The following is a 69,385-nucleotide window of genomic DNA, read 5'->3' as shown; positions in this document are numbered from 1 at the left end:
TGACTCTTGATGATTTCTTGATGATGAAGGTGTGTTCAAGCTGATTAGATCAGATGTCAAAAGATCACGTGGACATGGTTTTATTCCCATTATTCTTTTTAAGGGTGCTTTTTAAAAGCTTTTAGCCTTTTAAAATCTGTTTTCTGCAACATTTTGAAATATTTAGTGCCTATCTGGCAGCCGTTTTGAAAAATGACCTCAGGGGCCAAATTTGCAGCGCCCCGATATCTATATCTTTTCATAACCTAAACCTACATCTGTGCCAGATGTGTTGCTTTTATTGCAAAATGCACAATTGTTATTGTTGTATTATTATTGTAATCTCAGTTTAGCCGCCACACTATAATATAGCATTATTATCTTATGACAGCTTGTGTGTACTGTGGTTTCCCTCAGGTGCTAGGCTCACCATCTGTTTTATCTGGCTTTTAAAGACATCAAAGACACACATCATACTCTCACACAGACACACACATACACACACAGATTTAACAGATCATGTGCTGTTTTAGATGTGTGAGCAGTGTGGTGTTGATTATAAAGGCAAGGCTGAGGATTTAAGGGTGGTCTTATGCGCCTCACATGCCAAATACTACGTAGTAATTCCTCTTTCCTCATTTTGGCACAAGCGGAATAACGCTGTAATCGTCAAATGGGATAATAAGCTTCTTAGAGCGCCAATCCAACTGAAATAGCTTTATGAGTGTTTTGACCCACTTCAACGCCAACTCCTTGAAAGCAACGCCTCGATTTCTTGAGTTATATTCGAATTAATGCTGACTGGTGTGAATTTCAGTTTCTCTCTGAGTCATGCTGTGGATAAGGTTCGGTCTTCCACTAGGTTAGGGGAAGCCCGGTGGTGCGCTAGAGCCAGAATCGAAACAGCTGGACCTTCTGGCAGAGAGACAGCACGCTCGCCAGGCCAAAACATCCCTTGAGTTTCCTCTCCTTCGCAGACCCCCACTTCCTTATTTCCCTTGGGTGAATCAGATCTTAATGAGGACACATTCCAGGTCCCTGCGTGAATTAATTCCTCATGCCCACTTCTCGGAGTGCAAGCATGCCTTTTTATTACAATAGGAGGAAACCGCGCTACTAAAGAAGTGCTTGAGCAGATGCAGCAGGCAAACACACACCTACGGCCTTGACAGGGCATTGTGAGGCCCATAGGAAGACCCACCTCAGGAAAGTATGTCTGTCTTTAAGGAGTGGGAGCAGTCATGTAGTCATGTAGAACACACATCATTTACAAACACAAAGACATTCTACTTGTCAGTGGTGATTACATACACGATTGCTGTGTCAGATTAAGACATTCAAGAGTCCAACTTTCTGCCTAAACTCATTAATATGCTCCTCAAACTGGCACATTCACGCAAAAGGCTGGCTTGTTGCACCAAAGTTCCCTTTTAACACGCCCCACTAAACACACATCATACAACCTGTGTGTTTTACATTTTTGTGTGCATGTCTATATGTGTATATTTTGTGTTTTGTTTACTTGTTGCCATACGACCGCCCAACGAACAAAAGACTTTTCTGGCTCAGCGGCTGTCCCGTGGCTGACCCCAGCGAGATGCACGGTTCAGCAGGTCCGATGTGGTTGGACTGTGAAAATGAGGCAGGAGGTGGGGGTGGGGGAAGTGAGTGAAAGAGATTGAGGGAGTGGAGGGGAGACAGACAAGTGTGCCAGCAGTGACTCAGCCAGTTGTCAGGTTTTACTGCAGGGGATTTTCAGGATTATAGAGGTAGAGAAATGTGTTTTAGGGTACAACAAAACAGAGCTAAAGAATACAAAAGAAGCTAGAAGTCGGCTTATTGGTGACATTTGCTTGTGTCTGGCAGAGAATCAGATAAAGGAGGAATCCAAATACACACATCAGCAGCAGGTTGCGGGGACCTGTTCTCAGGATGTCCAGCAGCTGGGGGGGAGGGAGACGGTTTATTTAAGTTCTGCTCTGAAAACAGGGAGGGAGTGGACCAGATCAACACATGATGTGGATCATATATTCCTATAAGAGAGTCCTCAATGTGTTACAGAACTGGGAGAGTCTTGTTAAGAATGTGTATCGCAGGAGGTTTTTCTGTCTGAGCCAGCTTTTGTGAGTCCAAATCCCTCCCCTGTTTGATAAAGATCAGGTGCCACGAGGCTTTCTGCTTGCTGGCACATTTGGCTCACTCTGGAGCTCTTTATAAAGTGGTTATTCCTGTCAGAATCTCATATTTCTGCCAACATCTGCACAGTCTTTGCAGCACATTTAATTTAGCATTGAAGTTTGGGTTTGTGCCCATCAGTCTGTGAGGCCGGCAACATTTCGGAGTTGCTGCAGAAAGACAACACTGGTTTTCTTGGCTCCTCGTGCAGGATGTTCTGTTGTTATTCTGTGTTAGATTTGTTATTTTTGGTCGCTTCACTTCCACTTTTTTGTCTGAGTTAATGAGCAATTCCCAAATGTTTCATGTCACTCCAGCCTTTTGTCGTTGTTTAGACTGGCTAGTAACAGAGAGGAGGAGGAGGAGGAGGAGGAGGAGGAGAGGAGGGAGACTGTGTGATAAGGCGGCAGATTGATATTGATAAACTGTGAAGCAAAGTGACAGAGAACGAAAGAAAGACACGGGGAAAGGAAAGCAGAAAGAGGCTCTTTGACATGCACCCTTTTGGTTTGTTTAGACATGTCAGTCTGACCTTTGCCCTCTCTGCTGATACACTGAACCCCCTTCTGACCTTTGCCCTCCCCCCTCTCTGTGCAGCGATGGAGGTGTTGGTGAGTGAGCTGGGCGTCCTGCTGAAGATGCTCGACCAGGAGAACCTCAGCTCGTCCACGCAGGAGAAGAAGACCTCCGTGTGGAACCTCCTGCAGCAGATACAGCCGTCAGGTTAGTGAGAGGAGGAAAGACTTTCTAAGTCTGTATCTTACTTCATTTTTATTCTCTTGTTTTATCTGTCAAAAGTTTTTTTTTACACATTAATAAAAATGTGAAATAAACTTGACATTTTAAAGGGTCTTTCGTGCCTCCAGTTTCAGGAACAGACTACATCTACATGAACTCAGCAGTGTACAGAAATGGCACCAGCTTCGTAGAGTCCCTCTTTGAGACATTTGGTGAGTGTGAGCTCCAACATGGTGCTGTAAAATGTGCACCTATCGATTTATATGAGCTGCAAATATCATGTTCTCTTATAAATGTGACTTTAAATGTACATCTCTTACAGACTGTGAGCTTGGAGACCTAAAGGATGTTACAGATGATGTGAAAGAAGACAAGAACGTACAAACTGAAACTTTAAAACAGGCAAGTAGCCTAACTTAACTTCCTTATCTAACTTACTCATTTCCATAAATATCAATTACATGTGACACTGTGTGTGTAGGATGTGAGTTGTTGTATGTATGCTGTCCATCTTTTCAGCAATCACCATCCCAATTCAACTTTGCAGAGGACTATTACACTTCTAAATGACTTGTGGAGGAAAAAGCAAAGAAAAACAGAGATTGTATTCCATGTAGTGGGGGTTTCCCATGCACTCATGCTCATCACTCTGCAAGCTGTTGGAAGATTTAGGGACCCGCCCCACAGCCCAGTGTCTAATTTATGGATATCGTTTTGAGGGTTTTACTCTGTATCTCTTTGATGATGTCTGTGAAAAAAAGATTTCATGGTTATGAGGGAAATTTGAGAGTTGTGTTTGTGTGATCCCCTCAGCAGAGCTGTACAGATTCCCCAGCCCCGCACTCGGCTGACTCTCCTCCTCCTCTTCCCACAACGCCTCCTCCCGAGGAGTATTATGAGGAGGCTGTGCCCCTCAGCCCTGGCAAGTTGCCCGAGTACATCATCACACGAGGTCAGCATCTTCCCGCCTCGGCTGAACTCAGTGATCTCAGTGTGTAAAAACCTCTAAGTCAATAATTACAAAGTAAAGTGCATGATGGAACATAAGGAGTAAATAGGGATGTTTTCCTTTTCATTTACAGTCCGGCCTAGCCCTCCCAACTCTATAGAGGATGGGTATGAAGATGCTGAAAACAACTACCCCACTACCTGCGTAAACACACACCGCAAAAACTCATGTGAGTTGAAAACAAAGTTACCTCCAAAATTAACAATATTACATGATAAAAACTGCCTCTTTTTACAACAAATGAAACACTTTATCTTCTCTCTCCTTGCAGACAACGACTCTGACGCTCTGAGCAGTTCCTACGAGTCCTACGAGGAGGATGAGGAAGAGAGGAGCCCTGGCGTCCAACTCACTCATCAATGGCCCTCAGATGAGAGCTCCATGCCTCCTGCCAGGGACTGTCGCATCTGCGCCTTCCTGCTGCGCAAGAAACGTTTCGGCCAGTGGGCGAAACAGCTGACTGTCATACGGGAGAACAGACTACAGGTGAGACGTTGTGCATTCAATTAAATCTTCAGGAAAGCATGCATTCAGGGATACATACACAATCTCTTCTTCTCTTCTTGAACCTCCTATCCTATGCGTTCACCTTTCTGCAGTGCTATAAGAGTTCTAAGGACACGTGCCCCTATGTGGATCTGCTGCTGCCCCAGTGCACTGTGGTCTACGCACCCAAAGACAGCAAGAGGAAGCACCATGAACTCCGTTTCACCTTACCCAATGGAGATGCACTGGTGCTGGCGGTACAAAGCAAGGAGCAGGCCCACAGATGGCTCAGGGTGAGCTACACTTTGAAATTATATCAAAATCAGGTTTATTTTAGTTACTTAAATTTAAGTTTAAATATATACACACATGGAATTTGACTCTGGTTTTATGCAGCTCTCTCAATGTACTTACACAGAATAGAAATAACAGCTAAGAACAACAACGACCAACAATAAAAAAGAATACAATAATAAAAATAAAATGTCTATATACAAGTCAAGTGTTCTGGAAGTTGTAAACAATACAAATAGTGCAAAGAAATAAATACTGGATGGATATACATGGACTGGATGATTATGTACAGTATGTATTATGAAGATGTCTATATACTGCATGTGCAGTGAGGATTTATATTTACAGTGACAGGTATGTACATATTACAATATGTACATAAAGTCACAGATGATATGTACATATTACCAAAAAAATTGCATTACAGACAGCAAATTATAATCTAAAAATGTGCATTAAAGACTGTAAATTATAATTTAAAAATGTGCATTAAAGACTGTAAATTATAATCTAAAAATATGCATTAAAGACTGTAAATTATAATTTAAAAATGTGCATTAAAGACTGCAAATTTTAACCAAAAATGTGCATTAAAGACGGTAAATTATAATCTAAAAATGTGCATTAAAAACTCTAAATTATAATCTAAAAATGTCCATTAAAGACTGCAAATTATAATATAGAAAATGCATTAAAGACTGTAAATTATAATCTAAAAATGTGAATTAAAGACTAAATTTTAATCTAAAAATGTGCATTAAAGACTGTAAATTATAATCTAAAAATGTGCATTAAAGACTGTAAATTATAATCTATAACGGCAGCAGCGGATATTTGGTGTTAGTGTGTTAATATTCATATACATATGCATGCATGCAGGAATACAGGCCGGTAACACAGCCATCAATCTCGTTGCCAATCACTGGAAGTGGGTTTGACGGCGTGGAAAAACAAACCTCAAAAGGAAGCATTCAGTCGAGAGTGACACGTGTAAAATATCCCCACAGGTTGTCAGAGAGGTGAGCGGTCAGAGCGCGGGGCCTGAGGAATCTGCGTCTCCCGTCATTCCAAGAAAAACTGAACTTGACAAGGTAAGTGCAGGAGAGAGGATTTTTGTGCCGGCACGCCCATGTCGTTTTGGGTTTTTTTATCCCCGAGACATAATTCATCTTTACAGCTGAGGTGAGGAAAAGTTGTTGGCAAGCAGCAATTGTGTTGTCACCATCAATTTTCCTAAAGAATTGCCTGGCTCGACACGGCACACGGTGATACCTGTGTTTGGCTTAAAGAACAAAGAGGGGATGTGTAGCGTAATTGGGTGTTAAGGCATGCAATGATAGGGGTGGTGGTGAGTCAGTATTGGAGCAGGCACGTCCTCTTTAAAGTGTACCAACCTGTCAGAACATAAACTGCAAAAGACCCTGTCATGAATAAAAGTACAGGATGAAGAGAGAAGAGCCACCTTAGAGCTGGTAGGAGAAAAAGCAGAGGGATAAATCTGTTTGTCTCATTGTTTCATTATGTGAGAGAATGAAAGAATCCAGAGGCGGATACATATGTAAACTTGTTAAAGAATTGTCTCAATTCTAGTTGACTAGCTCTTTATTAAGACAAGTGTAGAAGATCTAGATCCTGGCGCACAGACAGATCCTGTGTAGGACTTGGACTCTGCTATTGAAAGTCTAAACCTGTGTTTGTGTGCTTCTTCCTCAGAGGTTATCCGCAGAGAGGAACACATCCGATTCAGACAGTGTGGGTGTGTCAGCTGTTGAGATCTGCAGAGAGAATGGTGAGACAGACATACACAGCCTCAAAACAATACAGCAGCTTGACAACATCTATCTCACCACATCAGCAAATTACTTTTTCCAGTTGTCATCACGTAATTTAATTTCCATAGTGAAATGTATTTTGTCACTTTTTTTGCAGATCTTAAATTGAATACAGTTCCCACATGCCAAAGATCCATTTGGACAAAAAAGCAACTGTTTAATCCTTCCATTTTCGATGCAGGCAAGGTGAAACGGGGGGCTTTCGCTGCGGGCCGTAAAATCACACGCATCATCAGCTTCTCTAAGAAGAAGCCCCCTCGGCCAGGAGATACCCGGACATCCTACAGTGACCCTCGACAAGGTCAGACCCCACCTCAGTTAATCTTTAGATCTCCTTAGATCTTTGGACTCTTAGATCTCCAGACGGGTCATTTTCCTTCATTTCCCCTCCTCACCCTGCAGGCTACGTGTCAGTGCTGGTGAATCAGGTGTGGCGGGAGCAGTGGTGCTGTGTGTGCAGAGGCTCCCTGCACTTCTACAATGACAAAGGAGACTCTCGGACCTCCCTGCCTTCACTTCCTCTCCACGGCTGCGACGTGCTCCCGGGTCTGGGACCCAAACACCCCTTTGCCTTCCGAATCATTCGGAACTGCACAGAGGTGGCTGCTCTGGAGGTGAAATACTAAAGCTGAACCCACAGAGACTTATCACTGCACCCTGCAGTTCCCCTCATTTTAGTGTCTGTCAGCTCATTGTGACTCAATGTTTTGAGTCACTTCAAAATACAAAGCGGATGTGTCCTGTGTTTTTTTAGGCCAGCAGCTCTGAGGAACTTGGAAGATGGCTCGGCGTCCTCTTGGCAGAGACAGGCTCCGCGACAGATCCAGAGTCACTGCATTACGACTATGTTGACGTGGATACCATCGCTAACATCCGCGACGCTGCGCGGCATTCCTTCCTGTGAGTGAGACAGAGATGGGGGAGGGTTGGAATATTTGGAAAAGGTCAAAGCAAGGCCACTGACCGATGCAATGATGTTTAGACCTCATGCTGATTTCATTTTTCTTGGATCCTAGATGGGTCACATCTTCCAGCAGCACCTACACAGACTCCAGAACATATGATGAGGTCCCTAATGAGGACATGCAGGTGGGATGCGTGCGCTCACACACATTTTCCAGTTCAACCCTTAATGCTTTACTTTGATGTGACAAGATTAGAAGCTGCATGTCTGTGTGTGTGCAGCTGTCGGGGACTGTCACTGTCTGAATATGACACTCCATATCAGTCACCCGAGCAGACAGACACCGCTCTGTTACACGCATATCAATGACGGCTTTTTGTAGGCCGGAAAAAAGCAGCATGTGGGCATGAGAGAGGGAAAAAAAAGACCAAACTGCTGACAGGAAGGCAAGAGGTCACGGCAGTTTTACAGCCTGTAAACTTCTTTCTCAACCCCACTGACATGCACTTTAACACACGCCTCTCACCACCTACAGCCACAAACATACACACCTCAGTGGTCTCAAACCAATAAATCTGAAGTTAGGTTATTGCTTATGCTAACGTACAAACTTTGCCGTCTTTTCCCCCCCTCCATCCTCATCCTTCTCTGTGCATCCTTCCACATCTGTCATGCCCCCTCCACCCCCTCTCTCTACTCCACCCAGTCAGCGGAGAACCGCAGGCAGCAGTCTGGGAATCAAGGGAAGCGGCGCTCAAGTTTCTCCAGCAGCGACTCTGACAGAACCAAGCCGTTAGTCTCCCTCAAACGAACAGGCTCAAGTAAGTGTGTTTAGTTGGTTTTTCCAAAGTAACATTGATTGATTTGAAATCTTAATTTATGCAGTGGAAGCTCATGGAGAGGAAGTTCTCAGTTGCAGGAGTGCCCTGTTTAGCAAGGACAAGGTTATCAAGTAAAACATTCACATTCAATCGGTGTTTCAACGATAGAGACAAACTGTGAGAAACATATTAGTGTGCCAAGCCCAAGAGCATTCTGAAGGTTATTCTACTTGTAAGGAGCAGATAATCTAAAAGCTGATTTCCCCAGGATGGTCTTCATTCTAGGGATTTCTAAAAGCAGTAATGAATTGAATGGCACTGTGGGGTCAGCAGATTCGTGCAGATAAACTACATCACCGCATTTAAAGGGGAACCTCAATGATTTCACACACCAAAGACTTGTTTACAGGTCTTGGGGAGTATAACTGCATAGGTGAAAAAGTTGTATAAAGCCAGCCTCCAGACGATTTATTAACACAAAGTCTGATGAATTAATTAAAACAGAAGTGAGCTTACCAGAACTCTGTGGCCCGCTCCTCATTTCTGTTTGAGGGCAGTGGCCAAGCATAACACACCACATCTCCGACAGTTATTAACAGCTAGGCCTAGGTTGAAGAAATGAGGACCCTAAAATTGATCCTTGTGGAAACTCTTTGTTAATGTTGAGAACTTTTGATTGCACACAACACACTAAGATTTGTTATGTAAGTCATTTCTGACTGAGCCCATATCTAATTATATAATATAATAGGCACTTCAATGATCTGTACCGTATTAAAGGCATTACGACGCGTCGATAAACAGAGCTGCACAATGTACAGTATCGTCTAAACTGTTGACAGTATCATTCACAACCAACCAAAGAGCTGACACAACGGAGCAAATGGGAGTGGAGAGGCGAGTGAAGAGGGTTTATGGACGGAAAGTGAAAAAAGATGATTGAGAGGAGAGAGGAAAAAAGAGGAATATTGAGCCAGATAAAAGCTCACATTTTATGACTGTGTTTGAATTTGTACACCACTGAAAGGATTGTATGAAGAGTGTAAGCTACAGCAGAAGTAGAGCTTTATAATCTAACTCTTTTGTGACACACTACTGTAGTGCCATCTGTATTATTCTTGTTTCCCTTGAAATATGTATAGTATAATGTACAGTTGGACCAGAGATGCTTTTGTATCTTTTCAGCTTTACTTCCCTCTCTGCTTTCCATCTGCCTCTCTCAAAAATATAAAAAATGTTTTTAATAAAAATAAGGGTAGCAGCCTGCTGCTCTTCAGGGGAAACAAGAATAATGCAGATGGCACCTCTTAATATAGTTGTGTGTCACACAGGAGTTAGATTGCAAAGCTCCAGCTCTTCATGCAATCCTTTCAGCGGTGTACAAATTCACAGGCAGTCATAAAACTTGAGCTTTTATCTCTGGCTCAATATTCCCCCTTTTTCCTCCCTGCTCTCAATCATCTTCTCACTTTCTGTCCATAATCTCTTCCCTCTTCGTCGGCCTCTCCCATTTGCTCCGTTGTGTCAGTTGGCCTCTGTCATACAAATAAAGGAGATTAGCGATGAACGTGATATCGCCGTGGTCGGCCGTCTCGGTGCTGTTTCACAGGCCTTCACTGTGACGTTCTGACACTTCAAAGAGCCAGCGCTCTGCGTGGCTGAGAGCTTCAGGATGTAACCTGAGATTTATTGGACACTCACATTAGATCCGCCGTCTTGCCTCCTGACCTCTCCCTCTGCCGGAGTGTGTGTTTATCTTTAATTCATGCATCGTATCTTTGTTTCCTCCCAAAATTCTTCGTTTGAATTATGAAAACGGTCAAATTTGTGTGCTACGCTTTCATGTGAGTTGTAAATGTGGCGTCATACTCCTCAGGCGGGGGAGCGTGACATTAATAAGGACAGGCAGACAGATCACCGTGAGATGTTTTGTCTCCTTCCCATAACCCCTGCACATTTGACCCCTCCTCACCTTTGCTCTCGTCTGACATCTCCACCCAGACGCCAACCAGTATGGAAGGTATGGGAAAACACGAGCTGAGGAGGATGCCAAGCGTTACCTGAAAGAGAAAGAGGAGATGGAGAGAGAGAGGGATGGGATACGAAATACACTCGTGACCCTCCGAAAGGAGAAGAGCGAGCTGAAGGAGGAGCTGAAGACAGCCTCCGGTAAGGAGATACAAAGGAAAACACACAGCAGATGTAGTCTCAAAATCAACAGCATAGCTACAACATACATCTACTGTATGTACCTTGATTATCGTAAGGATGGAGAGACAAATAGAGGCTTCCTAAGCAAAAGTATTAGCATATTTTGCTAGCTGGATGGTTGAGTATTTGTCGGCACATTTTGTATCCCCGCTCTGTATCTGACCCTGACCTCTGACCTCCATTATGAGAGGGCCGTGTGAGAAGACAGTTGCCCTACAGGCATAAATAAAACATCTAATTGCTTTTATTATAAAATCCAAAAAACACAGTTATGAAAATTCCTTGTAGTTTCACTGAGTAGTATGCTGCCAGCAGTGGTGGAAGAGTAAAAGTAGCAAACCAGATTGTAAACATACTCCATTTCAAGGAAAAGTATAAATATTGTAGCAGAAAAGTGAATACTCATTAGGCATCACAATGGCTCCTGCTACTGTTATATTAGTATATAGTATATTATTGGATACATTGTACTGCTTTTGTGTAGATTAATGTACAATAATGTATCACAATTTATAAACTCTTCACAGGTTTTCTATATAAAATTTAGATTTGAGTAGTAAATGGACCTATCTATAGCTGTAGGAGAGTAGAAAGTACAGTTATTTACTTCTGAAGTAGTCAAGTATTCCAAAACTGTACTTACAGTAGGTACAGTACTTGAGTGAAATTTGTTTTTAGAGTCTTAACACCATCTAAAAGAACACGAAAATACAAAATCTACCTTTCTAATCCTTGTTTATCTCGTTGTGTTTCTGTGGAGCAGAGAGGAAGACGTCCTCCCTGAACAAGCGTGTGTCCCAGCTGGAGGACGCCTGTCGAGTTAAAGAGGCGGAGCGGGTGGACCTGGAGCTCCGGCTGACTCTGGTCCAAGAAAACCTCAAGAAGAGTCAGGCCGGCGGAGCGCTGGGCGCACCTGTTGAGGCTAAGCCCCCAGTTGAGGTGCTGCTTTATGTGGAAAGACGCACAAACACATGTTTACATGCACACATTATTTATTCATTTACTAATCCTTTACTTTTTCTTTTTGTGCAGTCCTCCAAAAAAAAGAGCCAGAATATCTACAGCGAGTCTCTACCCGTAAACTGTGCCTCAGAGATGCGTCGTAGACCTCCGTCTGTGTATGCTTCCTGTACAGGAACAGTCATGCAGAAGGCAAAGGTAACTCTCATCTGACTCACTTCCTGAACATTTCTTCAGCATGTCGTTATGGAGAGATTTATCTCTCAGGCTTCACAGGGGGCTGATGGGATCACAGCAGCATGTGTCATCATCTAATGGCTTTACACAGCTCACACATAAATCGAGAGACTGTCTGTGTGAGTTCACACAGTCACTTGATCAATGAGATTCTGTCATTGCATGTGGATGTTTGATATGAATTTGCTCAGCTACTTCTGCTTTCACAATATTTCTACCTAGTAAATGATACCAACGGGTCTGGGCGATTTAGCCAACGAGTACAATATGCATGCAATATTTTTCTTGGAGATAACCAACTACATAGATTGGCATTGTTGTCACTATCACAGATGTTTTTTAATGCACCTTTACTTGATTTACTTTGAAGCACAGATGTAAAAGAAGCTGCTATGGTACACTACTGTGGACCACCAAGACATAAATTGTCAAGAATAATTGTCTTAAAAAGTTAGTAGCATTGTGTTTCAGATTTTGAGAAAATGAGTGAATGTGCATAGAAAAAGTGTGTGTTGAAGAAGATGAAGCTGCAAAAAAATGATTGATTTGATCTAATTATTGATTAATCTGAATTTTCTTGATGATTTTAGTGACAATAATAGTACAGCCATTCAGCCATAACCTAAATTATTTAGCCACTTAATTTGCATTTCATTTTTATTTTGTTTAAAAAAACATTTATAAAAACTCAATTATATATATATAATTGTAATATATATTAATATATAAATATAAATGTGTATATATTAATTATAAAGCTGGATAGTCTAACTTATTGCTCCAATTATGACAAATAGTTTTGTGAAGCCATTTACAAATATCAAGATATGTCTCTTTTTTTGTTTGTTTGTATGCACATTTCTTTATTACATGACAGTAGAATTACTGAGATTATTGTTTAAGTATGTGCTATTTATTTTAGTGGAGTTTATTACTTATCACTTTTGCATTTCACCTGCAACAATTTGCAATTCATGTCTTGGAATAATGACCTTATTTGTTTCACGTCATTACGAAATCACCTACAATATGTTCCACCTTTACAGGAATGGGAGTCAAAGAAAGCAGCCTAAGAGCAGCGTCGTGGAGGGGACTGGAGAAAGAATGAATGTTGACTATTGTGACATTCAATCCTACTAAGGATAACAACTTTCCATCACATCCCAAAGCACAGACTTTTACTGAGGAAATAAACTGTAATGAAACAAATCGGCCACCAGGTGGAGGTACATCTCACTGAATATTTACTCTTCCCTAAAAGGACTTTTCCAAATGTGAGGAATCCAAGAACTGCTCACAGTCTGTATCCAAGTATTTCAATTGTCTTTGGTGTGAAATGTGGCAAACAGGAAAGCGAAGAGAGTTAATGAAAGAAAGACTCAAGAGAAGTGTATTGAGGAGCACAGTTTAGTGCAGAGTGTTGTGATGGAAAGGCAACAACGGCGTTGCATACGGTGAAATGTTTAATTGTTAAGGTGCCATGTGAGAAATGTGACATGTTTGGAAAATCAGAAGATGGAGGCAGTTTAAGCCACAATGTGCCTTTTATATAATATAATGTTTTTTTTTATCTGCCTGTACAGAGTGAGCCATGACTACTGTTTTGTATGTTTTATACTTTTTTACTGTTCATTTCTTATCATCATCATAAGACATACCTATCAGAGATATTTTGCCATGTTATGTGCCATGGAGTTACTGCACTTATTAGCTTCTCCTCTCAGGTTGAAGCTGTGCTATATACAGCAAAACCATCTGCTGAATAATCCTACACTTGACCCTCTTCGGCACACATTCAAAACCAGTTAAATACTCCTTCTGGAGATTATTGAGTGACTAACTAACAAAGTGATGCTATTTCGCGATACAAACCAATCTTTTTTTCTTGAGTGGGAAAATCTCCACTATTTGTCATTTTAACAACCTTTTTTGCTGAACCTGTGGTTGACTTTTGCACTTTACTGTTCTCCTACCTGGATAAGGGAATAATAAATGTGTCTTATTCTCAAACAGGTGTATCATTTGTTATAATACAGACCTACAATGCATTCTCTGTCACTGATTTATTATTTTAATTTGACATGTGAAGTAAATATACAGCATATGGTCTCATACAAACAATGTATGAAAGTCAAAACAAGAAAAAAAGACATCTACATCAGTCACTTAATGACGGCAATTCAATGCAATGCAGTGATGCAGTTCAGGCAGCCTATTGTTTATAACTCATCCTCATTTGTTCTATGGAATTACCAGTAAATAGACAGATACAGACTTTGTATTGTCACTTGTACATACTAATATATGTTTGTAGCCATCCATTCGTACATGATCAATAATAGTGTGATGCAAAGAAGAATTTCTGGCTCCTAACTAGACTGCTTTTCATCATTTTGTAGCCCCATCTGTCGGACAAAAAGGTTGTATAATCAGTTTAGATCCAGGCAGTGGCAACTGGTATATTGGGTCTCAAATGAGGAGGTAGAGCAGCTTCAAGGATGGTGAAATTAACGATGCAGCAGCTTGAAAGCAGCACTCAGACGAAGAGATAGTAAAGCCAGTAGAGGATATTGACAAACAGGAATGCCGTGGGGAAAACGGTGCGAGCGTGCCGATCAATGTTGTGCGGGTTTTCCACAATGAAGACGGATGTTGCCCGGCGGTATGCATCCTTCATCGAGGACAGGCTGCAGCCTTGTTCTCCTGACACCTTCTCTTTTGAGCCCGCATTGTTTCTAGTGTCACTGTTCGCTGACAGCTCCTTGGGCTCCTCCGCAATGGAGTCGACCTCCACAGACTGGTTCGGTTGGGTGGACCTGACGATGGGGATGGCGCTGTTCCCGTTGCATTCACTGAACTCCCTGAGAAGCTCCTGATAGATATACAGATAGATAAACAATTACAATGCTTTCATTATCTAACTGCTTTAAAGAGGACCTATTATGCTCATTTTCAGGTGCATACTTGTATTTAAGGTTTCTACTAGAACATGTTTACATCCTTTAAAGTAAAAAAAAACGCTTTACTTTTCTTATACCGGCTGTGCTGCAGCACCACTTTTCACCCTCTGTCTGAAACGCTCTGTTTGAGCTCCTGCTCGCCCTCCCGAAAAGCCCAGTCTGCTCTGACTGGTCAGCTGGCCAACTCTGTTCTGATTGGTCAACTGAGCCAAACTCTTCGGACTCCGCTCAAGCTCCTCTCTGACTGTTTGAGGGCGTGCCAAACCAGCCGCCAGGCAGGTATTATGCAAATGTGTTACTTGGTGACATCACCACGTTACAGAAGAAATGGCGGGGACTTCAAGCAAGGCGTTTCAAGCAGTTCAGGAGCAGTGTTTCTGTTGGGGAGAGTAACTCCCTTTGGCGAGGACTTTCTAACTTTGCAGACCATTTACATGCACAAAACCTATATAACACGCTAAAGGATGGCAGAAAAGCAGAAAAGCATAATAGGTCCTCTTTAAATTTGTTCACTTCATATTTAAATTTGAACATTTCCCTCACCCTGTGTAAATCCTCTATGGTCTGGTTCTGCATGGTGTAGAAGTGGGCACAGGCGTACTCCACCAGCGCACCAAAGATGAAGGTGAAGCAGATTCCCAGGTAAACATCTATGGCCTTGATGAAGCAGTTGGCGTTGGGGAGGGAAGTGCGGGCGCCCATCATCAGCGTGGTCATTGTCAGGACTGTTGTCACTCCTGGAAAACACATCACAGTGTTGTTTTAATCCATGTATTGATAATCATAATTGCTTTTTCTTTGCTTTTGTTGTTGCCCTTTCATCTAATTGGGTACTGGTGTTGGTAAACCATATAAGGCTCAAATCATGTGTTGAACTGGTGGTGATGTATTGATATTTATACTCTCATAAATGCAGCAGGACAGTTATAATGCATTGCTGATCTTGATGCAATCAACTGCATTGTTTACAGCTGATTTCTTCATTTTGATAATCAGTTGACATAAGACTGCAGGAGTTACTAAGGTGAGGATCTTCATATTTTTTACAAGTTAAAAATGTGCTTTATTTGAGCTCTAAACACTATAAAAAAATCCAATTTTTATAGTGTTTTTTTTTTACTTTTTGAAATGATTTGGTAGTATAGTAATGGTTAAGCCAGCATTTGGATTTGTTTTCAGTGTAGACAATGTATCAGTACCTGTCTGACCATAATAAAGTATGTGAGATAGTATGTTATAGGTCATACAGTAGATCAATATATAATTTCTGTCATAGTAATCCAAATGGATGCACTCAAATGCACCAACGTCACAATATTTTGACCTATAGTATAGTGAAATGCAGTAAATGATGTGGAACTGACCAATACAGGTCCTGGCTGGGACAGAGGACTGGCTGATCCAGAAAGAGACCCAGGAGAGGACCACCAGCAGAATGGACGGAACGTACGTCTCCAGGATGAAGAACAGCACGTTTCTACGCAGCGCGAAATGCAGCACCAGTTTGGGGTACTGTCCTGTGTGAAGAGACACAAAAAAGACATGGCTTTTAAAGATGATGTATTGCATTTGTGCTCTCATATATAAGTCCACATGTAAGGGGGGGATTCTGGGAGTTGAAGTGTCCTATACCTGTCTCATACACAGCCATTGACACTGATGTGTAGTAGCTCTCTACGCTGTACTGAGCCAGCCGCAGTATGTCGAGACCCTTCACTGAATCGTTCCCTCTGGTCCAGTAGAACACCACATCCTGCAGGTTGTAGCCCCCTGACCACACACACACACACACACACACACACACACACACACACACACACACACACACTAATTAAGGCTGGAAGAATCTGACCTGCTAAAGATAACATTCAGTTATTCAGTTCAGTTTGATACTCACTACACCGATGGTGATGATGAAAATGGTGATGGGTATGACGAGATGATGGTAATGCATGTCCATCTACACAATTGATGGAGGGTTGATGAAGTTCACAGGTACTCACAGCTCTCCAGCTGCAGGGTGCACACCTGTCTGTCCATGGGGTACTTGGTCAGGTCCATGTTGCAGGCGATCGTAGCCGTGATGCTGTTGTGTATTCATAGCAAGATCATTAGAAAAGCTCCATCCCAAAACACTGTTACTCCTTTGATAGCCTATACGATCAGTTCCGGCAGTTAAAGAGGACCTATTATGCTTTTTTTCCCCTTTCCTTTAGTGTGTTATGTATGTAGTTATATTGATCATGTAAAAGGTCTGCAAAGTTACATTAAAGCATGAAAACATGTTTTAGTAGAAACCCAAAATACAAGTATGCACCTGAAAATAAGCATAATAGGTCCTCTTTAATAACTAGTAAGCACAAAGAATGCTCCTTCCGAGCAACAATCAAAAAGAACATAGACTTCTATCAGATGTGTCAGATATTTGTGTGTAAGTGGCAGACTTGCTGGAATTCAATGACCGTGTCCGAGCATTAGAATTGTTAGAATTACTTATCACAATGCTGGAAATATTGCTAAGAACATATTGTCCCATTTCTGTATACTGCACAGTCATAGCAAAATATGCAAATTACATAAGAAAACAGAGCAACATGGCAGATTTGCTTGACAAATATGGACACATTCATCATGAGTCAGTACAACGTAACTATTTATACAATGTTCCATCAGCTTAATAATCTGATTCCACTCATAGTTATGAATCAAAATGTGTTCCTAATAATAAATAAGGAACGTCCTGCTCAAAACGTCCCCTTCTGTCCTCAATAAAGCGTTCCAGTCATAATAAAGTTCTGTATCAGTGTGACATGACAGATAAGACGTCAGGACACATTTTGACTGTGGCCGCAGGGCCTAACACAATCTGAAAAACACAGAAATTCAGTGGCATTCCCTCAAGTTATATGACTGAGCAATGATACATATGTTTTTCTTTATTTATTTCTCTTTTTAGCAGAGCCCAAGGACAATTTACGGTTCATTACCACGACAATCATGAAAACAGCATGAAATTTTAAGAAAAATCGGAGTAGATTTCCCTTCCTCTCCTTTCATCTTCCCACATTTTTCTCTAAGTGCCACCCTTTCATATTCTCCTTCTCCAGGTTAGTTTTCTCATACAAGCTTATATGCAAGAGTATCAAATGTCAGCAAATGTCAAATCAATAAACATAAACCTGTATACCGTAGGGCATAGAGAACAGTTCCGTTGCTGAAGATGCGTATGAGGCGGTTTTCCACCGTGACGTCATGCAGGAAGGAACGTTTGGAGTCGGGGATGAAGGTGTCAGGGATCCACAGCAGTGACACAAGGCGCCCGTCCACGCTGACGCTCTCGTTACCCGGGAACACCAGCCTGGAGTCACGCCAGCGCTGACGCAGGAAGATGGTGGCAGTGTAGTCCTAGAAAGGTGATGTAAAGAAGATAAAACTTACATTAAAGGTGACCTATTATGCTTATTTTTAGGTGCACACTTGTATTTTGGGCTTCTACTAGAACATGTTTACATTAGGGCTGTCAATCGATTCAAATAGTTAATCGCGATTAATCTCACATTTTTCTGTTTTTTTCTGTTCAAAATGTATCTTAAAGGGAAATTTGTCAAGTATTTAATACTCTTATCAACATTGGAGTGGGCAAATTGCTTTATGCAAATGTATGTATATATTTATTGTTGGAAATCAATTCACAACACAAAACAATGACAAATATTGTCCAGAAACCCTCACAGGTACTGCATTTAGCATAAAACAAATAGGCTCAAATTATAACATAGCAAACTGCAGCCCAACAGGCAACAACAGCTATCCGTGTGTCAGTGTGCTGACTTGACTATGACTTGCCCCAAACTGCATGTGATTATCATAAAGTGGGCATGTCTGTAAAGGGGAGACTCGTGGGTACCCATAGAACCCATTTTCATTCACATATCTTGAGGTCAGAGGTTAAGGGACCCCTTTGAAAAGGGCCATGCCAGTTTTTCCTCGACAGAATTTTGTTTGGAGTGTTATTTAACCTCATTCGTGACAAGCCAGTACAACATGATTGGTATGGATTCCTTAGATTTTCTAGTTTCATGTGATGCCAGTAACTTCACTCTTGCTTTAAAACTGAGACCACTACAACCTAAAAATCGCAAGTTGCGTTAACGTGTTAAAGAAATTAGTAGCGTTATTATCGTGTTAAATTTGACAGTCCTAGTTTACAAACTCTTCGGACTCTGCTCCAGCTCTGCTCTAACTAGCTTTGTTTGAGGTAATGCCAAACTAGTCGCTACGCAGGTATTATGCAAATGTATTACTTGGTGACATCACCACATTACAGAAGAAAAGGCAGGAGGCATTTCAGGCAGTTCAGGAACAGTGTTTCTGTGGGGAAGAGTAACTCCCTTTGGCGTGGACTTTGAGCTTTGTAACTTTGCAGACCTTTTACATGCACAAAAAAACTATACAACACACTAAAGGAAAGGGAAAAAAGCATAAACGCATCTTTAATTCATTCATTCATTTCTTCAATGACACACTCATCCATCAAACTGACACAAAAAAATTAGTAGGAAGAGTGGCGTACCATATTGATCTCAGAGATGGCATCGATGCTGGCGATGTCAAGACTCATTCCAATTTCCACAGGACCCTCTAGCAGAGACAGAGACACAGGAAGATTTGGACATAAGTCTGTTTACAGTGTCAAACTCACTAAATGAAACAGTCACTTATCAAGCTCATTCCTACCATTGAAATTGGGTCTTAGATAGCGGTTGTATCCTTTCATCAGCTTCTGAATTGTCGGCTGAAGCTGAGAGTCGTTCCATTCTCCCCAGTGGTTGCCAGAATACATACAGCCACTGACAATAAAACAGAGATGGAAAGTGGACCATAAAAGTTGGAGCAGAACAGAAGCTATAAGGAATTGCATTTTCAATCAATATACTGTAAGTAGCAATGTAAGTGTGTTCTTAACCCTGTAAATGAGGGTTTATTTTGTCGCCCTCAGGTCTCTCACCCCAGTGTGAAGGTCAAGCAGAGGGTCAGTAGCGTGTGCAGCTGGGCAAACATTGTGGATCAGCGGGGCAGAGGTCAGCAACTGTGCTCGGGGGAAATGTTACAAACACAAACACAAATCATTCTCCTGTATTTCACGGTATAGCATCGTTTCACCATGCGGTGGCAGCACCTAACCAAGTGTGATCCCTAACCTCAGGGGAAGTCTGCAACATTCATTCTCACCCCTTTGATGTGATAAAACTGTGCCTTCTCCCTACCCTCACACTTGTTAAAACGCGGCGGAAAACTTGTGTCGATCTCCGCCTCCCTGTTATATGAATACATCAGTAGCTGCTTCAGAATACAGAAAGAGATAAAGGCAGTGTCTAGTTAAGGCACCTACCTGCCTATTCACATGCTTGTTCTTGTGTGTTTCTCGCTGTATAGTCTGTCACCTGCTGATTTATGTGGCTGCCACCTCATGGTTTATTCACAAAGCCCTCTCCTCTTATAACTGATCCTGTCTCTAACTCATCAAGGATTCCCCATTATCTAGTTGTTACTCTCCTTTTCTCCTCCTGCAGATAAATCTCACTGTCAGTAATTGACCTCAGTCCTCATTACATCTTACTTTCATCCAAATAATCACGTTTTTGTATTTACAGCCATTCCCGCTACATTGCTCTTCGTCACCAAAGCATTGAATATTCAATGTATTATTTACGCAGCGCTGCCATTATGAGTGATGGTGCATATGTACACTATTGATTTCCTTTCCTAATAGCCGTAATAAAAAAGTTAAAGAGCCACAAATGCAATTAGGTTGTTTTTCTACACATGCCAGCTGATGATTAATTCATGCCACCATTTTTTAAAATTTTGATTCAATTTTTTGTTTACCACTTTGAAGCTTAGCCTAAATTATTTGTTCATGCATTCTCCACTCTCTTCCTTCTCTCATTACTCTTTCAGTCCACACTTCCCCATCACCTCTTTCCCTTCAGCCATTTATCAGCTAACTATACAGAATAATAATATAATTTATCTTTATTTCCTTTCTTTACCTTTATGCATGCACATCCAAATAAATATTAACATTTTTATACTATAAAAAATATCTCTACCTAATTTTTTTTTTGGTCTCATCATGCCTCTCTCTTTCCTACCTGTTTCCGTCTTCTGGTTTCCTTTCTCCACCTCCTCTTTCTCTTTGTTTCCTCCCCCACTCCTCTTCTGTTGTCTTCCTCTGTCCCAAATGTGTGAGTGGCTGAGATTTCTTTCCTTCTTCGCTTAATATTTTGGATGATTATATCCCAGTGTTTCCTCCATCTAAAACCACAGTTGCTTCTATCATTTGGTCCTGGTTGTGTGTTGCTTGTTTTGTTGTTTGTGCATCTCCCTCTGTCTCCTCTGCACAGCTGTATTCATCCCCCCACAGAGCCTCTGTGCACCCCCTCCCTCCCTCACTCCCTCCCTCTCTCTCCCTCCTCTCCCTTTATGTCGCTCACCCTCTCATTTGCACTGCATCTCTTTTTTTTTCTTCACTGCCCCTCACCTCCACACACACACACATGTACAGTACTCACACGCATCCAGCTTGATCCACCGTATCACTTCTTTTCTTCCCCTCCTCCTCCTCCTCCCACACGTTCTTATTCTTTTGGACCTTAATCTCTATCTACCTCCCTCCCCTCCAATTTACACTGACACCGCGCCTCCTTCTGGGCTTCAAAGCTCTCCTCTGTCTCATTCCCTCGTGCCATCTCCCTCCTCACCTCGAACTCTGTTCCCTTGCATCAGTGTCATCATCTGAATTAGTTTCCTCTCAGCTCTGTGTCCTAGCTCAACCTTCACTTCGTACAAAATACCCATGTGACTCCCGTATGAGATGAAAAGACCATTTTAAGACTTCTTGTCTCTATATTTGCCTCTGTATAAAACCTTATTGAAAATTCTATCCTCCTTCAGCTTACTCCTCTAACCCTAGCTACAGCAATCAGCAGCAACGACCAGGAGCAGAATATTGGTGATTGGTCGTGGTGGTGGTGATGACTTATCCACACACAGCAGTCGACCACAGACCAAAGCACTTTCTGTGCTAAACGGTCAATCTTTCAGCTCCAGCACCTGTGACATTGTGGGATTAATCTTTACTCGTTTGCCGAGATTCAACTCTAATTACATAGCCTGACCTCCGAGGGCCCGCTAGTTCCAGCATGTGTGAGAAAGCCTTGAGGGCGCACAGCCCAATAACGCCTTATGAGATTTCAGCACAGCTGATCGACCTGCTGCAGGCTATTGCTTTCCCAGCCCGCCTTCCCCAGTACTGCCTACTGATGTTAACTGGTTGCTAACAAGCTGATATGTTCCTATACCGGGGGATTTATTTAGTGCGTCAGTAACTCACTGCAGAACGCTTTTGTTACTCATTTCATGCTCTGTTGGATGTATTCTTGATCAACAGTAGATTTTACATTAATGTTAATGGCGAGGAGCGCTGCTGTGGAATGAACATAAATAATTTGATTTGCATCCGCCGTGTGAATCGGAGTATGCACACACAGTCACAGTCTCTGACAGTGAAAGAGACAAATGGAGACGTCTGCGGAGCACCTGAGGGGAAGGATGTCAGTGTTTGATCAGCGTGTTAGGGGGCTAATGAATAATAGTCAGAGCAGCCATGCCGGAGTGGCAGACAACTCAGCATCCACCTGGTTGCCTCTGCTTCCTACCTGCCTGCATGTTAACATCTGTCTATTATTTCCCTGCATCCTCTGACTATTCATCTGCCAGTTTCATGTTCCTTTATGGCTACTTTCCTTGGTTAATTCAACTTTAATGTCTTGTAAAAATCACATTTAGAAGTTTTGATTGCAGTTAACGCAGTAGTAGGCAGAATATTTTTAGCATCATTTGGTAAAAATTTCATAATAACCTTTCAGCATATTGTAATTCAAGTGTTCTGAGAGAAAACTAGACTTCTGCACCTCCTCATGGCTCTGTTTTCAGGCTCTAAGAAATCTAGCTTGTGACGGGAGACTTTGGTCAAACACAGGTCATTTCAGAGAGAGAGCGTTTCTATTGGCTGTGCTTTGGCTGGTGGGCGGTGCTTGGTATTTCCTCAACTGATCTCAACATGGCTGCTGAGTCACAAACTTTCTCATTTTACAACTAAACAGTACACTACAAGATGTTTCTGAAAACATTTGAGGCGAGAAATAGGCATTACAGTAACATAATATTGATTTATATTTGATCAGCGCTGCCTAGTTTGACCATTTGATCGGAGTTTGCGAGTGATTGACAGCTGCTCAGAGACGGCAAGGCTCCAGTTGTTTTCTTCTGGTCTGTGAAATCTTGCAAATGCCAATAGGAGCACCAGAGGACACAGAGGCACATGATTTTTTTTCAGATTATCTGTCTCATGCACTAATGTCAGGATATAGTGACCGTTTTATAAAAATAACTTTTTTTAATCATATTTGCTCCATTTCTACCCACTGCAGCTTCAAATCCTGATGTCCAGGCTTTAAAAACCAAAACCGAATGCCAAAAGCTAACGAGGCCCGAGCCTGAGCCTTTATCAAAGCTGAACAAATGGCCCTTCTGGACCAGGAACCAGTTGCACCAGCTTTTCTTAAGCTCAAACTTAGCCTTCTAGTGTTTACTAAACAGAGATTTATGCATCACTAAATTAAAACAGGTGTAACTGTTTTAGTTACTAACTGAACCAAATGACAAAGCAAACATTAGTTTACTAATATAAAAATTTAGATTGAGGAGAGATAATGGGATATAGTCAACACATCTGACCCGACACTTGATTAAAATGCTGTTTAAAGGTGCTTTATACAATATCCAGAGCATTAATATAACAGCAAACAACTATAGACCCTTTTCACAGCAGCCATTTTGACATTTCATTGCAGGGTAAACACCAGTGTAATTAATCAAATGTTACACTCAATTACACTCATGTTGGCCAATCATAAGGTTAGGCATTGACCTTGAATAGTTAAGGTTAGGATAGGTCGTCAGGCAACGATTCTTGCGAACGTTTTTGCAAGTTTTCCCAATTTGTGGGTTACCATCTACACACGACCCAGTGAGCCAGCATGCACAATACCAGGGCCCTGGCCCACCTAAATGGAACAGGGCTATAATTAATGTTATTAATTACACCTTTGTTTACCCTGCAATGACATGTCAAAACGGCTGAATGAAGTCACTCTCCCGCCGCCGGCTTAGCTTGAGCTTTTGCTTTACTTGTAGTATATTGTTTGGCCTTTAAAATTGTTGCTACATATTTAGCTACATATATAGTTTCCAACAACAATTTACTTAAGTATTTACTCGCTAAGACATTCCAAGAGTGTGTTCCAATCCACGTACTTCCGTACTTACACTTACTATTTTGTGTGCATAAGTGCGTTCACACTGGGAAGTACGGCAAAATGCAGTGCACTCAAAGTACCCGGATGTTGTACTCAAAACGGTCAGATCGTTGAGTGTGGAACGCTGGACACTTTTCACACTCAATTGTCGCCATCTTGAGAGCACGACCACTATTCAAACATACGTTGATAACAGAATAAAACAATACAATACGTAAACATACCGGTGCATTTTCAGCCAACAGGAGGACACATCGTAGGCGTAGGCGAAAACGTTGGAAACGTAATTTCCACTCTGCTTTCATTTTTTTCTTCAACAAAGCAGGCAGATATTTTGGCGGGTAGTGGACGGGTAAAACCTGAAGGAGGCATCAGTGCAACACAAAGGATGTCAGCTGCCGTAAAACCTCGAAGAAGAAGAAGATATTTTGGCGGGTAGCGAGCCGCGGTGAAATGTTGCGATCGTCATTTCCGGTCAGTGCGCCGCAGAGTATTTGATTTGAGACGACCCTACCCCGCTGAAATTCACGCACTACTCAATTAAGTACAGAGGGCACACAGTGCACTACATTGAAGTGTATTTCAGGAAGTACATGGATTGGAACACACTAAGTCTTTAATGGTGCAGCATTTAGTAAATCGCTAGTTTGAAGCTAGCTAATTACAAACAACCTTCAAGGGACTTTACACAAACGTAATGGTTTTATGAATAACTAGTAGAATCCATTCCACAGCATTAGAATCCTCATTTGTCTATGACGCAAATTTCTGCATCTAATGCCGGGCTTGCATTCATTAGGTGTGTGTTTATGTATGTATGTATGTGGTTATTGCTACACTGCAGGGCAGCGTTCCGGTCTCAGCCTCACTCATTAAGGTCCATATATCAGTAACTGGTCCCTTTAGACCGACCCCTTAGGTCACTTTTCATTTTAAATGCAATCAGTTATCCTTGGGCTAACAACTCCCTGCTGCCTTATACACACAGCAAGTGGCCTTCCTATTTGTGTGTCACTCATCTCCACTATCCATCCATACTTGCCCACATCCTCCCCTATCATCTTCTTCCAGCCAAGAACACTTAATGCTGCACTTTGGTTTCTTTCCCATCAATTCCCTGTTGCATAACCATCTTTCTCTGAATCTCTTCGCCACTCTGTCTTCAACTCAATTTCCATTTCTTCCGCCTGTGTCTCTCTATCAGAATGAATAAGCAGTTTGACGACACCACGTTTCAAGTAATAGTCAAGTGCACAGCGGTGCCAGAAAATAAAAACGTCACGGCCCACGCTTTGGCCCGGTGATTTGCTGTCATGTGACAAATGGAAATGTCAAAGGACTGCTCATGAGATGGACAGTGATAAATCTCTCCTAAATGACTGCCATGTCCAGGAGGAACATGTATGAATGAATGTGACGTATAGACTCTGGGCTGCTGTGCGTAAGCCTCTGCTCTGAGCCTCTGTCTGAGATCTGAGCTCTCTCGTGTCTCCCCCATGAATGTTGCGTCCACTGGAAGTGGATAAAGTGTTTTCTGTTGTTTTTCTTTAGAAAAAGTGGACATGAAATTGTAACTTAACATTCCTCCCATGTCTTTGTTTCCCAGGTCTACCCACTCAGGCTCTGTGCCTTAGCCTTTATCTGAGGCAGAGCTTAAGGCAATTCTTCTTTTGAGATACTTTTGACTTTTCTCAATCTTTTCATATACTCCATTCCAGTTGTTGATCCAAAGTATCGACTGTCTCCCTCCTATCTCACTGTAGCGTTTGAAGTTGCTGTCAGCCACAGAAATCTCGTTATCGTCCCCTATATTGCCGCATTATTCCTCCATCCATCTATTTGCAGTCAAAGTTTTGGTGAAGTGTTTTTATCCCTGTGACATTAGCAGCCTGGTCCCTCAAAAACAGTGTATTCACTAAAGTCTAATTAAAATGCTTTGAAGACCATGCTCATAGAGCTTGGCACAGCATTCTGTTTGGGACTGGGAGCAGAAACCAAACCGCAGGACTCTAAACCAAAACAGCATTTGGTGCATCAGTGAAATACCTGATTAAAAGTACACACACCCTCAGAGGATCAGAAACAACCAACCTGTTCTCATTCCCAACTCTACATAAAGCGCTATGAGTGGTCGGAAGACTAGAAAAGCGCTATATAAATGCAAGTCCATTAACATACGGCTGTCACTTTATGGCTGTCACAGGTTTAAGGAACAAAACTACTTGGTTAGGTTTAGTAAAAGATTGTGGTTTGGGTTCAAATAAGCATGTTTGTTACATAACTTCAGGTACGTGGCCTACGTTACGTACATGATGTAAGTTAAGTTACTTTAGGCAACATAATTACGTAACATAACAGCGTATTCTCATACAACGGTCCGTATGATAATTTACGAAAAGTTATTCCTCATTTTTGGTGCGTTTTCTTATGAATGTCCAGCAACTCATGTCAATTTCTGCTCCAGTCTTTTCAAAAGAAACTTCATTCTTCACAGGAAACAACTTGGTAAGGTTTAGGCAACAAAACTACTTAGTTAGGTTTAGGAAAAAGACCGTGGAAGTGGCGTTCTTTAAGTGCGGAAGTTACGTGACTCACACGGGATACAAATACCTGTGTCTGTTTGACCCATCCACCATCCTGCCCGCCCACCTCCGGACTTTGGACTTCTCTCTTTATACTACGTCACCTGACTTCCGGAGCAGTTGCTCTGAGCGTCTAATACATGGATGTATTATAAGAACTGGATAACATACCCCAAGATGGTGCCTATTCAGTCCATTAAGAATTGCTCGCCTGGCGCATATGCCAAAAACGTTTTCTAGCTTCCGGGTTTACTTCCTGGGTATGTAGCCCACTGACTGTGCGCAGCTGTTCTGGGCGCTTTTCTCAGCTTGAGGAAAGTTTTACATGCCCCTGGCTGTTTGAATTGATTAGTCTAATCTTCAAACTGTCTCTAGTGTCAGCATTAGTCTGCAATTTTGCACATCACTTAATAATTGAATAAATACAGGTAAGGATCCCTACCCTCCACTTCAACAAAATTACAAAAATATAACATATTTTCTGTGAACGTCAGTAGTTTGCTTTCTCTCTTTTTTCCTTTATAACAGATTTTCTCCAACCGGAGAATATATTTAATATATGAACTGTGAATGGTTTGTAATTAGGAACCAGTTATGTGAGATTACCTGATTAAATAAAGGTTATATATGTTTGTTAGAAGGTATAATTTGGTATTTTATTAAGGATTTCTTTTACAAAGTAATCTGTATGGAAGTTGGTACCATAGCAGAGGCAGTGATACACAAAGTATTCAGTTTATTCTTCTAAAAATCCGACTTCATCCGTATGAATAAAGACTAGACTCCCCGCCTTAAGAGGATTTAACAAAGCACATTGTAGGTGTCTGTTGAGCGTGTAAATCCTATTTCGGGCCCAAAAAGAACAAATACCAGAGCTCAGGAAACGTCTGAATGAGTTAATGAAAGGTCACCTCATGATGTTTTGTCTCTTATGCTTTGTGTGCACAATTAATTATGTACTATATTATTAATAGTGCAGGACATACACTGAATAGGGACCTATTATATTAAGTACAGATGAAGTTATGGAGATGAGTTAAAAACTGTGATGTTGGTCAGAGCCACACCACAATAATTTTGATTTTGTTAGAAGAGCAGCTGCTTCATCGCTGTCCCATGAGGACTTTGGTATTTGTACTGCAGCCCAGAGGGGTTGAAAAATGGAATAATCCGGTGAGAAATAAGCTGCTTACTCCCTTGATGTTAACATCTTATTTTCTGTCTTTACCGGGCTGCCACTTGAAATGGCTGGGAGGTTATTCAAGCTTGAAACTCTTGTATCCCCCAAATTGGAAAACATCATGGCTGGAGTACTGTCTGCAACAACACAACAACAACTGCGGCTAATTTAATTTTCGGGTTTTGTAGCCAATGATGTGAGATAACAATCTTCAGAAAAGGCAAACTGACACAGTGACTCAATGTAAAGTCAGACATCCACCTGAGTAAGTAAGCAAGTGGTGGACTCTTTGATCTGAAACATAGCTGGTAGGCCTGAGGAAATTTGCATGATTTTAACAGACTTTTAATCTTAGTCTCCAGATAATAACACCCAATTACCCATCTGCCCCCAATCCTACCTTTATCAAACCAGGATTGATCCCTTTATCCTCGGGGATAAACTTGCACATTCTTTAATAGGCAAATTTTGTGTTGATACAATAATAATATGGATTTTACACTAATTCATACTGGCTTCATTTTGGCCAAGTGCATGTTCGGGGGAAGAAAAACATAACGAGCCAAACTCTCCCGGCCTCGTCGCTCCTCTCTGCCCTCAGGTCCACTCAGGCAGTTATTAGAGCTGTCAGCAGCAGACAGGACTGAAAGCTCCTCTCTATCAACACGATATACTATAAAGACCTACCAGGAAGGAGCCTTGCCATCATATCAGAAATGATTTTTTTACCCTCCCCTAGCTGTGGGACTTCAGTATTTCCCTAAGATATCACCATATAGCCAACCACTTGGGAATTTGACGCATTTCAGCGCAAATTAGGCTACAGTTTGCCATCTTTCATTCAGTCAATAAACCTCATCTGTCAACAGGATAATTACGGAACGCAAGAAAATGTCAAAGTGGGGTTTTTATTTGCAGGGAAATGCTTTTAAATGCACGTATAAATGTTAAACTACAAGGCACCAGTGGGACTAGTTAGTTGCAGGAGAAAAAGGTAGAAGCGCCAAGGTGAGAGCTTCCTGGTGCTTCAGGAAAAACATTTCCATCCTTATTAGCCATGCTGGGGAGTCATTGGTAGTAGTGGTTTCCTGTCACTGTCTCTATCCTGCCGCTATTTTTCTTTCCGTTTCCACTCTTTGTGACTTTGTTATCATCGTTGTGGTCTAGTAAAAAGCCTCTTTCCCTGCTTCTTCTCTTTTTTCCATCATCAAAGACAACTCTCTTTAAAGGTTAATGAAATAGTTTGACTATTGACATCTTGTGAAATAAGCTTATCCAATTTCTTACTAAGAGTTAGATGAGAAGATTGACACCACTTTTATTTCTGGACGATAAATATGATGCTATCGGTAGCTGCTTTATATCTAGTTTGTTTAATTTGTACAAATCCGAAGTGCAAAAACAAGAAAATTGTAATTTCCGTGCAAGAAAACAACCATAGATTGTATATAAGAAGTGGACGTGGTCACTTCCGCATTGGCTTCACTTTTCAGACCCGGAGGTAGCCCACTGAAAACAACCCTGTAAAATGACAATTTGTCGCTTTTACACCCCGTTTTTTGAACGCATTAAACGAGATATAATAATTTGTGAGCTTTAGAGATGCTGTTTGTCCTGGATAGCTGTTCCCCGTTTCCAGTCCGGTCTTTCCAGTGCTAAGCTAACGCACTGCTAGTGATTGCTTCACATTTATATTTACCTCTTTTTAAACCTTCCTTTCTCACTCCATCTGTCGCTGTCTCTCTCTCCTCTTCTCAGTTGTCTCCATCTATCTATCAGTCGGTCCTCCTTTTGACAGTCAAGTGAAGTGGTTCGTCTCCCGCTCTGAGTGCTCCGGTCTGTTTTTATCGAGTAACTGAAGTGTGAATCCATCAACCAGCCTGGTGGATCCCACAAGATCTCAAATGGATCAGGTCATCTAATCAGCCATAACCCCGGCAACAACCAAGGACAGGTCAAGGCTATAAACACTCCCACCTCGTGTGGACATAGTGTTTATTTCTGCTTATTGTAAGCCCTGTAGTTTAATTACGTCATGACTCATTTTCTCACCATTGATTTCCTTTACTTGTGATCTCTGTATTTATAGGATTAGCTCTAGTACTGTGTAAATTATAATTTGTAATTTCGTAGCTGTGTTTACTTAATCACGGCACGTCTTACCTTTATCTAATCAGTCTACTGACCCATCTCTCCTTCCAGAATAACCCCCTCTGCCTGGAGCTAGTCCTGTCCCTTTCGCCTTATACTTGAAATGCAGATGAGTGGCGTGTCAGGAGCGGTTATCGTCTGGGCCTGGGGTGACACGGGAGGGAGGAGAGGTGGATGGGGAATTCATTCCCTTGTCACCTTCATCCTGCCAGCTCTGATGGGCCTGCCGGTGCTGAGAAAAAGGAAATGATGCCGATTGGGGTCCCTGTATTCTGTGTCTTAGCGTTATGTGGAAAGTCTACTTTTATGATTCATTGCCTTTTTTTTAAATTCTCGTAAACCAGCTAACTCTGCTGTTTTGCTAATTGATTTTATTTCAACCACAGGCTTTATAAATTGTAAGCAGAATTATGCAAATTTTGTGATAATTCCACAATCAAGATCTGACAGTATATTTTCCTTTATTGTGAATTTGGTGATAGAAAATTAAGATCGTCACCGTAAAGAGGAATGTGTGACAACCTTCAATATAATTACTGAGGATTTCTTCATCTTTATAGGTCCGTTGTAGCTGTTATGACAGATGTGTATCCTCTTTTTTATTTATTTACTTAAATTTTAGTTTAATGGAATAGTTTGACATTTTGGGTGATACGCTTATTCGCCTTCTTGTCAAGAGTTAGATGAGAAGATCGATAGGCTGCTACGCTCAGATCTGTTTGTTAAAGTAGCAGTAGGTAGAATTGGAGTAAATATGATTTAAAAAACAATATTTTTGTTAATCTGTCACTATATCCTGGTGCATGAGACAGATAATCTGAAAAAAAAATCATGTGCTTCCATGTCTTCCTGTGTCCTCCGGTGCTCCTAATGGCATCTGTAAAATTTCACAGACGGAGGAAAACAACCAATCAGAGCCGAGCTGGTGTCTGCCGTCTCTGAGCAGCTGTCAATCACTCGCAAACTCCGATCAAACGGTCAAACTAGGCAGCGCTGCTCAAATATGAATCAATATTCTGTTACTGCAATGCCTATTTCTCACCTCAGTTTGTGACCCGGCAGCCATGTTGAGATCAGTTGAGGAAATACCAAGCGCCGCCCACCAGAGCCGGAGCAAACCTTCTCATTTTACAGCTAAACAGTACACTACAAGATGTTTCTGAAAACATCTGATGTGAGAAATAGGCATTACAGTAACAGAATATTTATTCATATTTGAGCAGCGCTGCCTAGTTTGACCGTTTGACCGGAGTTTGCGAGTGATTGACAGCTGCCTCTGTTGAATCAATAGCCAATAGGAACGCTCTCTCTCTGAAATGACCTGTGATTGGCCAAAGTCTCCTGAAAACAGAGCCATGAGGAGGTGCAGAATGACGACTGCCCAATGATGACAAAACCATTCTCCCTACTGCAGGTTTAAGGCTATATAAGGCTAACAGCTGGTTAGCTTAGCATCGAGCTTAGCCATCACAAACATGGCTGATGATGCACTCTTTTCGGTTTGTACGGTAAAGCTCAGTTATGTGACCTCTCTGACCTTCTCTCTGCGATCACTTCATTTGACTTTCAATCCAGCCACTCACACAATAGCCGATAGCTGCTGGCACTGATAATAGCTTGATGTAGCATCATAAGTGGTACCTCCAACCGACAGTTAATAATCATTTCTGGGTTGCTGCGTGTGAGGCTCAAACAAATACGTTTTTAATATTTATAACGGAGACAGAAAATGTCTTTGACAACAGCTGCGTCATGTTATTGGCTTTAAACACAATACAGGCGATGAAAGAGAGTTGGAAGCCACTCAAAGTTGGTTTCTCAGAACAGCTGGCAAGCATAGGTTCTCCAGCAGCGTTGGTGAATGATTGATTACCAAAAAATTCAGTCAGTTTCGAAAATGTTCATGTTTAAACTACTGTGCAAAACAGCCCTTTTCAAATGCATCCTTTCTGGAGATTATTTGCGAAAGGCATTGTATCTAAATGTAAGAAGAACATGGTAATCGCCTCCTTGAAGTGTGTCTGTACTGATTTGACCTGTCAAACAAAGAGTTTTTCCTGCAGCAATTGCAGGACCTAACTCATCTGCATGGTCCAGCACAGACTTCTCCACCCACACACATACATGCATGCACACACATGTACCGGTCTTCCTTTTGCCACAGGGATAAAAACACACCAATTACTATGCACCAGTTGATTTACTCGGGAACTGGAGAAAAGCCCAGTGGGAAGATGAAGGTTCAGAAGACTAAGGCTGTGCGCCCAGCCCGGGCTTACTTTAGAGTTGCGCTGCAATAAGAATAATTAGCCGCACGGTTGTTCCTTGGATGTGTAATGACTTTTGAGGGAATTCCAGCCACATAGCCAATTACTGGGTAATGGCCATTAAAGCTCCCACAGTCGCTTATCCTCTTTATGTCCACTTTTCCCCATGGAGATGAACGGGTGCAGATGTAAAGCGGCGAACAAATTAATTTTCCCTGGCTGCTTCAAAGTGATGAATATGTAAATTCCATGTCATACGGAAGATGTATTATCCTCGATATGTGAACCAAACATGCTATAGCTTTTCAGGGATTAATTTTGACAGTCTTATTTTCTCACTACCAGCTATTCGTGTATGAGGTTGGATTGTTTTTTCAAAGATCTGTGTTGTTGTTCCGCAAATATAACTCTGTTTTCATTTTCAATTTATGTGTTATTTTTCCATTAGGGAGCACAATTTTCTCTCTGCCAATGAGAAACATGAACCCTGTTTTATTTATGTCGTTTCATACCGTGTGTTAGACTTGTGTCACACTGGGGAATTCGTTTCAAAACATCATGTGAGGAAGAAAAAATGTGTGCAATTTTTTTGTTATTGGTAGATTTTTCACATCATTTCATTTTTTTAACCTTCTAGTCCAATTAAATAGGAGAGATGATTTTGTACAGATTTTCTTATATCTGATTAATCCCAAATAGCTAAACAATGTGGGTGAATATGTGCAGCCACTTTATTTATGCTACATATATTTTGACAGATAAAGGGAATTGTGTTTGGATTGGTAAATTGCAGTCTACTTAGGCGCGCACTGGACTCGCGTCTCTGGATAATATATTCTGTTTAAATGATTGTCATGTGGAAAGTCAATTCATTTATTCCTGCTCTGGGAGCTTCTCGTGCTCCCTGGTGTTTTTTCTGAGCGTGGTCACACTTCAGTAGCTTTTTCTTTCAATACAGATTCTCTTCTATTCGTGTTTGTCTTCCTTCTTCGGTTGCCCCCATTCCATGTTTCTTTCACCTTATCAGACAGGTGAATAATTTGCTTCCTCCACCCACTCTTGTTATTCTTCCAGCCTTCTCTTTCTTTCTCTTACCTAACTTCCGTTCTAGTGTGCCTTATTTATATGGAAATGAGTCGGCATGAAAGTGTGGATGCTGATAGCAACGCAGGGTGCATATGTAATGTAGTCATGTACGGTATGTAGGTGTATATGATCCTTATTGAGACTAACCATCCAGCCACAAGCTCTGGCCAATGAAACAATTAACTTTAACATCAATCACTTCACCTGTGAAGTCAAATCCTATAGTCAACAGAGTCGCAATCAATTTTTCAATCTTGCATCAAGGAACGGCACCGTAGCGCAGAATAAAAGCAATAAACTGTAAAAACACAGCTTGAGATGTGTTAATAGATCCACTAAGTGGTCACCATATAAGGGGTTGTCTTCCAGTGGATTGATTCTCTTAGATCAGCCATGTGCGAAACCCACACTTCACCGGTCATAGGACAAAAATGTAATTTAATTCACCATTGATTCTCACTTTAACCTCCAGAGATCTATAAAGTAATGAAAAAGACGTTGGATTTGTAAATATAGGCTGGTGTCTTTTTTGTCTTCATTAACAGGCTTATATAGCATGGTAAACACACACCCACACATACTCTACACCAATCTGCTGTAATAACTGAAACAGTTCTTTCAATGACCACTAAACGGACTCTTTCCTACATGTCACACCTGCTCAGGTTGCTCTGCACTTGTATAAAGATCCTGACTGCCTGGTACTGTTTTGTAACATCAACAAGCCTAACTGAGCTAAAACAAGTGTTTAACATTGATCTACTGTCAACCAGTGGCAGTGTGTATTTAATAATTGAACTATAGTAGGAATTTCATTTCAGGTCAAATTGTAGCTCTTCATTGAGAGGTTGTAGTATATGTGCAAAAGGCTCTGCAGCTGCAAACACTGCCATTAACTTACTCAAAATGTAGCCTACTATGCATTATTAGAAACCAAGTTTACAATAAGTATTTTTCTCAGGGGAGTTTACCAGATCTACTGAGCACCACTTCCTTCTGAAGAATCTTTGTTGGTAAAAATGCTCCTCAAGGTCTCTTTTAGTCAAATAGTCATATCTAGATTTTTTTTTTGTTCCTAATGGATCTGAGGTTGGAAATAAAACTCAAAAATCCATATAGTTTCATAGTTTCCATATACATAAATCTTAAAATTGTGTGTTATTCAATAATCCAAGAACTATGTTTGTTGACAGCCCGTTCTGATTCCCAGGGCGTCAAACACCGAGGCTTTGTCACCCAGCCACACATGGCACCCTTTAGCGCCAGTATGAAACGTTCCATTACCTACGATGTAAACCCATCTGCGGCAACAGTAAACGCTCGGAGAAAGTGTCGTTCTTTCCTAGAGCTAACTATAGTGGTTTAATGTAAAAAATAAAGTGACACCAAAAGGGTGTGAAAAAGCAACGTTATGTGACAAGTTGGCATGAGAACATGTTGTTATTGAAGGGCTTGCTTAAAGGTGCAGTGTGTAAGATCTGGCGGCATCTAGTGGTGAGGTTGCAGATTGCAACCAAACTTCACCCAGGTGCCAAACGTGTAAAAGAACTATGGTGGGCGACACAAAAACGTGAGAATGGCCATCGCTAGAGCCAGTGTTTGGTTTGTCCGTTCTGAGCTACTGTAGAAACATGGCAGCCAGCTCCGTGAAGAGGACCCGCTCCGTATGTAGATGTAAACGGCTCATTCTAAAGTAACAAAAACACAACAATTCACATTTTCAGGTGATTATACACTTAGGAAAACATACTTGTTCATATATTATATTCCATTTTTGCCAATAGATACCCATAAATGTTACACACTGGTCTTTTAAGACTCATGACTGATTAAAACACTAACTAACTAACTTCATTGTTTTGCAGCCACATAAAACACAGAACACATACTTGAACATAAAACATAATAATTATACAAAATAAATCACAAAATATGTAAACCAACACGCTCACATAAAACAATGTACTGCAGTGACAACGTAACATGAAATCTGTAGTTACAGTATATGGAAAACTACTCCTGAGCTGACTCATCATGAGCATTTAACATTCATTGCACAGGGATTTAATGGGCTGATAAAATACTGCACATCCACAGCAACTGTATCAAACTCAGTTAGTGATAAAAAAAAAAAAAAGCTGTTCTTTTGCCAGCTGAGCCAAACTGCTGGCAGATGTTAAACATTTCCACATCCTCAAGAGAAGTGGCAGTAAAAAAACGTTTACACAAACATAAAAAAACTACTTACATTATCTCTCAAACAAGATTTGGATCTGGCTAAAGCTAACTTATCATGTGACTGAGTTTTAAAGCACCAAAGACATATTTACTGAAATGATTTTAATAAAAGTGAATCACTAAATAGTGACAGGAGAATCCCTATCAGTACTTATCTAACCAGTGGAGCCAGAACCCTTGTTTTTGTCCCTGAAGTCACAGCAGTGTGTCACAACACACAGCTTATGAGGGTTTGGAAGACGTGCCCGTCTGATGTTCTCAAGCGTGACGGGACCGACAGTTTCACCAAGACGTTTACTGTTATTCAGACAGTAGGTGTGACATCTAATCCGCTAGAGGTGACCTCCAGGCACAGACAGAGTGGCTTCAGACTGAACGCTTTATGATTATAAGTGATGCCCTCTGTGGTGAGATGTATTGTCTCTGACATCTGCTCGCATTTCTGCGTGCTGGCCTATTAAATATAGATATATGGCAGCAGTTTTGAGCCCACTATGCTATTACTCACATGTTACATTAAAAAAATAGTTTAGTAAAAGAGTCCTTTGATTTCTCAGTGTGCTGCAGCCCCAGATTGTGCCAATAAATGTTCAGCATGCATGCGTGAAGTATTTACAACTGGATTAGTTATCAATGTAAAGCCTTTAAACAGGTTAAAACCAGTGGGTTACCTCCATGTCTGAAAAGTGAAGTGCTTTAAACTTGCATTTTTTCTAATAGTCAGCATGCGGTGACTCCTCTGGTTGCAAAAATAAGTCTGATTGTATAGAAGTTTATGAGAAAATGAGCCTACTTCTCACTTGATTTATTACCTCAGCAAACGTTGTAAACATGAGTTTACGGTCTCAATAGCTAGTTTCAAGTCTTCTTCAATACAGCATGATGTTCATTTAGTAAATTATGGTCCCATTTAGAGTCAAATAGGGGTATGCAAACAGGGTATGCTTTAGGGCGTGGCTACCTTGCGATTGACAGGTCTCTAGGGTGTTAACCCTTTCACAGTGTGTTTTCAGTTCATGAAAGTTAATTATAACCTTTTTTGAAAATGTCTTATTCTGCATTTGGTTGTGCTTAGCCCCACCCTCTCGTGTCACTTCTGGTTGCAAAAAAACAACATGGCGATACCAAGATGGCGACGGCCAAAATGCCAAACTCGAGGCTTCAAAACGGCAGTCCACAAACCAATGGATGACGTCACGGTGACAACGTCCACTTCTTACTGTTTATACAGTCTATGTAGTCTATATGCAGCTAGTCTTGCATTTCAGATTTGTACGAATTAAACAAACTAGATTTAAAGAGTTAATTAGTGAGTTTTAGAGGTGAAATTTACCTTTGGATAGCTGTTTCCCCCTATTTCCAGTAACGTATTTATGCTAAGCTAACCAGCTGGGCGATGTCACGGTGACTACGTCCACTTCTTATATACAGTTATATGGTTAAAATATGGATTCAACTTTAATAAATCTGTTAAAGTTTTTTGTAAATCGCTAGATAACCATGTGCCGACTAAACCCTGTGATTGTCATAAATATCAATATAGTTGTAGCACGTGCATTAGTGAATAATTTCCACTGATTGCTTGAACAAGTAGAGGAAGAGGAAGCAGAGAGGTGTCACTCTTTTCACGCCATTTTTTGAGCACCTTAATCATCATTAACCTAAAAACTAAAAATAGATAAATAAAATAAACCACAGCCTTCTCTCAAAATATTAAAAACAGTGAGGTTTAAGTTACCGTGCCAACACCACAACTTTGCATCATCATCCGGCAGTGATGCGATGTGATATCTTCCAAGAAAAACAACTTTCTTTCAGGTGTATACCAAATCGGCTACCATTATAATAAGCATGAGCATGACGAATTCTCATGCTGACATCTGCCTGAGGCAGGTGGAGAGTCTGTGTCTGAAGGTTAATGGCCACATTTGCAGACTGGAAAATGAGCCATTGTTGTTTGTTTTTCTTTGGTTTGGTTTTTCTGTTGAACAATTCATCTTCTAAATGGACACAGTTTTGGATCCCGCTTGTGCTGTCTGGTCCACTTTTAGAGCCGGTTAATGGAAATAAATGTGAGTGCATTAGTGCACATGCTGCCTACTGAACAGATACAGTCCTCACCTTGCATGCTAAAATACAGCCTCATAAAGTCTGTGAGATTCAGCCGGCACATACAGGTCCTTAAAGCAATCAGCCGGGCTTTATACTCAGAAGGTGATTTACTTCTTGTTCCGTCCAGAAGGAATACTATTAGATAAAGCTTCATGAGAGCAATAATAATGCCACTTGTTATATTACATTTCCTCTTCGCTTCACCTTTATCAGCATAGTTGGGTATTACTGAGGAGCCACACTGTGTAATCAAAGGCAATAAATATAAAACCAGAGGAAGACTTTCTCTTAAAGCAGTGGTAGGCAGAATATTTTCGGCATCATTGGGCAAAAATCCTATAATAACCTTTCAGCATATTGTAATTCAAGTGTTCTGAGCGATAACTAGACTTCTGCACCTCCTCATGGCTCTGTTTTCAGGCTTTAAAAAATCTAGCCCGTGACGGGAGACTTTGGCCAATCACAGGTCATTTCAGAGAGAGAGCGTTCCTATTGGCTGTTCATTCAACGGAGGCATCACTCGCGAACTATGATCAAACATGAATCAAATATGAATCAATATTCTCTTATTCTCTTAGCTGTGAAATGAGAAAGTTTACTCCGGCTGGTGGGGCAACTGATCTCAACATGGCTGCTGGGTCACAAACTTTCTCATTTTACAGCTGAACAGTACACTAAAAAAGGTTTCTTAAAACATTTTACGTGAGAAATATACATTACAGTAACACAATATTGATTCATATTTAATCAGCGCTGCCTAGTTTGACTGTTTGATCGGAGTTCGCGAGTGATTGACAGCTGCTCAGAGACGGCAAGGCTGCAGCTTTTTTTTTAATCATATTCGCTCCAATCTCGCCTACTGCTACTTTAAGCTCTCACTGTATCATGTTCCAAGCATTTTCATTCATAATGAACCTTTAGAAGACAAACCATCCAATAGTGGTTGAGATATTTCAGTCTGGACCAAAGTGGTTGACCAAACAGCCACCAGGTAAACTGTGACAAAGTTCAATTCTCAGTGTGCTATTAGTCGTTAAATGTGAAAAAGGAATAACAGTTACATTGCAAATTTTTTAGATCCCCATTCACTCCAGCAGATGTCCGGTAAGACGTTTACCCACCATTCCCCCCTTCTTCCTTTCTCTCCCTCCCTCACTGCAGAGCCCTCTTCATATCGCCATGTTTACCGCATGTTGACATGGAAAATATTTTAGGGTGAAATAGCAATGATTCATATATACACACAGTCTCACTGCACTCTGTGTTTGTCTTTAAACTTCACTTTTCCCCAAATCGTGTATATAAGCCAGAGATCACTCACTGCCTTATTCTCTGGAGCCTCAGACACCTGGATGCACTGTTTTACACCGAGGGAGCTGCTGCTTTTCTATACTTTTTTCCTGGAGAACTTGAATGGGATTTGGGAAAACTGGGACTTTTTTCCTACTTTTTCTAAACTGGGACTAAGATTGCTGGACTTTGGTGATGGCAATTTGAGTATTTGGGCATTGTCATCAAGAGTTATATTGTTGAGAAATGTATTTTTCTGGAATTCAATAGTGCAAATGTGAGAACTTTCAAAGTAAGAGCGTTTCATGTGGGTCAAACTTCCACTGACAGCACTTAAAAATATAAGCCGGTGTGTATTGAAGTAATTGTACGAATTCTAGTATTTTCCACTGACCTCTAAAGAGCACAAAAACAGAAAAAAAGGTTGTTCAATGACTTGTAGATAAAAGGGCAAGGGATCTCACTCCTTTCATCACCTGTCTGCGTGTGTCTGGAGTGTGTGTGGGTGTTTACACACATAACATAGCAGGTAATGCAGAGCTGGAGCACTGGGCATGACGAAATGTCTCCAGGCTTGACGTTCTCTGCTACCGTTTACTAAACAGCCTTGATAGGACTTGACTGTTTTAGTAAATACAGAAGGTGCGTGTGGTGTGTGTGTGTGTGGTGTGTGTGTGTGTGTGTGTTTTGGGTTGATTTGGTACCAGGACAGTTAGCTTTCTCTTCAGGTAGCAGTTATCCAAAGTGAAGTATCATCTCATCACTTTAGGGGGAATAAACTTGAGCAGATTTACAAGCTGTCAAGCTTTACAAACTCTTTATCCATCTCACGGTGAGGTGTGGAATCTGTTTTTACAGCGCAATAATCAGGACAGCTCTTAAATACACACACATATCTCTCATGCACTGCAGCCCTAATCGTTCTCTGTCTGAGTTTATATTATAAACACCACCCACTTTCATGCCCTGCACTGCACAAACACACACACACACACATTATGTGTGAGGGGGTGTGCGTTCCGTTAGCTCGACAGGTGTGTGGAAGACTGCCACGAGCCAGGCGGCAGGTGGAGATGAGGATTTATAGATTTTAATCGTATTGCTCTGTTGAGCAATAATTCTACTGCCTTAGGCAAGGAAGGTCCATAGCTACAGTAACATGTTGATTGATGGATGCTGTGTCGGGCATCCCTGAATCATAGAGAGAAACTAGTGGTAAAGAAAGCAGGGAATCAATCAGATGACAGTTTTTATGGAGGTTTTAAGTGTTTTTTTCTCTGGGAAAAGAAAAGAAAAAAAAAAGGAGATGAGAAGAAATGCCAGGAGGAAAACAATATAATAATTAGATGTTATACCACGTTTGACAAGTGTTTGATCTGTGTGGGAGGTAGGCCAACTGTCCACGTAAAGAAAATACAAAAAACAGAGCAGGGAAGTTCCAAAATATCCAAATATGTATTGTGTTATGAAGCAAATTGACTTTAGTTTCAGGGAGTCGGTATTGTAAATCCCTTTTACCGTTTCTTATCTGGAAAGCTCCAACTGCATTCTCCCCCCTGAGACCTTGTCATCCCCATCCACTGGCGTGATTAACGGCTGCAAAATTTGCATCAATTTGAAACTGTCTGAATAAGACAGCAGGAGGTGACGTCTGCTGTAAATGAAGTCTCTGAGACAAAAGCCCTGTAACGTTCCTGTTGGCAGATCAAGAAAGAGCTCATGCTGGATCGACAAGGCAAACGACCACCCTTGTTCTTGATTCCACGTTTTCACCTGCCAGCACGGAGAAACAAAGAAACTAATTGGCTGCACAAACAATCCAAAATGCCAAGACAATATGGGATGAAGTACGACATGTTGGGGCACTGATACTCTGATATTTACTGTGCTTTTCTCTTTTGTCTCTGCAGTTATCTCCCGCTTTTTTCTCTCTGTCTTTTTTTTTTTTTAAAGCTCATAATCCACTCTGTAAGCGTAATATCTGCAGGAAAAGATCATCTATTTGCATATGAATTTGGCACAGTCAGGGATTCCCTGAATGAGTTCTGAGGTTTTTGGCCCAGGCAGGACATTTCACAGGCTTTAAGCAGAAAGCAAGCTCGCAACTCTGACACAGCTAATAAAGCAGGATTTTTATGATCCAAATCCAGAACACGACCTCACCTCTTGTTTCAAAATCGGTTATGCAAATGTTGACAGGTTGACCGTGTAACCTCCAACCACTAGTGCATTTTTTTGCCAATTTGCGCCATGATGTTAAATTTCACTTGTTCTGGGTTCCTGAAGTGTGTGTGTGTGTGTTCTTTTCTTTCTTTCTGTGTTTAGTGTAAATGACTGTCATGCTGCCTTTGTTTCAGGGTAAATAAAGGCCTGAGGGTGACACCGATCAAAGGGTTTATATTTATCAAAATAACATACTGGATGTGCAGGACAACTAAAGAACAAAGTAAAATGATATGGCAAATTCTGTTAGTCATAGTTAATCAACTTTGGTTAATGTACAAAATGGCTATTAATTGGATAGTTTAGTCAATGATTAAGTCCAATCATGGGGGAATCATGGACTCATGTGTATTCTATGATATTATATTACTGTATAGATTACAATTTCTGTATCAAGACATGTAATAACAGGCAGCAACATATTACCAATTTTATGGATACACCAGAATCTACTGTTACTGCAGTGCCTCTGACGTATTGCACCCATTTACACAGCTGTTCCACATCTGACTTAACACATGTATATTACAGTGGTTGGTTTGATGGTATCTTTAATATGACTGTATATCATAACACTTTTTTATATTACATTATGATTATTTGTCCTGTGTATACTACATATAACTCTATCTATTTTCTTCCTTTTAAGTACCTTTTTATGAACGGCTGTCACAGAAAACAACAAACTATGAATTTCTTTGTACAGCGCAAACCTGTTTCTCTGTGTGTGGGACAATAAAGCACCTGTTACTTGTACTGAATGTTCTTGGTTAGCTTTCATAGAGTCTAGGGCTGCAACTAACGATTATTTTCATTGTCGATTATTTTCTTAAATAATCAATTTGTTTTTTGGTCTATAAAATATCAGAAAATGGTGAAAAATTTCGATCAGCATTTCCCAAAGCCTAAGATGACGTCCTCAAATGTCTTGTTTTGTCCAAAGATATTCAGTTTACTGTCATAGAGGAGTAAAGAAACCAGAAAGATATTCCCATTTAAGAAGCTGGAATCAGAGAATTTTAAAAATGTTTTCTTAAAAAAATACTCAAACTGAGTATTAATTGATTATCAAAATAGTTGCTGAGTCACAGAAGCAAGCTAATTCTGATTTTCTTTGTATAGCTCAAACCTGTTTCTCTGTGCATGTGACAATAAAAAAACTGTTGCTTGTACTGAATCTTCTTGGTTAGCTTTCATAGAGTCATAGCGCTGCAACTAACATCTCTTTTCATTGTCGATTAATCTGTTGATTATTTTCTCGATTAATTGAATAGTTGTTTAGTCTATAAAATGTCAGAAAATGGTGAAAAATGTCGATCATTATTTTCCAAAGCCTAAGACGACGTCCTCAAATGTCCTTTTTTGTCCACAACTCAAAGATATTCAGTTTACTGTCATAAAGTGGAGTAAAGAAGTAAAGAAACCATAAAATTAGGGCTGTCAAAGTTAACGCAAAATCATTTTAACACCACTAATTTCTTTAAAGCATTAAACGATCTTCTAGAGCGTATAGCGGGCTCAGTTTCAAAGCTAGAGTGAAGATACTGGTATGATATAAAACTAGAAAACCTAAGGTACCAATCATGTCATACTAGCTCGTTGTGAAGGAGGTTAAATAACGCTCCAAACGTACGTTAAATTTTGGCGAGGAAAAACTGGCATGGCCATTTTCAAAGGGGTCCCTTGACCTCTGACCTCAAGATATGTGAATGAAAATGGGTTCTATGGGTACCCACGAGTCTCCCCTTTACAGACATGCCCACTTTATGATTATCACATGCAGTTTGGGGCAAGTCATAGTCAAGTCAGCACACTGACACACTGACAGCTGTTGTTGCCTGTTGGGCTTTGTTATGATTTGAGCATATTTTTTATGCTAAATGCAGTACCTTTAGACATTTTGCCTTTTACATTTTGAACAGATAAAGCTGTGTGATTAATTTGCGATTAATCGTGATTAATCATGGACACTTATGCGATTAATTACTATTAAATATTCACATTTAAGAAGCTGGAATCAAAGGATTTTTAATTTTGTTTTGTAAAACATGACTCAAACCGATTATCAAAATAGTTGCAGATTAATTTAATAGTTGATAACTGATCAATTCATTGATTAATTGTTGCAGCTCTAATAGAATCTCAGCTATCTATGATGTTGAATAGCTTTTGATAATAGTGGTAAAATCCATCCTAACAGTCTACTTGCAGGGCAATTATGAATGCTGAGAACTGACTGTGTTTATTTAACCGTTAATTCACGCTTCAGCATCTTTGCAGCTTTTTACCGTTGGTCCGCCTCTCCCCTTAGTAAAGCTGCTTACATCCAGTCAGCAGTAACCGTGTATAGACGTTGTGGCGGGCAGGGATTTCAGTGTTTAGTGTAGCAAAGAGGGACAGCATGGGAATGTGGATTTTCACCGTTTAGAAGAATCAGTTAACTATCCATCACACAAGGATCGGGTTACACCGACATGCAGGTTCTACTCTACTGGTCATCGTTTTTCTGACGGGACTGTTTTCTGTCAGTGAGTGCTTATTGGCTTACTCTCTCACTCTTTTTTTTTGAGAGGGGGTGGGGTGTTTTAGAGAAATCATGTAGCCAGTTGCTCCTGACTAATACGTATTCTTCATAAAAATAACATGAGAAATCCAATTGTAGAACTCTAAAACCTTTTATTCATATCAAAAACAACATATATAGCATACATTAAGAATCAATTTTGTACAAACAGTCCCAACAAACCAACAATATAAATGTATAACATTACACAAAACATGGAAATATTTACAAAATACAGTTACCTAAATTCATCAGATTTTTTAGCTTTAGAACTACAAAAAAACAAAAACATGAAAGCAAGTCTACCTTTTCCCTTTTGTTGACACACTATGTAGACAATGGTGTAATTAACTACTCCTCTAAATGTGCTGTCTGAGCGTTGTGTGGGTGATACCATCAAGGAATCACAGATAGCAGTGTGGAATGACCTGATGTCAGCAGATCAGATCCAGGATCTGCTAATAATGAGTCAGATCTGATAGAGACTGGCTTTAGTTGGAATAAAAGCTGACTGAGGATCTGATAGCGAGGCCGACTGCGGTTTCAGGGAGTGACACCTCGTAGTTTGCGGCTGACTCAGCGCTTACTGTGGGAATCAAAGCCCTTCTACTCTGCTGTCACACGCTATAGTGATCTCAACTGTCTCAGTCAGCGCAAACCTTGTGTGTTTGTGTGTCTCTCACAACCGAACTTCTCTCAAACAGGCGAAATCTCCTGTCGAGAGTCAAACCCAAACTTAGTGTCTTATTAAACCTCTGTGCCCTCACGGTGGTAGATGATTCCTGTCGAGCCCAGTGTGGGGTAGAAATGCCCGCCGGCGCTGCTGTACTGGCTGAGGATGGGGCTGGTGTAGCTCAGTGAGGAGTGGGTGGGTGAGGAGGATAGCACAGCGGGAACTGGCACTTGTGGTACCCACTCAGGGCCACCTGTGTTGGCGGAGTAGCTACTGAAGCCTCCAAGTTGCGTGGGTCTATCTAAAGGAAGGTTGATCTGCAGCGGCCTGCTCAAGCCGTCACCCCCCACCTCGTTGGCGGCTGTCACTCCGGACATCTCGGATAAGAAGCTGCTGAGACAGGGTGCGGGGCCTGACGATGGAGGGGAGGGGATCCTGTCCGGTGTGGGGGAGATGTTAAGGGAACCTGGGTGTTTGGGGCTGCCCCTCTCGCTGTCGCCTGACTCTGGAGCCCCTGAGCCGCCATCGCCACCGGAGAGGGAGTCAGACTTCCTCTTCCTTTTGCGGCGGAAGTTTCCGTTGTCAAACATCTTTTCACAGTTTGGGTCAAGTGTCCAGTAGTTGCCCTTGCCTGTGATGCAAGAAGTTGAAAACAGCTTTAGAATATGCAAGAAAACACTATTCAAATTCTTGTTAGAGAGAGATATTAAAAAACAGAGCCAAAAACAATACATGAAATAAAACATTACCTGGATCATCCTCATCTCTTGGTACTTTCTTGAAGCAGTCGTTGAGCGACAGGTTGTGTCTGATGGAATTCTGCCAGCCCGCTTTGCTCTTGTTGTAGAAAGGGAAGTTGTCAGCGACGTACTGGTAAATCTGACTCAGCGTCAGCCTCCTGTCCGGTGCCCCGTGGATAGCCATGGCGATAAGAGCCGAGTAGGAGTAAGGCGGCCTGACCAGCTTCATCAGGTCTTCTTGCGAGGGGAGAGAGAACCAGCTCAGCTCCCCTCCGGGACCCCCGGCTCCAGCCGGACCCAGGTAAGGCCTCTGCATGCCGTAGTGCTGGGGGACAAAGGGAGGACCGGGGTTACCGGGCGGGCCGGTGGTAGCCAGGTACGGCGGCGTGTGGATGCCGGAGCCGTTGAACCAGAGGTAAGGGTTCGTGGAGGAGGTGGTGTAGTCGCTCAGGTCGTAGGAGGTCGGAGTGGTGCGCTGAGGACTTGGCAGCGAGGGAGGAGGGTAGTAACAGTCACTGTACATGCTGAGCTCAGGGGGCTCCTGGCCGAGGCTGGGGAACTGCGGGCCACACCGAGGAGGAGACTGGCCCTGGGCCTCAAATGTAGACATTGTGAAATTTCTTCTCACCTCTCAGAGTCTCTGCTTGACCCTTTGCCCTTGGTTGTCCCTGCTTTCTGTTCCAATCTCTTTTTGCAGCTCTCGAAAGTCCTTCTTCCTGTTTAAACCTTTGCAGGTATTTGAATGAGAGCCGATCCAAATGATTGTCTCTACACCTCCAAGTTGCAGGCTACTCTTCTACACCCCTTTCTCTTCTGTTTGCCCTTGCTTTATGTCAAGGTATCACCTGTCATACGTGCTTTATCTGTTTCCCTGGAAACGCCCCCTGCCTCGTCTGATTGGTTGTTTTCTCAGGTGAGAAGTCGGCTCTTGCTTTCTCTCAGTTTTTTTTTCCTGCTGTCAGCTAGTTCAGTTCCTCCAGGGGTTTTGTTGTTCACCCTCAATTAAATAATTTTCCACTCAAGCTGCTACACCAACATTAATTGAGTTCAGTCATCTGTAATTTGTTGATGATTATGATACAAATTTAAACAGACTGAAATGATAAACTGGTTGTCCCAGTTAGATTATACATTTTAATCATTCTTCCTTCTGCGTGCTACTCCGGCTGTCATGGACAGCTTGTCATTATGAAGAGGAACAACCTTCTCCTACAGAAGAAATACCAATTTTGTGACTAATGTTTTCTTGGTTAAATATGGATAATATTTCATGTTACATTAATATTACATTATATTAATATTTTCTGTAAAGCTTGGGCCACATTTATAAGACTAAATAAAGAGTGATAATTATGATGAAGAACACAATGGCAATTGTAATGGTCTCTTTAAACCAGGTTTAGCTGCAGAAAATAGCTAGGAAAATGAATATGCAGTAGTAGGAACAGTGAGCTAATAGCATTACAGTAAGAGCAGTTGTATAGTTTAATTTTGAATATAATAGTATTTTTAATATTTAGCCAATTCAAATGTACTTACGCTACTGTTGGGGGACGTAACGTCAGTCTATTTCCTTTCATATAGGCTAATGTTACAAACTAATATTAATCCATAATTCCCAAAGTTCTACTGGTAATGTCTAAAATTAGCATTTTTGACAATAGGCTAATGTTAATTAGCTTAATAATTAATTATAATTAATTAGACCCTCAGAGAAATCTAACTTCATTAAAACTTTCTTTTTTTTAAATTATATTAATTCATGAATTCATTAATAATGCATACAGTCAGTAGCAGGTTATTATAATTTTATATGTACATATATAGAATAAATCTATGGAATAAGGATGTGTGTGAAAAGTATCCTGAAAAGCGTAGGAAGTTACGTCATCACGTCTTAAAATGAAGACGCGTCAAAACATTACGTCGTTTTTTTCCCTCTAAAGTTGGCGCGAGAACTCTCTGATTCAAACTAACACGGAAGAAACGCCCTCTATAGTAAGTCTATATAATTATATGATACATATTAACCACATAAACTGATGACTACATTTCCAGCTAGTATTTGTTGTCCTTATATTTATTTTAGAAGAACGTTAACATGCTAACGTTAGCTAGTTAGCTAACTAATGCTAGTTAGCATGTTGACTAACGTTAGCACGCAGCTAGCTGACGTTTACCTTTGTTGCCATGACAAGCCAACACCAGTAACGGCTTGTTGGTGTAGCTCGGGGGTCTCTAAGCAACCTGCAGCTCCGGAGCCACATGTGTCTCTTCAGCTCCTCTCCGGTGGCTCCCTGTGGATTTATAAACATGGAAATGAATAACTGTTTATTGTTTACATTTTCACTTTGATTTATCATTGTTGTAGGTCTATGGTACGACGGTACGATGGAGTATTAGGGCCACATTGAGGAAAATAAATACATCTGAGATTTCGAGAATAAAGTCATAATATTAAGAGAATAAAGTCATAATATTATAAAGTAGTAATTTTACTTTTTTTCTTTTTTTCTCGTAAAGTTATGCATTTATTCTCGTAATATTACAACTTATTTATCGTAAAGTAACAACTTTTTTCTCGTAATATTATGACCTTTTTTCTCATTAAGTTATGACTTTATTCTTGTAATATTACAACTTTTTTTCTCGTAAAGTAACAACTTTATTCTCGTAATATTATGACTTTATTCTGGAAATCTCAGATGTTTTTTTCCCTCAATGTGGCCCTAATACTCCGTAGTACATTGTCACTTTGGCCCTCATTGCATTAGACTTATATTCTATATACTTAGACTATAAACTGTGTTACCTTCATCACAGTGATCAAATGTTTTGTGGCTCCAGACAGATTATTTTTTCTTTTTTTTGCCTAAAATGACTCTTTTGAGAGTAAAGGTTGCTGACCCCTGGTGTAGCTGAAATTAGTTATTTTGTTTTGTGGGTCAGTCAGTGTGTGACAGCTGGATAAGCCATATTGCCACCGGTTTGTAATTTATTAGATGGCCGGTTCATCTTCTCTGCCTGAGCTTCCTCAGGACAGCATCGACAGCGTGTTGGAGCTGAACAAGGATCTGGAGAGAATTATAGAAGCCATTGAAAATATGTCAAGTATGTAACTTAATGTCTTATTATATATATTATTATTAGATATAATTTAATATCGCAGTAGTAGTTGGGGGATTCAGATCTCTGGAGCTGTGGTAACATAAATGTGTAATTATAACTAACGTTATCTTTTATTCCCTGTCCACCTGTAGTGGAGCTGATCTGGATGGGTTATGACATGGTGGCAGTGCGGACCAGTCCCGAGCTGGGGGACTCTATGCAGAAACTGGATGAAGCCTATCGTAGATGCAGAGCTATTGTCTGTGGAGACTGAGAACAGGAGGAGCCAGAGATGGGTTATATGACCTGAGCCTACTGCCACCACGACACCTACCCAGATGTGATATCAGAGTTTTAAGTTCACAAGACACAATGTTTCTGCTCTCTTGACTGTTTGCATAAAAAGAGGATTTTAAATTCAGTAATGCTGCAGCTCTTTGATTGCTGTTAGTTGAGTTAACATGGCCTGCAAATTGTATTTGTTTTTGTAGGCTATAAAGTGTTCTAATCGGTTTAGCCTGTTAAATTGAATAATAAAAACACAAAAAATGAGAATGTGTTCTGTTGTGTTTATTTATAGACACAGACTTACATGTCGTGGTACCTAATTTTGTATTGTATTAATGTGTAACTTCACCACCAGGTCTGAGCCCAACTCCCAGGATTTACCAATAATTTCATGACATAGATACTGTAAATCACAACTGGTGGACCGCCGGTGTCAGCGTTGGCCTTAAACCTGATTTTATACAGCATTTTGAGCCTAATTCAACAAATGAAATGAAGATATTTTATTAATTTGTTAAGAAATGTCAATATTAACACCACCATTGATGTGTTTCATCACACTACAGTCAAGTTTAGTTTACAGCTCAAAAAACATGTTTTAGTGTGCAGTATCTCTTTATTGTACTTTTATGTTTTAGTTTGTGATGTTACACCAGCATTCAGAATTGCATTTCAAGTCTGTAAGATTTTGTGTGGTATATGATTATAGTTGACATAGTCTGTTTTGTTCTTATGCAACTGTTTTTCAGATGGAAAACACAGAGAAGATCACAGAGCAAGCTGCCTCAACTGCCTGCATTGATCTGGAAAACATACTGAAAGTGCTGGACTCCTTATCTAACTGCATGGATCAACTGGCACGTATGTTTGACTGTTTCTCCCTGTCCCCTCCCTTTACGCCTCCAAAATGTCAGTAAGCATCAAATTATGCCAGTAAGATGACCTTGATGATCGATTTGCAAATATGCAAAGCGCATGATGTAACTGTTATCCTAGATCTGAAATGGGATAGCCAAAATTGGATTATTGTACACCAACTGCTGCTCAACTCAGCCTTGCTTGTAGATGTCAGTGGTGCAGAGTTGCACGACGCTACATGATGTCTGTCAGATAGCGCTCTGCTGATGGGCAGATAGGAGCAACGGAAAGATTTTACACACATGGTTGTTCATCATGCCATTTGATGTGAGGCATGATGTTGCAACTTCTTTACTTGCCCGGGGGAGACAGTTTTGGACAAAGACACAGTCAAAGTAGTTGTCAATCAACCTGTTATTTTAGAGAGCTGTTTGAAAACCTACTAAAAAGAAAAGGATTTTCCCAAAGATTACATTTCATTTAGTTTTGTCTGTGCTGTCTCACCCCCAAATTGTTTTAATTGTTCCAGCTGTGAGTAGCTCCTCTGTTTTCATGGTGCATTGCATTGTGAAACAATTCACCAACACCACACTCAAAAATCAATCTAATTTAGTATGCACACTGACTCTTTTATGAGAATTTTATTTAGTCAGTTTTTCACAGTGAAAACGGCAATTTCTCAGTGATCACAAACATAATTTGCGGTGTTGTGGCAATGCACTACTGTTTGAGTAATGTATCTTCGTGTTAGACATACAGTGAATACCACTACTGTTTTGTAATAATAGGACAAAATAGAGAGGAAAAGTAGTTTATCATTCAGGTCATTTCCTTTTAAGGACTTGCTATAGTCCTTGGTGTGGAGCCTTGGTATATTTTGAAACGTGACCTTTGGACATCTTAGAACCGTGTCGGCCTGAGGCACTTGTGAAACAAGGTATTTGTTTTCCGCCTGCAGTGCGAACTCAACTGAGGCAATGTGATCTGATCGTTTGTGTTGGCCACCCTGACAAGTTGGCATCTCTGCAAATCCAAGAGTCGCTCAAGCAGCAGCCCCCAGCGTGACCTGAAACTGAGGCATGAAGAACAGGTAATGCCGCGTGTCTGGAGAACACAGTTTAATAAAAAGTGCAAACCATCAGCCATGTAAAAATCCTTTTCTCTCATTCTGTTTGCTAAAAATACAAGTGGAGTTACCAAAAAGAGAAATTACATAACAATGACCTTTTGTGTTTGCAAAAAATTGTGACATTTGTTTGGTTGTCCCTTAAAGGCGCCTGAACAAGCCTGCGCACAAATTAGCATTCAGAGACAGATTCAAACACCCACGTTAAGCTTGGTGTTGGTACTGGTCAGAGTCCCGCAGGGTGCAGCAGGCAACACTGGCTCTGCGCTTCAGAGCTCTGGTCTGTGGCATCAATGAGCAGCAGAGGAGTGTGTGTGTGATGGGTAATCATCTCCTTCACCCCGGAGAAACTCTACAGCACAGCGGCACACACAAAAAAGATGACAGGGACCTAATGACGCAGCGCAACACAAGTCAGCATCAAACGCTCCCCGAGGCGCGCCGCAAGATGTGAACTTTTCAGTTTATTTTAAGTGAACACAGACTGGCCTTTTCCTTTTCTCATTTTAACATGGTAGATAATGGCATCAGCATTTTTTAGTTTACCTTGTTTCTTTTGAGGCCGGTGCCCAGGGAGTAGGAGTTGCCCTGGTTACGGATCTTAATGTTGTAAACCTTGCCTTGTTTCAGCAGCATTAGGGTGTAGGGGTGCTCAACTGCGCCGTGTGAGCTGTCCCTCACCACAAATGCCCCATCCTAAAGACACATACATTCAGTCAGTTTGACATATTGCAAAGAAAATCCTGTGAAATTTCAGCTGCATGTTTGTGTATTTGTGTGTCTGTCCTGCAGAAGGAAGAGGACATTATGTGAGAGGCAACGCCTGACCTTGTTCACCTCCCTGAGAGCAACTTCAGCTTGATGTCTGGTCACCTGTCCTCCGTACCAACTGGGATCCAAACCCTGGATGCAACAGAACAAAACAGTTATAGTAAGGACAACATAAACCAACTCCTTCTTCTCATTTCTCTTCTGCAGTGACAGAAATGTGTTTTACATTATTGTTGTTGTAACAGATATTCCCAATTACCCAACCTAGTGAATAAAATGCAAATCTCTTGAGTTCAGAGCAGACACAAGGGTCCCACCGTTGTGTTCTTTTTACAACATCGCCATCTGCTGTTTCCCTTCTGAAAGTACTCTAAAAGTGTGTAATTGCACAGAAGCGCTCCCCCTTAACATCATGTGTGTTCTCCAGCTAGCACAGTATTTATGGAAATCATGACTCAAGTCCACTTTTGATTCTCACCTCACTTGGGTCTGGTATTGAATTGTTAACCTTAGCAGGCTGTGTTGGCACTGGAGGAGCTGGAATGCGTCTACTTAATCTGGGAGGGGAGAGATGAAATGGAACATCATTGAAAAAAAACTTCAATAATTGCATTACCCAGATTGAAGGGCCTGCTTGCTAGACTCATAAATTGTTCAGATTGGCCTACTACCTGTTGAACACAGTAGGTTTGATGACTCTTGGATTAGGGATCTTGATTGTGGATGAGCCAGGAGCCTTGACTGTGCTGCCCTCTTGTGGAAATAATGGATAGTGCGACACAGAAATGTGTTATATTGTGACAACATTTTGCTGTTCGACTCTTACAACCACTCCAAACACCACATAATGAGCAGCACATACTTGATTTGGTAAGGTCTGTCTGGGATGGGCCACATTGTCCAGGTTTCTTACTCCTGTCGATGTGCAGATTGGGTTGGCTGGCTGGTGTTCGGAATGGGAAAACATGTTTTACATAAGGCTTAGATCATCAATAAGTCAGGTGGTTGTAGTGTCTTTAAATTTACAGTCACCTGGTGCTTTGAAAGGTCTCGGAGTTGTATGGCTCATTCTTGGTGGACGAGGTGTTGGAGGTTTTGAGATCCTTTCAGCAGGGATCGGCTCAGGAACAGGATCTACTTACATAGATTTTTTAAGTTAGGACTGAAGTAAAAGTAATCACCAATTCTGCTTTCAAAGCACATAAAACGAAAGGCAGCAGATGAACTGAGACATTTTCACATATGATTGCCTTTCTTTGTGTGCAGCGCTGTTGTCAGGGTTGCTTTCGGTTACCTCTGTCCTGAAGTTTAGCCGTTCTCGGGTGTCGAGGTGGCTTCATTATGCCTGCAGAGGAAGGCTCCTCGTAGTTAATTTCATAGGTCTCGTCCCTGTCCTGTTGCTCAGCTGTGTGTGGCTCAGCCACAGCACAGATGTAGCCGTCTTCTTCCCCGTCCTCCTGGTTTGGACCTTCATAGTCCTGATCACTTTCATTTTCCTGAGCACAGCCCAGACACGTGACACGAGTAGTGAGCATGAGTTCAAATCAGGTCACAGAATACAGTGTTGTGAACTATTCCTCCTGTCATATGCTGGTAACATTGTCACTTCATTTTATTAATTTGCCTTGACCCTGAAATTTGTATCCAACCAAACTTATGAGAAATAACAGGTAGCTTTTTACTCACAAACTCATCAGAGTCCCAAACTTCTTCCTCCTGTACAAATACTGCAGGAAAACAACCCGTAAAAAGAATAGTATCAGGCCTAAGGTAAGATAGCTTTATGATATCAGTGGCATAGTTGAACTCAAGTGTTCTTTACCTTGTTTTGGGTACTGTGGTGCCTTTGATCTGCACAAAAAATAAATAATAAAGTTATGCGTTGTTGTTCAGTTACAGTTTCACATTTGGTAGAAGCTGTAAAATAAAATTGTTTTTCTTACTTATGACCAAAGGCCCTCTTCTGTTCCCCGTGGTTGATTTCACTTTGGATCTTAGTAATGATTCTATGAAGATACAAGACCATGTTTATCAATATTTTCTGTCGGAAAACAGTTTGGTGTCCAATTAAATAAATGTATATTCAGTCAGACTCACGGGACATAAAGGCTGGGGAACACTTGAAGGTCACACGGGGTCATTTGCTGGATGATGTCGATTTGAAGATTAATGAAAAAAAGAAAATAAATTGCTCTGAGTATTTCAGAAAAGAAGGTAAGTGTATCCAGAGATGTATACGTACTTACCATGAACTGTGCTCCACTTATGTTGACCTTTATCACTAATCTGTCGCAGCCGGATAACTTCAGCTGAGAAGATGTCACACACTTTTAGAGCAGTTTAGTGTTATAAAATATACTGCATCAAATTGTGGTCAAGGAAAATGCAAAACATTGAACTGTTACTTACATTACTCAAGCAATAGGTATTATATTGTATGTTTTGTACAGCCCCTTTTTTAAGATCAATATTTTAACATGTTGCATGTCAAGTTTTAAATTAACTTTGCAGAAGAAAGGAACAACAGTACATGACTGTTACAGAAGATATAAAAGGTTTTATCTCAAGCTCAAGCTTTTGATACTCACCCTTTTCATGTAGTCCGCTAGACTTTGGGGATTCCATCCCATCACCTCCACTTTAGAAGGAACATTGTTTAGACTCATCCTCGTCTCTTGTACGTATCACATCCACTGAAGCAGGAGCTTCTTGTCTTGCAGTGAGTTCACACAACTGTTGCTCTTGTTTTCAACATTCTCAACCTACTTTTATAAAATGAAACCTTAAAATGACCTCTCTGACCTTTAAATAAGCATAGTTGTGGTTTGTCTTCTTGCTTGTGTATCACGTATAAGACTGAAGTAGAAACTTTCCGTGGTTTTAAAGCACTTGTGACATAAATTTAGTGCGTACATGCACTGCAGAGTTTAACTATATCTAAACATAGAGCCTGCTGATTTCCTCTCGCTCACCTACAGACTCTACCACAGGCTTGTAGATGCATGCGGGGGTTATCATTTTAGTTTGTGCTAACTAATGTGTCTGACTTTAGACTGAATAGCGGTGAGATGCAGATTTTCTTAAACAATTTTAAATATGGTTAGATCTAAATAGACATGTTTCTCATGCCTTATGTGGATTTAATGTTGACATACTCTTTTAAATAGTTTTATTTATATGCATAGATTAATGTTGATGCTTAGAGATACATGTATTTGTTGCAAGTCATGCTGTGATCTCAGACATGCTTTTTTTTATTGTAATTCATAACATGGCTGTGTCAGATGTTGTATCCCAGCCTGCAGCCTGAGGCCTGCGTCAGGCCTCTTGGTATCTCACACCCAGGTGAGAGAGGAGGGCTGCAGCAGAGAGAAGGGATGATCAATCACGCTCAGACCCCCCTAGACCCCCAGGCATGTCTGGGTGAATACATGAGTCCTCCTGGGGGGTCCCTGTGGGAGAGATCACCCCCATTCCCCTGTTTTCCTCCTCTGTCCTGATTGGGAAACATACCCCCCCAATGAAAGACATGATACTGCCACCGTGGCGTGAAATACAGTATAATAATAAATGCAACACTTATAGCAAGGTATTGAATCAGTGTAAGACGATGTTCAGAAAATGTTGTTGTTTTTGTTAAGTCCAAAATCGTATCTTATTTCTCAAAACGGTTACAGGATAAATAACCGACTGTCTCCCTATAGAAATTACACTTTATTAGGTAAAAGAGTGTTTATCAGCAGCTTGTGAAGCACAACCAAAGCAACAGCATCATATGGGACCAATATGGAACCTGTAATGTACTCAGCGGAGAGCAGAGATAAGGGGCGGTTCGGTGAGGGCTTCCAGTGGGGCGAAACCTTCATTAACGCACAGCAGGGCAGCATGGGAAATACAGGACATCCCCAGAAGCAAACAGACAAATGGGAAGGAGGGGAGGGAGTGTTTTGGTCTGTGAGAGTGTTACTTGTTCCTTCTAGAGTCAGGATTTTTTTTAGTTTCTCAGCTTTTCTGTCCCTGAAACACCATTTGTCCTAAAAAAAAGTGCTATGTTAATGTGGAGTTCTGTGTTGTTCGACAGTGTTTTAAGTATTTTAATGCAGCTTGGCTGTTTTCTTTTATCACTGTCAAAATTTGAAACAAGTTGTGTGGACTCCATAATGTTGCCAGAGTTCTTGGGGATCTAAAATGACACCAGTTGCTTGTAATTTCTCACTTATCTCCTCATTTACTGCTTCCACTGGTCTGTAAAGATAGTGAAAGACTTGTGTCCCACCCCCCTGTCCCTCAGGCACGGACCCCCTCATGAAGGTAATATCCATGCCATCACTCATTCAACTGAGACAGTGGCAGATTTATGACACATCCAGCTGAGAGGCAGATTTTTTGGAGATACAGGGGGTAGAGGAGAGAAGGAGGCAAATGAATGGCTCTTTAGACACAGATAGGGTAGTGGGCGGAGACCAGGCTTCTCTTAGACCTAATTACTTGCAAATTACAAGATTAGAAATTAACTTGCTTTCAAGGTGGAGTCTGAGTCGCTTCAGTGGATTTACATGCATGTAATATTTGAAACCCAATTTCTGAGAAACTGAAGTTTGGTGACAATTTCTGTTACAGACAGTTTCCCCTCATTGGCTTTGATGTATTTTGAGACATTTGCATTGCCTGTGAGATGTGACAAAGACTATAGGGCTATAGTGTCCCGGATTATCAGGCCAAATAGCAATTTCTAGTGGTGGAAATGCTTTCCTAATTTGTCTTTCAAAGCCTCGCTGCTGTTTGAACGAAATCAATACACGTTGACATCAAAGTGCTTGGTGGATCAACGCTGGATCAACACCTTGGTTAGGTGCGAACTGCGCCATGTTATCCATGTAATCCTCGGCTAAGTGTATTCGCTCCATTCTTATTCTAAATAGTGCAGCCCTGTTTTAAAATCCAATGATCCTATGGGATTTATTAGAAGTGAAATAATCAAATGTTTTGTAGTTATTCAAATATATTTTTGGGAGGTATATGGTTAAGGGTTGGATTATATCTACTTTTAAACTCCGGATGGATTTGTGGGTTGTTCATATATTTAATTTGTGATGTAAATAAATCTGGGATAGTTTATATATCATATTATATTATCATTCCATCATTCTATGATATATGAGTTATTAGAGGAGAAGTGAGAAAGGGGTAGGGAAATATAAATGTTACTTCTACCTACTCCTTTTCGGACACTATTACTTTTGTTTTGTTTGTTATTATTTTGTGTCTGTTTATATTTATTTTATGTTCGAAATAAAGTCTTTCATTCATTCATTCATTATAGACTGAAATGAAACGTGACATCTGGAAGTCTTTATTTCTAACTTTTATTTTAATAAAACAAAATTCATAAATAGACACTCAAATATTTATACAAGGAGACATAGAAAAGTGCAGACATTTAACATCTTAATATGGGCCATTATTTTACAGGGATGTAGACAGGTATAACAGATGCATATAAAATCTTTTTTCACTTGGGTCCACGGTATCTCCGTCCTCTAAATCCGTGCCCATCAGCACCTTCCCTCCTGGCGCACACGTGTTTCACTAGAACCTGAGAGCAGTCGTCGCAGTTCACCGTGCAGCACCAGTGGAACTTGCAGTTGCAGCTGCTCACCGCCTCAGTGTGCCTCTCTTCCACCCTCAGGCCGCATTCGTGACACAACCTGCGGCAGCTGCGCCTCTCCCACTGGGTCAGACCCTCTCCGTGCTGCACACACTCCCGGCCCTCGGTGCCGTACAGCCCCCAGCTGCTGTTCCTCCGGCAGTAGTCCGGAGAGTCCTCCAGGTAGATGAGCTCAGCCGGTGCGACGCCGCCGAACGCGTCCACGATGGCGCCTCGGTTGTCCGCGCTGTTGCCAGCACGCATGCGCTTCTTCTCGACGTCCAGCTTCTGGGCTTGACTGTGCTTCATCTTCAAGTAGTTGCCGATTTCTCTGAAATCTGACAGCTGTGTCCAGCAGGTTTGGACACTGCAGCTCTCAGACATGCCGTGGCATCTGCAGATGCGCTTCATTGTTGCCTTCACGGCCTGTTGGAAACCATGGGAAAGTTAAATACTGACAACAACTTTAAGGCAAGACAAGGCAGCTTTATTTGTATAGCACATTTCAACAACAGGGCAATTCAAAGTGCTTTACATAAACATTCAAGAACATTGCGACAAAGTGCAAAAACACATTAAGACATAATTAAAACAGTTATAAAAACATTAAAGATTAGCAAATAAAAACAAGTTAAAAATAAAAGCTATAGGATAAAAGCTAAAATAGAGTATAACACACAAGAGTAAGAGTTCTAGTGCAGTATAAGATCATTATCTGGTTTAATAAAAGGCAGCAGCAGCAAACAGGAAAGTTTTAAGCTTTGATTTAAAAGAACTCAGAGTTGGAGTTGGTCCTGCAGGTTTCTGGGAGCTTGATCCAGATATTTGGTGCATAAAAACTGAACGCTGCTTCTTCTGCTTGTTTAGTTCTGATTCTGGGGGACACTAAGCAGACCTGATCCAGAAGACCTGAGAGGTCTCGATGGTTCATAACATAGCATTTAAGGGATTTCATGTCAAAGAAATGCTTGTGTGGGTGTGAACAGAACTTACCAGCCGCCCAGCCGCGTTGTTATGCAGGTTAACAGCAGCCCTGGAGTCCTGACCGGTCTCCTGAGCATCCACGTACTGTTTGGAAATCCTCTCTCCGAAATCCACGTTATCACTGCAGCCTCCCCACAGCCAGCCACTACCTCCTGCACACAAAACACATCACATCATCAAATGTAACCCTCTAAAGAAAGGAACTATAGATCAAATATAAGTTTTATATGCACAATGTGCCTTATGTATTGTTGATATATAAGATTATATTCTGAGTAATGTGTTTTTTGCTTATAGGACCTCACCAATTTTTCCGTTCTTGGAGACATCACAGCCGCAGTTGTCCAGGTCTCCCAGACTACAGTTCCTGGTCAGAGTATACATGACCCCCGCTGCGCTGATGGCGTGGACGAAAGAAGTCTCTCTGGTGGCTATACAATAAATGAAAAAGAAAGCAAATATATTACCTTGCAATCCAATTTTGGGGATTTTGCACTCAAATACTGTGCGTAAAAGGCGCGTAAACCGTGCGTAAAGGCAGTACCTGAAATTAATACGGTAATAATCAGATCTTATTAAAAGAAGAATGAGGACTTTTTATATAAGTGATCAGTGAATATTAAAAAAACAACTTATAATTACAAAAAAAATCAAATGGGCTTCTGTAGGCATAGGAAACATGAAAATGAATGTAACAAATATGTAACTAAAAGGCCCACATTCATATTTATTTGTGGAGCCATTATTTGAATACATATTACCCATGTATTTTAGTCTATGAGGTCCTGTGTTGTTGTATGTTTACACATTTTCAGAATCAGAATCTTGTTTATTGCAAGGTGTAAGAGGTATACACTAGGAATTTGCTTTGGTTTTGTTGGTGCAAGTTAAACAGTATAATACAAGAATACATAAAAACGTTAGAATAAAATAAGAATAAAAAATGGAAATTCTACCGATATACAAAATACAAAACGATTTTACGCATGAATGTCATTCTTTAGGACCTGCATGCACAACTCAATGAACTAATTGTATTTACAATCTCAAACCTACCTCGTTTCAGTCCTTTGAGTTGAGTTGCACTGTCGGGACAGTTCCACTTATCCCATGCAAACTGGTGTTTGCACTCCTCAATCCCACTCTGTGCGCCTCCCTGCACGCTCCTTGCATAGGTGAGATGGGCCTGCAGGAGAGAGGCAAAATGTCATTTTGTGGCCTGATTCACATTTTTGAAATGTTATCCTAAACTTGTCAGTCAGGGTATTCTATTTACCTTTGGTCCCGTCATAAGAACGTTACTTGCCACCCTGAAGAGGAAGATGAGAGGATAAAGAATGAGATCACTTATTATATACATAAAGAAAAGATATATAGGCAAACAGATGGTCTCTTACCAGGCATGTCCAGGACACAATTTGTATAAAAGAGGCAGGAGCCAAAATAATGCATGCGCCATTTTCAAGTAGAGATGTAGTTATTTTGGTCCTCTGTGCTGCAACTTTCTCTTTTTATTTGAATGAAGAACAAATGGAACTCTTGTTCTTTGTCCCCTGAGCTCCCAGAAAGCTGATTGGTTGACGAGTTCAGGAAACGCCTATATGCGCACTTCAAAGGATGGCATTATAGGCAACAGTTTATTTTCTACCCCTTTTAGGCTGTTTGACACCAGGGCCACCAATATACAAAAATAATGACAAAGCAGTTTGAGTTTTGCGTATTGTAGAAAAATATTTATTAGGTAACAAATTTCAATAAAAAATACATATTAGACAATTTTCAGACTTCACAGAAGACAGACCCAACGACAAATCCGACAAATTTCCCCTTAAAGGTCCCATATTATAAAAACGTGAGATTTTCATTTTTTTTTTTATCATAAAGCAGGCTTAAGTCCTATTAAAATACTGTGAAAGTATCGAAACACTCAATCCACAGGGAAATACACACATCCCATATTCAGAAACTCTGCATTTGAAACAAGCTGTTAGGATTTCTGTCCATTCATGATGTCACGAATATACAATATTTAGACCCTTGACACAATTTTAAACTTAAACATTCTATATGTGTCCCAGTTTACTCCTGGTTGCAGTGTATGTGAATGTCATCAGCGGACAGGATACACATGGACCCAAGCTGTTGCCTAGCAATGCAATTCTGTTGCAATTCCATCAAAACGGAGCGTTTCAGACAGAGAGGGTAAATACAGGCATATTCAGGCTGACAGTATGAGGGAAATAAATGTTTTTTTGAACATTACAGCATGTAAACATGTTCTAGTAGAAACACAAATTACAAGTATGAACCTGAAAATGAGCATGATATGGGACCTTTAAATCAAGTGCATTAAAAGGTTTCAGGTGATAGTTGAAAATGAAAATAACATTCTTGTAATACAGAATAATGCTTATTGATGTCCATAATGCTAAAAAATAAATGAAAAGTAATGAGGACAGTCTATATGCAACAAATGTGCCATCAGTGCTGGCGCGCACGTTGCCTGCGCTTGGTTTTATTATGCGGTTTTCTCCCTCCGACTTTACGCGCGCAGTAATACTTAGTAACAACTTGGGTGCATCGGTCGCACTTCACCGTGCAGCACCAGTGGAACTTGCAGTTGCAGCTGCTGACGACCTCGATGCGCTTCTCCACCACTCTGAGGCCGCATCCGTAGCACAGCCTGCGGCAGCTCTTCCTCTCCCACTGGGACATGTTCTTGTTGCCCTTCAGGCACTCCCGTCCCTCGGTGCCATGATAGCCCAGACTCTGGTTCCTCACGCAGTAATCCGAGGAGTCTTCCAGGTAAACGAGCTCCGTGCGAGCGATGCTCCGGAAAGCGTGCGCTATGGCCCCTCGGTTGTCCGCGCTGTTCCCTGCCCTCGCCGGCTTCTTGTCCATCTCCAGCTTCTTTGCGTGTCCGTGCTTCATCTTCAGGTAGTTGCCCACCTCTCTGAAGTCGGCCAGCTGCATCCAGCACGTTTGGATGTTGCAGCTCCCTGACACTCCGTGACACTTACAGGCTCTCCTCATGGTAGCTTTGATTGCCTGCAAAAAGAGAGAGATCAGAATCAGAATCTTGTTTATTGCAAGTGTAAGAGGTATACACTAGGAATTTTGCTTTGGTTTTGTTGGTGCAAGTAAACAGTATAATAACAAAATAATAGATAAGCTATAAACAAAAATAAACATGATATAAAGTTGAATTAAGAAAGTTGAATTTGAATTTGAAGTTGAAGTTGAATGAACAAACCTGCACGTTTTTTTCTCCATGTTGAATTTAAACACATGCTTTAATGCCACTGAAAATTAAATCCCATGTTCCCCCTCTGACCTGCGTTATTTTGCAAATTACATTAAAAGTGGTAATAAAGAAGAATAAACCCTCTGTTCAAGGCTGGCGAAAAGTCATATTTGAGATGGAATATCTCACAAATATATTCTACATGCCAAAGTAGATTAGTTCCACAATATTTGGCAGCCCATATCTGAATTATATTGGACCTGAACTCTCCTCCATTATCTCACAAGTAGTCTCTTGAACATGAATTCATATATCCTGTGACTTCCCTGCACTATGGACTATTTCCTATATGACCTCCTATATAATTATTATTTTTTTTTTTTGATCTGAGCTGTACCAGTGTTTGTTGTTGTTTTTTTTTTTTATTGTGTTTGTGAAAATAAGAAAACCCAATAAACATATTAGTGGGAAAAAAAGTGGTAATAAAAATCGAGTGACTAATAATAGTGAAATCATTACCAGTCTGCCTGCCTCGTTGTTATGCAGGTTGACTGCTGCGCGCGAGTCCTGTCCACCTTCCAGCGCGTCAACAAACTGTTTGGAGATCTTCTCTCCAAACGCCACATTATCACTGCAACCTCCCCAAATCCATCCTCTGCCACCTGGGGATTAAAAAAAAATACACGTTATTATTCAATTCTAACAGTAAAAGGTCCATCTATACCATCTATAATGATCAATAGACCATGCATAGAAACCTACCTGTCTGTCCAATCCTGGAGTCGTCACAGCCGCAGTTGTCAAAGTCTCCCATACTGCAGTTCTTGGTGAGCGTGTACATCACTCCGGCTGCACTGATGGCGTGCACGAAAGACGTCTCCCTTGTGGCTATACAATAAAATGACAAAGAAAAGCAAATATATTACTTTGCAATCCAATTTTGGGGCCGTAAATGCGTAATGGCTGCACTCAAATACTGTGCGTAAACCGTGCGTAAAAGGCAGTATACCTGAGATTAATAGGGTAATAATTTTCGGCATGTTTGGTTTTTCATTATTAATGTGGTTCCAGTGAGGAATTCAAGTTTATGTTTATGTCCCTTCTCAGCTCCTCCAGCACCTTCTGCTCTGCAGTTGAAGGATTCACTTTGTGAAAAAGCGCTCCAGCAAAATTGAAAGGTGCTGGAGTCGAACTCACCACCACTCACACTCCACTGCTGAAAGTCAATCATATGATACAATATATATATGGAATATACAAATGTCTTACCACTTCGAAGACCGTTGTGTGTGGATAATTGGAGCGTGTTTTCCGGGCAGTTCCACCTCTCCCATGCGAACTGGTGTTTACACTCGTGTATTCCACTCTGAGCGCCCACTTGCACACTACCTGCATAGGTCAGAAAAGCCTGTGGGAGAAAAACATGATAACGTTAGTCATTTTTTGCATTTCACCAATAATAAAATGCATTTTATTTATTTGAAAAACAACTAATTTTGAATTTGATTTTAGGCACAATACGTGACCAAAATGTATTTACCTTCGGTCCAGTCATGAGGAAATTATTCACCGTCCTATAAAAAGAAAACAAGAAAGCCACGTTAATCCAAAATCACTGTAAACAGCAAACACACATTACACTGCAGTATTTTTTTTTAAAAATCAATTCCTCTTAAAAGTAAACGACATACCAAGCTAATGCAAACTGAGCATGATGACAGCACATGAATAGAACCACCACTGGAAGGAAATCCAAAGGTTCCATAGCAGCAGCTGTATTCCAAACAGGAGGCCTGATTAGTTTCCTTTAGTATCCCAGATATGAGTGGCAAGAGAGAGAGAGAGAGAGAGAGGCAACTGAAGTAGTAGCCAGACGCCACGCTGGCTGATGATATTTATATGCTCTTGCCCCCCTTTGATTGACAGATTTGTCCCGCAGGTAACGTTTCGCTGTGAAAATGCGTGGACTACGACATTGATTGCACTTCAAAGAAGTGACGCAGACAGTTAAACAGCTCCTCATTCATTCACCTGTCGTTCCCAGGCTCTAATCCGTATGCGCCTTTCCCACGAAATGAAGCATTATCCAGTATATATCATCCCCATAATGTGTATTACAAATGGGACAAATAAAACCCCCACATTAATCATATTGATATAGAAATATTGTAGTGATTTATGGTTTGGGGGATTTGAAGAGGAGTTGAGCTGCTGCACTCAGGCCACAAATATATAACTACACAGCTCAAATTGGGTTTTACAATATATTATATATCTGGTTTATAATTATTAAATCACAGTCATATACGTTCATGGAAATACAGAACTGAGGTTTCATGTGTAGTTGGAAACGTTTGGGAAATGTGGCACCAGTGTCTCAGGGAGAAAGAAAGCCCAGTGACTACAAAGCCATAAAGTCTTTCAGGAGCTGATGGTATATAGTCATGTAAATACTGCCTCACACATTGGCGACATTGGCATCGTCGTGATAATAGGATAATAGATGTTTCCCTGGGAAAACAACTCGGTGTGAAAACAGTCTGGAATTTACAAGAGTATAAACACATGAGAGCTTTAACCATTAAATTGTAAGTTGTAATAGTGCATACATGGTTTAATTTGTATATTTAAACCTAAAATCTGATTTATTGATCATTATAGAAATCTGGGATTATCCAGTAAATTAGTCCCATCACATTTAATTCTGCTGATTATCTTCCTTGATTTAGCCACAGCTTCATCAACACTCATCATGCCAGTTTCTGTCATTTCGTACTGTTGATTTGATTTGAAAGGAGTTAGTGATTGACATTACAGGTTTTTAGATTAAATCCACTTGTCAAATCCCCTTTAAACCACTCAAAATCCCTTAAAACAAACATCCACTCTGCTTGCTGGACAAGAGGCTGCCGGCTGGGCGAGGTCCTCCTCACAATAGAGGAGAGGTGGAGGTGAGGATAATCCCCACTAATTAGACATGACTGAAACCTAGAGCCCCTCAACACCTTGTTGGGAAATAATATAGAGCGATTAAAAATCAATCTGGGATGCTTCATAATTTGTCTTTAAGCAAAGGCTCATTTAACTATTTTAATGGGTTAATAACCTGCAGTGAATAGTAGATCCATCCAGCTGGGCGTGTTGCAGCATGTCTCATAAACAAAGAAACTCTCAAGGACAAATCACGTGGGTTAAGTCATTTAATTTTTTTATTATCATTAATCGACAAATCAGATTTTTTTGTGTTACCTGTTAAATGTACAATTTTATATATATTTATGTAATTGTTATAATTACTAATATAGCTTGAACGAAAAGTTCATCATAATAATAACTTTAAGAGCTTCTATGGATTTTTATTTTTCAGATTGAAGCATTTCACTTTAAAATGTAGCTAACAAAGAGGTAGGGTGAATATTCCTGTGTTTTTCGATATTGCAATATACAGTATATAGCAAAAACAGAATATTGCAATGTCAGTTTTTTTTCCACATGCAACGTTTGGATGATGTGTATTCCAGCATTACAAGAGAGGAAACGGTATGGTATAGGAGGACCATTTGAATGACAACCATGCTTAAAATAACATGAAGTCAAAATGCGCGCTAATTAAATTGTTCTAACAGACATTTCAGACACATTAGGCCGCCCAGGCTGCAGTTTGACGGCTGATTTATGGCGGCGCAAGGTGAGAGAAATGGAGCACTAAAGGCTCAGGAGGTGACGGGTCTGACAGGCCGAGGACAGGGTGGCAGGACTGCTGACGCCAGCCAGAGACATCAGTCACACAGAGATACTGGGCCATAAATAAAATGACCATTGTATTAGGCTGCTGGTTATGGAATAAAAACAGGACCTGTAATAAATAAATAATTGGATAACGTTACATAAAGAAGTTATGTCATTAATGCAGAAAAAAATGCCCATCTTTCAAATGTCTGTTTTTATTCCATAGTGATATTTTTTTACAGCTTTTGTTTCATATTTCCTCACTCTTCATGACAGTATTATTGTCACTAAGCCCCGCCCCCCTCACCTCTCAGCCAATCACATTCCTCCATCCTATAGCATGCCCATCTATACTGCCAGCTATAGCAAGCTAGTTCCTGCTAGTGGAGCGGATAACATCCATTTTCCAATCAAATCGTGCAAATAGTGATACAAGCACCAAATTTGGCATGATGATTGCCGAGGGGTCACTAAGCAAATATAAACGATTGGCCACTTGAAAATCCAAGATAGACGCCGTTTTTCAAGATGGCCACCAAATTGACCTGCTGATATTGATTTATCTTATAGAAATTCATCTACTTGATCGACTTGAGTGATCTTGGTGTTATATTATGTGTTTTCTGGCACGCTGGATCTAATTTTGATTGTTTTAACAATTTTTAACTGCAATATGGCGGCCATTTTTTCAAGATGGCTGTCAAATTTACTTGCGGAGAATGTTTTTCTTAAGGAAATGCATGTACCTGGTCAATTTGAATGTGTGATGTAGAGTTATATATTTTCTGGTATGCTTGATCTAATTTTCCTCCAATAAGTTTTTTTTCTTTAATTTCTGGCCGTCTGGTCCACAGTTCCAGTTCTAGCACCTGGTGTTGGATATGGAGCTTGTCATATTCCTGCTTATCCGGTCTTTCAAGGAAGGAAACTGTGGATTACTGGTCCCGTACTCGACCAAGTAGATGAATTTCTACGAGAGAAACCATTATCGGCAGGTCAATTTGGCGGCCATCTTGAAAAATGGCCCACATCTTGGATTTTCAAGTGGCCAATCGTTCATAATTGCTAAGCGTCCCCTCGGGAATCATCATGCCAAACTTGGTGCTTGTATGTATATGCTATCTACACAGCACTGTCTCTGGTGGTGTACTGGTGTGTCTTCACCACTGTGATGTTCCTTTTAATATTCACTGAATGAAATCAAGCAGGGCTGCAACTAATGATGAAGTTCATCAGCATTTAATTATGATGATGATGATGATGATGATGATGATGATGATTATCAGTTACAATGACCCCTAAAGAAATGAGAACATAATTATAATAATTATAAACCTGATAAAAAACAGCATGTAAGTTGTAATATAACTAGCATGTTAGTTTACATGTCAGCAGAAGTATAGCATGTTAAATTAACTACTAAACTATTAAAATAATGTCCTTTGATTATTAACAGTTAAAATATACCGTAGTATACAGTGCAGCCAGACGGCTCAGCTTTTTTCAATACCTATTTACTATCATAGAGGACTTAGAAAAATAGCAAATACTCCCATTTTAGAAGCCATAATCATTAGAAATGTTTGGCTTTATTTTTTGATTAAAAATTACAACAATTAACTGATTATCAGAATTGTTGCCAGTTAATTTTCTGTCCATTAATAGAGTCATTTAAGCTCGTAAAAACCACAAGCCAAGCAAGGTCTAAATCTAAGCAGGCTAGCTGCCTTCTTGAGCCAATTAAAAGGACTTTACTAGGAGTTTACTTTTCTGTATATACACTTGTGATTATGTGTTTAATATGTGCCACTTGGAGCACATTACTATTATCATCAAGGTATGAAAATGGGTGTTGCCAACCTTTATTGAAAGTTTATTCTTAAATGTTTCTTTCAGTAAAGTACACTGTAATATGGCCCCTGTTTGTGCATTGTCCGCATATTAAATATGTGGTGAAAGTGATGTAGATTGAACATCAAGACTATGACTTTATTTATTATGCACTCATATATGAGGTCTGAATTACATAACTGTATACTGCAGTACTTTATATACTGTACAGGCCAATCGTAAAGCAGTCTAGATAAATCATTTGTGTATTGATTCCATGGCCGTGCCCGTGCATGATCTGTCCATGCCTCATGAGTATTCGATTTTTGCACATAGACATAAAGGAGACAGCAATATGCACAGGACTGACTGGTTCCACGTCTTCATATTTATTTCATAAAGAAAAGTAAAAAGTTTATTAAGAAAACATCCCACATGATTAGACTCCGATTTGCTCCCATGTCTGTATAGACACCCAACCACCCCCTCACCCCCCCTGTAGCCTGGATGCCTGCCTATCTCTCTGTGCTACATCACTACACCACTCCCCAGTTTGGCAATATTGGAGACGTGTTTGCTAGCTATAGAGCTAACAGTGCAAGACAGGCACCCAGGCTAAAGTTGTTCCACCCGCGTGGTAAGAGAGCCCCCCATGTGGGGATGCCATATACCCTTAACGGCAAACCCCAGGGAGCTCAAGAGCACCCTTTTTTCTGAAGACAAAGTAAGAGATTGAAATACTGTGATGATCAAAAGAAAGTGCTTTTTTGCTGTGGCATCTCAGCTTCTTTTTCTTCTTGTGCTCAGAAGTCAAGGTGTGGCATCGCCTTTCCTCTCTTGCTCGATGGCTGGGGGAAGAAAAAAAAGAAGGAGATGGTTTAGGTCAGCAGGCTTGTGTTTCAGTGGATACGTGAGAGGATGGTGCTTTTAGATTTGCTGTATGTCGATGATGTGCTGATGTTGCAGCATTTTCTTTTTTTGCTGCTCTGCTAGTCTGTGTCGTTTTTTGACAGCAGTGGAAGTGATGAGTGGCTACTGACAGGAAAATTGTTGCAGGGGGATCGAGGCTTTCAATGCTGCCTAGAAACACACACACACTCCGGGGGGAACTCACTCTCTTTGGTGGGCAGAGGGTTTTTTTCTTTCGTCTCTGTCTTCTTCAGCTTTGTCTTGTCGAAACGGGCAATCTCAGTCATGTCGGGCTTGTCAGACATTTTGGCTGTAAAAGATGAGAAAAACACACCTGAGCACACCAGGTTTGACCTTTCCTGTCAGCCATCATAATGCGGCATAACATAATAGACATGCGTCTCTTTCATTAGATATACTCTGTAGTGTAAAAGCAATATTTTCATCACTAGAGATGTCTATGGGCTTTGTCTGATATTGAAGATAATCGTTGTCACAGACTGCACATAAAAGGGAGTGGCTACGACACGTGCAGCTCAGTCATGTCCACATGGATGCCTGTGAGTGGAGACTGCCTCACACATGCTCCATCTTGATATTCTCCTCTCCAAAATGCCCATGTAGCTAACATGTGCCTATTTTTACCTAGCTGTTCCTTTGTCTTTGCTTTTCCCTCTCTGAGGTCTTTGTTCTCTTCCTCCGCATCCTCTCTCTCTCCCTCTCTCTCTCTCTCTCTCTGCCTCTGCATCCTCCCCTGCAGCCTCGTGGATCCAGGCAACGCTCCACTGCAGTCATATTCCTGACCTAGCCGCAGGTCTGACTAATCTGTCTTACTTGCACAGTCTGGCCCAGTCACGCCTGTTTCAACCAGTCAGAGAGACTGCTGTGGAAATGTGACAAGCCCACTATAGCCCGAAGCCAGACATTTGCAAACCGAGCTAGTGTAAAATCTTTCTCACTAGTCTGAATTTGAATGAGGCCTAATAGAATCAGTATGACATAGAAATAGACATGCTGGGCACACGGCCAGAATTCTAAATATTTAATTTTCTTGAAAGAAGGCACACTGAATAATTTCTCGATTACCTTTTAGCTACAAATGGTGTCTATATACAGCCCTGCCATGTCTTGATAATAACAGCAGCAGTCATAATCTCACCTTTTTCCAATTCATCAGTAAACCTAATTATTCAAACATTTGCTCTATTGTTCCCTTATCATCATCATCATCATCCTCAACATCCCTCTTTCACATCATTCCACAGCTGCCATCAGCAGTCAGCCTCATCTCATCCAGCCACACCCCAATCCTTTGTTTGACTCTAGTAAAACAGAACCAGAAAGACATACACAGACACAGAGACATTAAGAGACACAATGATAGGAGAGATGATTCGTTCTTACCGGTGTTCAACACAGCAGTGGGCTAAAATCCACCAGCGTAGAGAGAGTAGGGAGGGATAGAGACACAGAGATGGAGAAGGGAGAGCGATGCGGAAGCTGAGTGAATCTGCCGGTGGGTGCACGCCTGCCTGCATCCAGGGTGTGGGTATAAGAGGGAGGGAGGGGGAGAGAGAGAGATGGTAGAGAGAGAGTGACTGAGAGCTTGGTCAGCCTTCCTCCTCGTCATCAATATTAATGTTCTCGAGGGAAAAGACTAGAGGAAGCCAACCACTGATAGGAAACAGCTGTGCTGTTAATGCTCATCTCAGATTGATTACGATAAACCATTTAGGTATTATATTGTGTGTATATAGATTGTATAATACAGTGTTTTTGCTGAGTAGGCCAGAGACG

At 40.9% G+C, this 69,385-nt stretch overlaps 7 protein-coding genes across 10 annotated transcripts in view; 2 read left to right on the top strand and 5 right to left on the bottom strand.

Annotated features, from left to right (window-relative positions):
* Positions 1 to 13,694, top strand: part of afap1l1a (actin filament associated protein 1-like 1a) — a 28,791-nt gene extending 15,097 nt beyond the window's left edge. For both annotated transcript variants that reach the window (XM_074648090.1, XM_074648091.1), the window contains exons 2-19: positions 2,752 to 2,877; positions 3,021 to 3,104; positions 3,215 to 3,294; positions 3,706 to 3,844; positions 3,975 to 4,070; positions 4,173 to 4,387; positions 4,501 to 4,680; positions 5,689 to 5,772; positions 6,395 to 6,470; positions 6,695 to 6,814; positions 6,916 to 7,127; positions 7,268 to 7,413; positions 7,530 to 7,602; positions 8,124 to 8,238; positions 10,240 to 10,407; positions 11,213 to 11,388; positions 11,482 to 11,607; positions 12,693 to 13,694. In XM_074648090.1, the coding sequence (XP_074504191.1) occupies positions 2,752 to 2,877; positions 3,021 to 3,104; positions 3,215 to 3,294; positions 3,706 to 3,844; positions 3,975 to 4,070; positions 4,173 to 4,387; positions 4,501 to 4,680; positions 5,689 to 5,772; positions 6,395 to 6,470; positions 6,695 to 6,814; positions 6,916 to 7,127; positions 7,268 to 7,413; positions 7,530 to 7,602; positions 8,124 to 8,238; positions 10,240 to 10,407; positions 11,213 to 11,388; positions 11,482 to 11,607; positions 12,693 to 12,719 (2,243 nt within the window). In that variant the 3' untranslated portion in view covers positions 12,720 to 13,694. The remainder of the gene's footprint in view (positions 1 to 2,751; positions 2,878 to 3,020; positions 3,105 to 3,214; positions 3,295 to 3,705; positions 3,845 to 3,974; positions 4,071 to 4,172; positions 4,388 to 4,500; positions 4,681 to 5,688; positions 5,773 to 6,394; positions 6,471 to 6,694; positions 6,815 to 6,915; positions 7,128 to 7,267; positions 7,414 to 7,529; positions 7,603 to 8,123; positions 8,239 to 10,239; positions 10,408 to 11,212; positions 11,389 to 11,481; positions 11,608 to 12,692) is intronic.
* A 240-nt stretch (positions 13,695 to 13,934) lies between these two features.
* gabrp (gamma-aminobutyric acid type A receptor subunit pi) lies at positions 13,935 to 21,314 on the bottom strand. 2 transcript variants are annotated; one of them, XM_074648093.1, is made up of 10 exons: positions 21,182 to 21,314; positions 19,615 to 19,695; positions 19,344 to 19,456; positions 19,180 to 19,247; positions 17,794 to 18,011; positions 16,610 to 16,692; positions 16,239 to 16,376; positions 15,971 to 16,123; positions 15,150 to 15,343; positions 13,935 to 14,518 (listed from the first exon to the last, which is right to left on the bottom strand). In XM_074648093.1, the coding sequence occupies exons 2-10, from the start codon at positions 19,665 to 19,667 to the stop codon at positions 14,183 to 14,185; spliced, it is 1,356 nt and encodes a 451-aa protein (XP_074504194.1). In that variant the 5' UTR covers positions 19,668 to 19,695; positions 21,182 to 21,314; the 3' UTR covers positions 13,935 to 14,182. The 2 variants fall into 2 exon arrangements, with proteins under 2 accessions (XP_074504194.1, XP_074504193.1); XM_074648092.1 differs by lacking the exon at positions 21,182 to 21,314 and adding an exon at positions 20,762 to 21,021.
* Positions 21,315 to 43,850: 22,536 nt separating this feature from the next.
* foxi3b (forkhead box I3b) lies at positions 43,851 to 45,924 on the bottom strand. The gene is made up of 2 exons (XM_074647624.1): positions 45,104 to 45,924; positions 43,851 to 44,985 (listed from the first exon to the last, which is right to left on the bottom strand). The coding sequence occupies exons 1-2, from the start codon at positions 45,702 to 45,704 to the stop codon at positions 44,429 to 44,431; spliced, it is 1,158 nt and encodes a 385-aa protein (XP_074503725.1). The 5' UTR covers positions 45,705 to 45,924; the 3' UTR covers positions 43,851 to 44,428.
* A 1,051-nt stretch (positions 45,925 to 46,975) lies between these two features.
* Positions 46,976 to 48,757, top strand: syce3 (synaptonemal complex central element protein 3). The gene is made up of 3 exons (XM_074648088.1): positions 46,976 to 47,092; positions 48,097 to 48,205; positions 48,355 to 48,757. The coding sequence occupies exons 2-3, from the start codon at positions 48,097 to 48,099 to the stop codon at positions 48,474 to 48,476; spliced, it is 231 nt and encodes a 76-aa protein (XP_074504189.1). The 5' UTR covers positions 46,976 to 47,092; the 3' UTR covers positions 48,477 to 48,757.
* Positions 48,758 to 56,610: 7,853 nt separating this feature from the next.
* LOC141775109 (protein Wnt-8-like) lies at positions 56,611 to 59,860 on the bottom strand. Its single transcript, XM_074648089.1, has 6 exons — positions 59,274 to 59,860; positions 59,153 to 59,186; positions 58,933 to 59,062; positions 58,182 to 58,307; positions 57,886 to 58,028; positions 56,611 to 57,318 (listed from the first exon to the last, which is right to left on the bottom strand). The coding sequence occupies exons 1-6, from the start codon at positions 59,333 to 59,335 to the stop codon at positions 56,758 to 56,760; spliced, it is 1,056 nt and encodes a 351-aa protein (XP_074504190.1). The 5' UTR covers positions 59,336 to 59,860; the 3' UTR covers positions 56,611 to 56,757.
* A 199-nt stretch (positions 59,861 to 60,059) lies between these two features.
* LOC141774807 (protein Wnt-8a-like) lies at positions 60,060 to 65,630 on the bottom strand. 2 transcript variants are annotated; one of them, XM_074647623.1, is made up of 6 exons: positions 62,812 to 65,630; positions 62,661 to 62,694; positions 62,390 to 62,528; positions 61,883 to 62,008; positions 61,640 to 61,782; positions 60,060 to 60,924 (listed from the first exon to the last, which is right to left on the bottom strand). In XM_074647623.1, the coding sequence occupies exons 1-6, from the start codon at positions 62,883 to 62,885 to the stop codon at positions 60,358 to 60,360; spliced, it is 1,083 nt and encodes a 360-aa protein (XP_074503724.1). In that variant the 5' UTR covers positions 62,886 to 65,630; the 3' UTR covers positions 60,060 to 60,357. The 2 variants fall into 2 exon arrangements, with proteins under 2 accessions (XP_074503724.1, XP_074503723.1); XM_074647622.1 differs by lacking the exon at positions 62,812 to 65,630 and having other exon boundaries at positions 62,661 to 62,744.
* A 1,718-nt stretch (positions 65,631 to 67,348) lies between these two features.
* On the bottom strand, positions 67,349 to 69,133 carry tmsb2 (thymosin beta 2). The gene is made up of 3 exons (XM_074648087.1): positions 68,993 to 69,133; positions 67,794 to 67,898; positions 67,349 to 67,527 (listed from the first exon to the last, which is right to left on the bottom strand). The coding sequence occupies exons 2-3, from the start codon at positions 67,891 to 67,893 to the stop codon at positions 67,490 to 67,492; spliced, it is 138 nt and encodes a 45-aa protein (XP_074504188.1). The 5' UTR covers positions 67,894 to 67,898; positions 68,993 to 69,133; the 3' UTR covers positions 67,349 to 67,489.
* Positions 69,134 to 69,385: the final 252 nt, after the last annotated feature.

Source organism: Sebastes fasciatus, chromosome 10 (assembly GCF_043250625.1).
Source record: "Sebastes fasciatus isolate fSebFas1 chromosome 10, fSebFas1.pri, whole genome shotgun sequence".
Classification (NCBI taxonomy): domain Eukaryota; kingdom Metazoa; phylum Chordata; class Actinopteri; order Perciformes; family Sebastidae; genus Sebastes; species Sebastes fasciatus.
This window is presented reverse-complemented; position numbering and strand designations above follow the sequence as displayed.

Coding starts and splice junctions, on each gene's coding strand:
- gabrp (XM_074648093.1), bottom strand. CDS start 19,667: ATGTTTGCCCAGCTGCACACGCTACTGACCCTCTGCTTGACCTTCACA. Junction 19,248..19,343: donor TCTAAGACCCAATTTCAATG/GTAGGAATGAGC, acceptor TGTCTCTGCTAG/AGGGTCCTGTGGAAATTGGA. Junction 18,012..19,179: donor CCATCTCTGAGATCAATATG/GTACGCCACTCT, acceptor TCACCTTTCTAG/GACTACACTGCCACCATCTT.
- foxi3b (XM_074647624.1), bottom strand. CDS start 45,704: ATGTCTACATTTGAGGCCCAGGGCCAGTCTCCTCCTCGGTGTGGCCCG. Junction 44,986..45,103: donor AAGAGATGAGGATGATCCAG/GTAATGTTTTAT, acceptor CTTGCATCACAG/GCAAGGGCAACTACTGGACA.
- syce3 (XM_074648088.1), top strand. CDS start 48,097: ATGGCCGGTTCATCTTCTCTGCCTGAGCTTCCTCAGGACAGCATCGAC. Junction 48,206..48,354: donor AGCCATTGAAAATATGTCAA/GTATGTAACTTA, acceptor GTCCACCTGTAG/TGGAGCTGATCTGGATGGGT.
- LOC141775109 (XM_074648089.1), bottom strand. CDS start 59,335: ATGGCGCATGCATTATTTTGGCTCCTGCCTCTTTTATACAAATTGTGT. Junction 59,063..59,152: donor TTCTTATGACGGGACCAAAG/GTAAATAGAATA, acceptor TCTCTCCTGCAG/GCCCATCTCACCTATGCAAG. Junction 58,308..58,932: donor ACTCAAAGGACTGAAACGAG/GTAGGTTTGAGA, acceptor TTTATTGTATAG/CCACCAGAGAGACTTCTTTC.
- LOC141774807 (XM_074647623.1), bottom strand. CDS start 62,885: ATGGAACCTTTGGATTTCCTTCCAGTGGTGGTTCTATTCATGTGCTGT. Junction 62,695..62,811: donor GCTCAGTTTGCATTAGCTTG/GTATGTCGTTTA, acceptor TTCTTTTTATAG/GACGGTGAATAATTTCCTCA. Junction 61,783..61,882: donor CTCCAGGATTGGACAGACAG/GTAGGTTTCTAT, acceptor TTTAATCCCCAG/GTGGCAGAGGATGGATTTGG.
- tmsb2 (XM_074648087.1), bottom strand. CDS start 67,893: ATGTCTGACAAGCCCGACATGACTGAGATTGCCCGTTTCGACAAGACA. Junction 67,528..67,793: donor CCCTCTGCCCACCAAAGAGA/GTGAGTTCCCCC, acceptor TTCTTCCCCCAG/CCATCGAGCAAGAGAGGAAA.